At 32.8% G+C, this 70,216-nt stretch overlaps 9 protein-coding genes across 13 annotated transcripts; 6 read left to right on the top strand and 3 right to left on the bottom strand.

Moving 5' to 3' along the window:
• Positions 1–1,486: 1,486 nt before the first annotated feature.
• Positions 1,487–5,172, top strand: LOC123887262. Its single transcript, XM_045936545.1, has 2 exons — positions 1,487–1,686; positions 4,457–5,172. The coding sequence occupies exon 2, from the start codon at positions 4,487–4,489 to the stop codon at positions 4,988–4,990; it is 504 nt and encodes a 167-aa protein (XP_045792501.1). The 5' UTR covers positions 1,487–1,686; positions 4,457–4,486; the 3' UTR covers positions 4,991–5,172.
• A 2,332-nt stretch (positions 5,173–7,504) lies between these two features.
• LOC123887260 (flavonoid 3'-monooxygenase CYP75B137-like) lies at positions 7,505–10,857 on the top strand. 2 transcript variants are annotated; one of them, XM_045936544.1, is made up of 3 exons: positions 7,624–8,676; positions 9,719–10,346; positions 10,403–10,857. In XM_045936544.1, exons 1-2 carry the CDS (start codon positions 7,726–7,728, stop codon positions 10,337–10,339), a joined length of 1,572 nt encoding a protein of 523 aa, XP_045792500.1. In that variant the 5' UTR covers positions 7,624–7,725; the 3' UTR covers positions 10,340–10,346; positions 10,403–10,857. The 2 variants fall into 2 exon arrangements, with proteins under 2 accessions (XP_045792499.1, XP_045792500.1); XM_045936543.1 differs by having other exon boundaries at positions 7,505–8,676; positions 9,719–10,857.
• Positions 10,858–15,147: 4,290 nt separating this feature from the next.
• LOC123887259 (UDP-glucuronate 4-epimerase 5) lies at positions 15,148–16,895 on the top strand. The gene has a single exon (XM_045936542.1). The coding sequence runs from the start codon at positions 15,371–15,373 to the stop codon at positions 16,691–16,693; it is 1,323 nt and encodes a 440-aa protein (XP_045792498.1). The 5' UTR covers positions 15,148–15,370; the 3' UTR covers positions 16,694–16,895.
• Positions 16,896–20,068: 3,173 nt separating this feature from the next.
• LOC123887258 (maspardin) lies at positions 20,069–24,756 on the top strand. The gene is made up of 8 exons (XM_045936541.1): positions 20,069–20,482; positions 20,684–20,809; positions 21,696–21,794; positions 22,563–22,705; positions 23,227–23,335; positions 23,552–23,659; positions 23,954–24,094; positions 24,179–24,756. Exons 1-8 carry the CDS (start codon positions 20,411–20,413, stop codon positions 24,614–24,616), a joined length of 1,236 nt encoding a protein of 411 aa, XP_045792497.1. The 5' UTR covers positions 20,069–20,410; the 3' UTR covers positions 24,617–24,756.
• A 2,254-nt stretch (positions 24,757–27,010) lies between these two features.
• On the bottom strand, positions 27,011–29,246 carry LOC123887257 (40S ribosomal protein S13-like). The gene is made up of 5 exons (XM_045936540.1): positions 29,084–29,246; positions 28,901–28,973; positions 28,647–28,785; positions 27,822–28,008; positions 27,011–27,312 (listed from the first exon to the last, which is right to left on the bottom strand). The coding sequence occupies exons 1-5, from the start codon at positions 29,104–29,106 to the stop codon at positions 27,279–27,281; spliced, it is 456 nt and encodes a 151-aa protein (XP_045792496.1). The 5' UTR covers positions 29,107–29,246; the 3' UTR covers positions 27,011–27,278.
• A 10,000-nt stretch (positions 29,247–39,246) lies between these two features.
• Positions 39,247–40,243, top strand: LOC123887256. Its single transcript, XM_045936539.1, has one exon. The coding sequence runs from the start codon at positions 39,409–39,411 to the stop codon at positions 40,087–40,089; it is 681 nt and encodes a 226-aa protein (XP_045792495.1). The 5' UTR covers positions 39,247–39,408; the 3' UTR covers positions 40,090–40,243.
• A 1,329-nt stretch (positions 40,244–41,572) lies between these two features.
• Positions 41,573–45,606, bottom strand: LOC123887255 (peptidyl-tRNA hydrolase ICT1, mitochondrial). 2 transcript variants are annotated; one of them, XM_045936538.1, is made up of 8 exons: positions 45,154–45,606; positions 44,996–45,055; positions 44,694–44,776; positions 43,887–43,951; positions 43,759–43,792; positions 42,493–42,563; positions 42,216–42,346; positions 41,573–42,120 (listed from the first exon to the last, which is right to left on the bottom strand). In XM_045936538.1, exons 1-7 carry the CDS (start codon positions 45,467–45,469, stop codon positions 42,256–42,258), a joined length of 720 nt encoding a protein of 239 aa, XP_045792494.1. In that variant the 5' UTR covers positions 45,470–45,606; the 3' UTR covers positions 41,573–42,120; positions 42,216–42,255. The 2 variants fall into 2 exon arrangements, with proteins under 2 accessions (XP_045792494.1, XP_045792493.1); XM_045936537.1 differs by having other exon boundaries at positions 41,573–42,117; positions 45,154–45,569.
• A 1,459-nt stretch (positions 45,607–47,065) lies between these two features.
• LOC123887254 lies at positions 47,066–51,142 on the bottom strand. 2 transcript variants are annotated; one of them, XM_045936534.1, is made up of 7 exons: positions 50,941–51,142; positions 49,634–50,181; positions 49,331–49,506; positions 49,167–49,247; positions 48,960–49,035; positions 48,779–48,853; positions 47,066–47,575 (listed from the first exon to the last, which is right to left on the bottom strand). In XM_045936534.1, exons 2-7 carry the CDS (start codon positions 50,148–50,150, stop codon positions 47,385–47,387), a joined length of 1,116 nt encoding a protein of 371 aa, XP_045792490.1. In that variant the 5' UTR covers positions 50,151–50,181; positions 50,941–51,142; the 3' UTR covers positions 47,066–47,384. The 2 variants fall into 2 exon arrangements, with proteins under 2 accessions (XP_045792490.1, XP_045792492.1); XM_045936536.1 differs by having other exon boundaries at positions 49,634–50,151; positions 50,941–51,095.
• A 3,150-nt stretch (positions 51,143–54,292) lies between these two features.
• On the top strand, positions 54,293–66,789 carry LOC123887253 (SNARE-interacting protein KEULE-like). Of its 2 annotated transcripts, XM_045936533.1 has the most exons (22): positions 54,293–54,601; positions 54,710–54,887; positions 56,209–56,267; positions 57,240–57,321; positions 59,073–59,151; positions 59,874–59,924; positions 60,021–60,117; positions 60,238–60,270; positions 61,202–61,327; positions 61,436–61,630; positions 61,717–61,800; positions 61,882–61,980; positions 62,104–62,180; positions 63,662–63,758; positions 64,224–64,349; positions 64,687–64,782; positions 64,862–64,981; positions 65,062–65,136; positions 65,531–65,721; positions 65,999–66,089; positions 66,178–66,267; positions 66,360–66,789. In XM_045936533.1, the coding sequence occupies exons 2-22, from the start codon at positions 54,815–54,817 to the stop codon at positions 66,414–66,416; spliced, it is 1,998 nt and encodes a 665-aa protein (XP_045792489.1). In that variant the 5' UTR covers positions 54,293–54,601; positions 54,710–54,814; the 3' UTR covers positions 66,417–66,789. The 2 variants fall into 2 exon arrangements, with proteins under 2 accessions (XP_045792489.1, XP_045792488.1); XM_045936532.1 differs by having other exon boundaries at positions 54,441–54,601; positions 59,874–60,117.
• The last annotated feature ends 3,427 nt before the right edge of the window (positions 66,790–70,216 follow it).

Below are 70,216 nucleotides of genomic sequence, written 5' to 3'. Positions count from 1 at the left end.
AAAAGAAAATGGAGACAAGGATTAATTAAAAAAAAAAAAGAATGATTTTTTTTAAAAAAAAAAATAAATAAGAAAAGAAGAAAGAATGATATACAAAGGTCAAATGGCGTCAGTTTTTTAAAAAAATAATAGTCTCAGGATAATTAGTAGTATTATTTATTTATTTTTGGTAGAAAATTAATAGTATTATTATACACAGTATAAAAAAGATCAGTTTTTTAAAAATATATACTAATTTAGCAAAGATTTATCATATAAATATATTTGGCTTGATGGTAAAGTTGAGGTTTAAGTATGGAAAGGTCATGTGTTCAACACTTCCTAGCAACATTTGGTATTTTTTGTGTTATTTATTTAAACTCAAACCGGTTCGGTTCAGGTCTGGTTCACGGGCGGGTTTCACTGGTTCGCGGTTCAACCGTCGAACCGGCCGGTTCATTGCGGGTTTCAATGGTTTAGTTGCAGAACCGGTCCTGCTGCTTGACCGAACCGGCGACATTAACGGTTCCCGGCCGGACCGGTTCGACCGGCCGGTCCGGTCCGGTTTTTAAAACATTGCATGGAGGCCTAAAGAGAAAACATCATTTTGAATAACAGTTGAACGTTTGAACTCTATGTTGAGCGACTCACAATATCTAATAATTTGTTTTGTGGGTTTAAGGTGGGATGAGAGAAGAAGTTTAGAATATCTCATTTATGGTTTGTTGATGAAATGCAAAGATAATAGGATAAAAATCTTGATCCAACATTTGATCGATAAAAGTTTCTCTCATGCTTTTTGAGTTGATATCTGGATTAAAAGTGAATTTTCATAAGAATATATAGGTCGAAATTAATGTTAATATAATAATCAGTGATGCTATGTAGTACAACGTGGTCATAGACGAAATTGCACGATAGTTGGAGAAGCATAAAGACAGGGGTAGTGGCGGTACTAAAGAAGATAAATAATGGGTAAAAAAGTAATAACAAAATAATAATAGTATAATTTTTGTGTTTCTTCTAATTTGGTTTTGTAACGTCTGACATTTCCCTATAATAATACCTTATGTCATTTGGTTAGCTTGCACTTATTCTGATTTCAGCTGCTTTGTATCTTTATCGGGTACACCTCATACATACAAAGATAGGAGGAAGTTACTTCGCCAATAGTACTTCTTCCTTCTTCAAGTTCTTCCTCGCCGTCAAACTACTTCTATCTTTCAGATAAATATGAAAATTTAAAAAAATGTCAATTTTTGGCATCATGAGTATATCGATGAAAAAATCATTGATATAATTAAAATTCTTACCTTCTACATTGATCGTTTAGTGATTAATATATATTTTTTTGGATTTAAAAAAAATGTAGAGACATTTAATTAGTTTATACGTCCAATTTAGGTTGACTAATTTAATTTTTTCAAAAAGAAAATTTAATTTATACGTCTAAATTTGTAATTTCTCACCTCTAGAATTAAAAATATAAAAAAAAATAAAAAAAATAGATGGAATTGACAAAAAAATAATCACATTTTAACAATAAAAAAAAAACCCTAAAACAAGAAGATTCAGTAGCAAAGTGAAATCGAAGAAGAAAATGCAGGCGTGGTTGCTTTGCCCTTGTATCAGATACAAGTTCGAATCGCACTGATCTCAACAACGCCGAAGTTCGTTCTCGTAGCAAGAAGAAACAAACTCCATCAGGTTTTCCTTCTTTCCTTCCTTTTCAGATTTTCCTTTCCCTCTCCCGGTGCTGCCATGTAAGGCGCGCGACGATGCGATTCCACCGCGCGATTTGCGGCCGCGAAGATCGAATTACGTTGCGGCAGAGCTTCACTCAGCTCTGCGATTTTGCGCCAAACCGCCGCTACTGATAACATAGGATAATTCATTATACTTTTATAGATGTACTTTTGAGAATGTATCATTTTGTTCATTGTGTTTTATGTTTGATAACATAAGATTTGTCAATATGAATGCTTAATTAGGTGTAGTGTAGCAAGTAAAAGGGATTGAGTTTGAACTAGTTTTTTTTTCTTAGTAATAACCCTATCAGGGGAAGGGACCTGATAATCAAGAGTTCGACCAAGATAAGTAAAGTCTGGCCAAAAATTATTCCCCCCAGGAGTCGAACTCGGGTTCTCCCCAAACAATTCATCCTAGGGGAGCTCGTTAACGACTTGAGCCAAATTACTTGGTTAGTTTTAACTAGGTCGTTGTGGCAAATTCAAGATTGAATCGCTTTGGAATCGTATGTGTATGATTATCAATTTATTACTTCAAATTTTAGAATTCGGTTTTTATTTGATTTTTAAATGTTGTAAAAACTTTCGTTCCCAAGTTAGTTTTAAGCTACTAGTTTGTAGTTGGATCTATGGGATTGTTTACTTCGATGGACGTTTATGTTTTCATTTCCTATTTTGTTTTCTTTGCTTCCCATACAATCCTTGAAAACAACATGGAAGTTTTGTAATTAAATGTAAAAACAGGAAATGAAAATGGAAACCATTTTCCAAGGTCAACAGAAGTTTCCAAATTTCTCACATTGAATGTCTCAACTTACTATAACAATGTGAAAATTAGAAGAAAACAAATTGACAAATATAATATACAATGGTTAGTGTTTTAAGTGATTTTAAACAAAATTGTAAGCACACTAAATACAGTTTATAGCTAGTTCAAGGGATAATTGAATAGTGGCATTAAGGTAGCGACACGGTTAAGTGCATTGGTGGTTGTGAATCGGAAGAATCGGCGTGACATTTCTTCTTTGGACGTCCTATGTTTTTTGGAATTATGGAGAGGACTGTTATGATGGATGGGGATTTGTGCTGTTCTGCACTCCAATCAACAGGCAAATATGTATCAAATTACTGGTTTATTGTGTGAGTGGGTGGCTGTGCGGATCGGGATGGGGGTGGTGGGAAGGGCACACTAACAAAGATTTGTGGTGTGTGTGCGTGTGTTTGATTGATTGATATGGAAATCGAGGAATGAGAGGTTGTTTCCAAGTAAAAATTGTAAACATAGTGGAAGATGTCAAGATGCTTACTTGAAATTGGTTGAAGTTTAAAATAAAAGGATTCCCCTACTCCTTCTCCCAGTGGGAGGCCATCCCATTGTGTGATTTGGTATGGCTTGATTTATATAGATTGGAAGCGTTTTTGAATGCTGAAAGTTTGTTGGCGTGGTGGTTGTGTGTACTGATTACAGTTGGACAACTTTTCAGTATAATTGATGCATTGAGTGGAGGTATTAGGTGCAGAACTGGACTGATTGTAGAAGGTTGTTTTGTGTTTAGGCTTGGTAAACTTGTTTTAATGAAGGTTTAGTTTCCCAAAGATATAAAATGGGAGGATGGGAGATGTTAATGATTAGGAGTATGGTCAGGATTGGAAAGGCTGGAGCAGAAATTAGTGAGAAGTTTTGCTTTTCATGTGAGGATGAGTTGTCTTGCGAGTAGGTTCAGACAAGAATTTCATAAAACATGTTTGGCTAGGATTATTTCTTCTGGTTTTCCTATCTTGCTGAAATTTCTGGTTTTCAGCAATTTTATATGTTTTGTAATATATATGAGTTGGCTCTCTTTTGTTAAGCTAATTATACTGTTGCACTTCTTGTGTCTTGTTTTAGTGAATTTGCTTTTCCAAAAAAAGGTTAGAGCTAGTTCAATTCTTATGTTGATTTAAGTACTCTATTTCAATCCAGAGTTCAGACAATAAGACACCACCTCTTTTAAGTATTTTGTGAGGGACGAGAGGAACTTACTGGATCTGAAGTGATGGGTCGCTCTGCATACTGTATTGCCCTTTCCAGTTCCAGGGTTAACTCTGTGAACATAGTGGCGAGATTTTGTTACTTTCAATTTTCTCCTCTTTATTTAGGAACTTCAGTGGAGGAATTGATTACTAATTTACAGAGTGTAAAGATAATCTTTGCCTTATATGTAAAGCAAAGAGTCTAAAATCTAGAGAAGGTTTGAAAGAAAAAAATAATCAAACACAGCCACTGGCTGGTTCCTGTGTAAAAACCAGGAAAGTGGAAGTTCCTCTTGATGAGATTCTGGCTTCAGTAATCATGTGAAGGATCTGCCACATAAAAGTTAAGCTTTAGCTTTTATATTATAGGCTAAGACCTTTCAAAGAACAGGACCTGTAACATACATGTCTGAGGGATACTAAATTACAATTATTAACTTTAACATCCTTGACACAATTCACCTGAAATCTAATTGCAAGAAAACAACTCCCAAAATGCTATGCCCTACTCTCATTACTAACCCTAGCTCATCAAGAGTTCTTGGGTCTTACAAATTAGACACTTAATTGTCGTAAACCTAATACAAAATGCTACCCATAAACAAAAAGCCACAAAAGTATAGGTATACAAACCCTATTATAATTATAGTATTTTTTCTACTGTCTAGTACCATTCTTTTTCTAGCATTATCACTTATTTCTGATAAATTGTGCAGGAGTTACCATATTGATAATTTTCTAGCATTATGGGTGAATTTACTATTCAGATTAGCAATGACCTTGTTAATAAGCTTGTTGATGATCCGGTAGTAAAGAAGAAAACTAGAAGGGTCAAGCGTAAGGTGGCAAGAGAGACTGAAAAGCCCCAGCAGGCAGCAGTAGAAGCCGAGATTGCACCTTCTCCAGTATGGCCAGTGCAGCCCCCTTTGTTTGTACCTGCTACATTGCCTGTACACCCTTCCCAGGCAGAGTTAGAAGGCATTCGGTCTGTGCTTCAGGAAAGCGAGAAGGTTTTGGAAAGATTGCAAAAGCAAGAGGAGCAGTTGTTGCAGGAAGTAACCCAAAAGGCAAATGATCTGCATGAGAAAGAGTATAAGCTTCCAGAGCCAAAGCCTGAGCGTTGCATGGCTGAGAGGCTTGCTTCGGTAGCATGTTACAAGGAACATATCAAGGACCCTTTGAAGTGTGCTGGTTTTGTTAACAATTTTGCAGATTGCTTACGTAGGCTTGGTCCTTTAGGTGGCAAATAAGTTATACTGAGAAGTCGTTACAAAGAAATTCATATGAATGAAATGCAAATAAACTTGTAAACTACATCCTGACAAATATTTTCTTGCTGCCCATTTTTGTGTAACATTTCGGTCTCAACATTGAACTGTTTTCTAGTTCAATGCAAGTGACATTGTCTGTTTGGAATTTGAACATTCTCTTATTTTGTGTTGTCCACCAGCTACTTATTTTTCAAACCATGATCTAAAGGAAATTCAATTATGTTCCAAAAATAGAGAGATTACAAATTGAAGTTGAATTGCAGACTTTTAGCTTGTTTTATTTGTTTGCAGAGACAATTAGGCTGTAGGTTGTGAAGAATTTCTTAGTGCTCTTGCAGTCTTGTTCACAAATGAGTTACTTTTTTACTACCTTCTATCTTGATTAATCAAATTATGAATATTAAGAAAGTTTATAATAATATAATTTTTTTTTACAGTATAATAATATAAAATTTATGAATAACTAGACGCTTACCCGTGCGATGCACGGGTCTTATACTCTATTTTATATTATAATGTCAAAAAATTATTTGTATAAGTCGTAATTTAAAATTGAAATAATAGGTATTATCAAAATAATAGTAACAATAAAAGTTATCTAATTGTGATATAGATGTTAAATATGTATTTATACATTTAAAAAACTTATTTATTTATACATCACATTTGAAGTTACTTTGGTATTTTCTTCGTTAACATTGGTTAACAATATTTTTAACTCATTCTTTAAAATAACTTTGAAAATGACAACATATAATTGACCATGAAAAACAATTGGCGTTGAATAATGCATGATTCTGAGTTGGATAAACTACTTCATTATCGAATTTGTCATTTATATTAATTTGAATTTCATTGGAGCAAAGATAAACCAACTTAATTCATTCTCAAAATCGAATATGATAAAAATCATGCCGGACATACCAACCATTAGTAATTTTTTTTTTTTACTAACATTAGGAAATAGTCCTAACAATCGACCAACTCCTTATATACACAAAGAATGGACAAAAGATTATTAGCAAAAACATTAACTATTTTGAACAAAAAACAATAAAATACACAAAATAATAAAATTAAAATGGATAATAACCAAAAACAATTATAATTATAATTATAATTATTAGTACCACACATTAAATGGATGTAAGTGATGTGGCTAAATGAAAAGTTTTGATTGGTTTGTGGATTAGGGTTTAGATAGACAATTGGACAACTATCTAGGATTTATATATATATATATATTAGTATTGCTTTATAAATTTACTTTTTAGGAAAAAGAATCAATGTATGTTTTTCCTGTGATTTTGGGGTGAGAAAAGTTCCTCCGTTCAATTTTTTTTGTATTGCCATCACCCTTGCTACCACCATCTTTATCTTTTAAACCATTTCGAATTTTCTCTTGTCCTAAATTGCATGTTGATTTGGAACAAATTTATGACGACAACCTGAGCTAGTATGTTATGATGTCGGATGGTGTTGCTGATAAGTGAGTGTTTTAGGAGGGTAATAAAATGTTTAACCAGAATGAATGTATGAAGTAATTAAACGTAGTTATTTAATCAAAGGAGAACTTTTTGTGTGTTGCGAGGACATAATCGTACTTTAGTCTTTTGGATCGATAATCACTAGACTCAACTGTTATTTATTTATCATCACAACAAAACAAAAGTCACAAAAAAACAGAAACTTGTTTTGGTCAATCACTATTTATTCATATGCAACAATAAAAACCGGACCACAAGGTACAAACGTTTGCCGGCTGTATTTAAAAATATCTATGATCACTGCGTGTTACGTCCACATGAACCAACGAGGGAATCTTATGATAGAAAAACTGCCGGAACTTGAAAGAAACATGAGTTGCACAATCAATAATTTCGTTAAGAGTAGTGTCATATGTCTAAAACTAATATTTAACAATTTTTTAGAGCATGAGAGTTGTCTCAAATGGTCATACAAATATTATTTCTCTTTTATTAAAGTTGTCAAATAAAATTAATAAGTAAAATTGATAATGTTAATACTAAAAAAAGATAAATACTCAAAAGATAAAGTTAATACTCAAAAGATGACTTTTTATGTTTTTAATATGTTAAATACATAAGTTTCGAGGGAAAACTTTCATATATTAATATGTTTAACTAGTGTCCCGAAAGCACTGTCTAGCATTTTCCAAATCAAAATTGTGATTTATTTAAAAATACATAATCGTACCAAATTGTGTCATTTAAATAAATTGAGACTAAATTAACCGATTTTTTTTTACCAAAAATTAACCGATTTTAAAATTAAAAACTAAATTATATTAACTTACATAAACTAAAGACCAAATTAACCAGTTTTAAATTTTATTTTATTTTCAAAATCAGCATCTGACTCACCGGACTAGACTGCTAATTTATTTCGGAAGTCAATTCCGACCAATTTTCAAGTATTTGTTTTACACAACCAATTTTCAAGTTAAAGGACATTAATTTGATTGGGGGTATCATTTCTTGTAGATTCCATTTACGGTGGCTTTTATCTCATCCATCTACAGTTCTTGCAAAACACATATTTGTCGTTTTTGCATATTCCCATTACATCGCTGTCTCTCTTCTCATTTTATACATACATGTCCTTAACCTCTCATAGCATAACATATTTTCAACTCTTTCCTTTATCATCAATCCCTAAACCCAATAATAGCAAAACACCAATAACAAACAATCATGTCTTCACTCACAAATTTTTTGTTCCAAAACACCTACATAAAAGATTGGTTCAGTGGTGACATCACAACAACACTCATCGTACCATTCTTAATAATTACCACAGTAACTTGGTATTTTTACCTCTTCTTCATCAAATCCAAAGCCCAGAAACTTCCACCAGGCCCACCGGGCCTTCCTTTCTTCGGTAACCTCCTATCTCTCGACCCAGAACTTCACACTTACTTCGCAAGCCTGGCCCAAGCCCACGGTCCAATTTTCAAACTCTGGCTCGGTAGCAAACTCGGAATCGTGTTAACTTCACCTACGACGGCGCGTGAGGTGTTAAAAGACCACGACACCGTTTTCGCCAACCGTGATGTCCCCGCCGCCGGTAGAGCCGCCACATACGGCGGCACGGATATAGTATGGAGCCCGTATGGACCAGAATGGAGGATGCTGAGAAAAGTCTGTGTCCTCAAGATGCTTAGCAACACGACTCTTGACTCCGTTTACGAGCTCCGGCGCGGTGAAGTTCGAAAAGCGGTCGGGTCTATTTATAATCGGGTCGGGTCGACGGTGAATATTGGGGAGGAAGTTTTTCTGACGGTTTTGAATGTGATTACTACCATGATGTGGGGTGCGGCGGTGGAAGGGGAAGAGAGGGTAAGTATAGGGGTGGAGTTCAGGGAGACGGTGGCGGGAATTGTACATCTTTTGGGGAAACCGAATTTGTCGGACTTTTTTCCCGGGTTGGCCCGATTTGATTTACAAGGTGTGGTGAAAGAGATGAATAAGTTAGCTCCACGTTTTGATAGGATATTTGAAAAAATGATTGGTGAACGTGTGAAGAAAGAAGGGGAGGGGAAAGAAAATGAAAGTAAGGATTTTTTGCAGTTTTTGTTGAATTTGAAGGATGAGGGTGATTCTAAGACACCATTCACAAGCACCCATGTTAAGGCTCTACTCATGGTATGCTATTTTCATCCACATTTTTGCCATATAATTTGATTAAAAGAACTTTGATGTAGGTTTTTTTTAAAAAGAAAATTATTAAGTTCCATTTAAGTTGATCATTTTGGTTAGATGAAATTTAGAGCCAAAATAAAATTTGATTGGAGCAATCAAATAGTTAGGTTTGTTTGATCTCCAAAATATAAGTAATCGACAGAGTAGAATATGACGGTATAAGACAAAACAACAAAGGACAAAGTTTAAGGTGTTGATCAAATTTTATTTTATAAGATGTTTGGTGGACAAAAGGTTATTTTGATATTTTAGACAACGTGTGCAGAGGATAAAAAGTTGTCTAGTGCTTCAGTGAGGGACAAGAATCTCATTTTGTGTCCAATCCCAAGAATGATTTTCAAATCAAACATAATACAACTGAAGTTGTGCTGTTTAGTCCCTTATATTTTTTAGCACATCAAACACATGCATAATTACACTCTTTTATTATGTGATTTTGGTCTACACCAAGTTCTAATTGCATACATCGAGTTCTTCATGTATTAGGAACGACTAATTTTAGTGCTTGTGTTCTAATTGTGCAAATTAGGTCATCTGAATATTACAATTGTGTAATTTTAGTCCTTTATTTCAATGCTTCAATTGGGTCTTTTAGGCATTAGAATTGTGCATTTTGATTCTTCAATCATATTGACGTTCAATTTCTTATTAAAATGTTGATGTGTCTCGTGTAAGCATGACTTGGTTGGTCTTAAGGCGCCAAGGTCATGCTCACATGTAACATATTAGTGTTTTAATTTCAATTAGAAATTGAACGACGATCAAACATAGGCTAATTCTATGGTGCACAAGCGATTGAGGAAAATCTTGTGTCATGCACAAGTTAGTTTTTAGTTTCCACCATAATTTCCACCATTAGATCAAATAAGATAAGATGAGATTTATTAATTTAATAGTAAAAAGCACGTTTGTGTATGGTGCAAGAAAGTGCAATTAAACTTTTTTAAAATCATGGTTATACTAAACAAAATGTTAATATAAACAGGACATGGTTGTGGGTGGATCAGACACATCCTCCAACACAATTGAGTTTGCATTGGCAGAAATGATGAACAACCCAGAAGTAATGAAGAAAGTTCAAGAGGAGTTAGAAGCTGTGGTTGGAAAAGATAACTTGGTAGAAGAGTCTCACACTCATAAGTTACCTTACTTACATGCAGTGATGAAAGAAACACTTCGTTTGCACCCAGCACTTCCACTTTTAGTCCCTCATTGTCCAAGTGAAACCACCAATGTTGGAGGCTACACAATTCCAAAGGGATCTCGTGTGTTTGTGAACGTTTGGGCTATTCATAGAGACCCTTCCATTTGGGAGAACCCACTAGAATTTGATCCTACAAGGTTCTTGGATGGTAAATGGGATTACAGTGGAAATGACTTCAATTATTTTCCATTTGGTTCTGGGAGAAGGATTTGTGCCGGAATAGCAATGGCTGAGAGGACTGTTTTGTACTTTATAGCTACCCTTGTGCACTTGTTTGAATGGACTATACCACAAGGAGAAAAGTTGGAGGTATCAGAGAAATTTGGTATTGTTCTTAAAAAGAAGACACCTTTGCTTGCCATACCCACGCCGCGACTTTCCAATTCAGAGCTTTATAAATAGAATTGAATACTATACTCAATGTTTATATTGTCATATAGGCAATTAGTACAGTGGGAAAATGTTGTCTATATTCTACAATATTTGATGTTTGAAAATCGATCATATATTGGATGATGATTGACATCGCAATCTTTGAGTAAAAGTTCAAGTCATTATGTCCTTATGGATGAGATAGTAACTTGGCCGGTGTTGATTGAAACCAAATATAAATCGAGTTTCGAGATACTTGCATATGATTTTCCTATGTTTTTAGTTGAACTGGCGACACTGATTGTGCATGGCCTCAATTGTGAGGACGGGTAATATAATGAACTTTTACTGAACGGAGAGCATTATTGGTCGTTGTAAAAGGTTTGAACGATTTTCAAGCATCTGTGATCATTGTAGATCATATGAAAAGTTTTCCACCTTAGAAACCAGCTATCATATAGTGATCAAGGGGAGCTGGATTCACCACTCAATGTTAGTAAATAGTATAATCATTTGCTATTTATGCATCACGTATTTTTCTAAGCGTATTCATTGTCTTCCAAATGTTTTCAATAAAAGTATTTATTCCAAATGGCTTGAAGTCTGCAAAAAGCTAAAAACATTACCTATAATACCATAATGATGGTTACTTGAGGTTTTTGTCTATGTCTTACTAGCTAATAGAGTACTTTTTTTTTTAATAGTAATCAAATTAAGATCTTATGAGCCTAAGGGTAACGAAGAGTAATGGTAGGTCTATAACCAATATCTCTATAAGCCAAATTAATATTAGCATGAGTAAACTTAACATCACCATTTCTTGGCATAGGAAGAATCTTCTTCTTAGCCTTAACCTTAGGTGAAGTATTCCCCAAATTGAAAACCCTAAATTGACACATGTTTAAAGGCAAAAATAATTGTTTCCCTAAATAATTTTTTTATTTATTTTTTCCGTTGTTAAGGGATCAAGAGAAAGAGTTAGAAATTAAAAATTGTTATTGAACTAAGGCTATGTTTGGATTGATGGAATATAATGGAATGGAGCGGAGCGGAATAGAGCGGAGTGGAATGGAGCGGAATGGAATGGAATAAATATTTCATTCCATTGTTTGGATATTTTATGATGGAGTAGAACTAATTTCTCATTCCATTGTTTGGAAAATGGACGGAACGAAATAAAATATAACTTTTTTCCCAAATTTACCCTTTGTTTAAAAAACATTAATATGTTGAATCCAATACACCCAAACCAATATATTAAAGAGGTCGAAAAATTATTAACAGAGGCATAAGACATTGCAAACATAGAAACCAGAGGCATAAGGTATTGCAAACATACAAACCAATATGGAATATGAACTTTATTGGAATTGAATAAATTATGGGTTAGTAATTAAATTGCTACATTTAAACTGGTTTTTCTTCTTTTTACTATGATTTTTGTGTTTCAATTTTCAAGTGACTAAATCCAAGAGAAAAACATGATTGGATTAGTAGAGAGTTGCAAAGAGAAGAGAAGCACACCGATGAAGAGTTGCAGAAGATCACAAGAGAGAAGCAAAATAGAAGAAGAAGAAGAATCAATAGAAAACGAGGAAAGAATGTTAACAGTGAAGAAAGGCATGAGACCAGTTCATGAAATAAAAAATTAGGGATAAAACAGTAGTTGTATAATTAATGTGTTCCATTCCATTGGATACACCCCAAATTGGGTGGAATGAAAAATTGGATAAATGAGTGGTATTGGATGGAAAGAGTTCCATCACACTCCATTCCATTCCATTAATCTTTTACAAAACCAAACAACGGAATCTAACTTCATTTCACCCCATTCCATTCCATTCCACCACTTTCCATCAATCCAAACATAGCCTAAGTCTAGAGAAAGAAAAAAAAAAAACTCTGGCTTTAAATGGGCTCCCACAAGTGGACGGTGGAATTGGTCCTCTTGGATTGGTCGGTCCCAGGGCTGGATATTAAGTATTAAAATAAAAATAAAAAATTGTTTATTGAACTATAATTTCTTCTTAAGATAGGCTCTGTTTGGTAACACAAATAAGCTAGCTTATAGCTTATTATATGAGCTTATAAGCTTGTTTCAAAAAATTAGAGGTGTTTGGTAACAAGCTTTTTGTACTAGCTTATAGCTTTTTTTCAGATGCTATTTCAAGTAGCATTTGAGCTTATAGGGTCTGTTTGGTAAAAATAAGTTATAAGCTAGCTGATAGCTGATAAGCTAGCTGATAGCTGAAAAGCTAGCTTATAGCTGATAGCTGAAAAGCTAGCTTATTGAAATTAAAGTGTTTGGTAAAATTAGCTTTTAAAGTGGTTATTAAATATAAAATTACATAATTGATAGTGGGTAGTTTATTTTTTAGAGTGGGTAGTTATTAAATTAAAGGGTAAAAATGGAATAAAGTGTAAAAAGCTATAAGCTATAAGCTCAAATGCTACTTGAAATAGCATCTGAAAAAAAGCTATAAGCTAGTACAAAAAGCTTGTTACCAAACACCTCTAATTTTTTGAAACAAGCTTATAAGCTCATATAATAAGCTATAAGCTAGCTTATTTGTGTTACCAAACAGAGCCATAGCTTACAGCTTTTTACACTTTATTCCATTTTTACCCTTTAATTTAATAACTACCCACTCTAAAAAATAAACTACTCACTATCAATTATGTAATTTTATATTTAATAACCACTTTAAAAGCTAATTTTACCAAACACTTTAATTTCAATAAGCTAGCTTTTCAGCTATCAACTATAAGCTAGCTTTTCAGCTATCAGCTAGCTTATGGGTCCGTTTGGTAAAAATAAGCTATAAGCTAGCTGATAGCTGATAAGCTAGCTGATAGCTGAAAAGCTAGCTTATAGCTGATAGCTGAAAAGCTAGCTTATTGAAATTAAAGTGTTTGGTAAAATTAGCTTTTAAAGTGGTTATTAAATATAAAATTACATAATTGATAGTGGGTAGTTTATTTTTTAGAGTGGGTAGTTATTAAATTAAAGGGTAAAAATGGAATAAAGTGTAAAAAGCTATAAGTTATAAGCTCAAATGCTACTTGAAATAGCATCTGAAAAAAAGCTATAAGCTAGTACAAAAAGCTTGTTACCAAACACCTCTAATTTTTTGAAACAAGCTTATAAGCTCATATAATAAGCTATAAGCTAGCTTATTTGTGTTACCAAACAGAGCCTATAACTTATTTTTACCAAACAGACCCATAGTATATGAACCAGCCACCCACTGATTAACACACACGGAACAAAAGCTCACCCACCGTTACAAACACAACTAACAACTGTAATGCAATATTTTTAAGAAAAATACTAAACTGTGTCATGGAATAATTCTTTTTTTTGTTGGTAGAGTGTAACGGGATAATATTAAAGAACAAAAATGATAATATTAGAGCATTTCTAATAAGGGTATCTAATAAAGTTTTATAGGCTAATCATACGGTACTTTTTTTTTTTTTATCATTGAAGTTTCATGACATGACACATAGGGTATCGAAATTGATGATACCGGTACCTTAAATAAGGTACCGTATCATCAATTTAATGTTATTATTATTATTCTTTTGTATATAAATTCAATTGAATAGCTTCCATATATGTAACAAATATTACCGTTGACATTCAATGCTTGTTGATCTTGGTTTTCTTTTTTTAATATAGGAAAGTTTTATTTCTTTTGCACCTTTCATTTCATAAGTTTTCATTCAATTTCGTTTCTTCCACAACAATGCAGAATAATTTTTTCTTCTTGTAATTCGATGTTAATTTGATGATATTTCTAATTTGTATAATAAAAACTAAAATATTCAAGCTTGCATGAATTTGATCCAAAACCAATTTCCTACCAGTAACAACTTCCAAAATCCTCCTTTTTTATTTATCTATGTATTTATTCAATTAAATAATTTTTATTTTTATTTAGACAAAATAAAAAAATAAATATAAAATGGACCACTTATTATTAATATATGATACTCAAAAAGTGATATCACCATTGGAGCAAAATACGTATGAGTTTGCATAAATATTACATGACATTGTAGGACCACTTGTTATTAATGTACGAAACCAAAGGTGGTATCCATTGGATATGCTCTTAATCTTAAAAGTAATGTATTTAATGTCTTAAAATTTTAAAATAGAATTTTTTTTTACTTTATTTCCATTTTTGTTTCATTAATCATTGTCTCCGAAATTATTTAACATAACCCTAATTTTAAAAAGGAAATCGTTTAAATGAAAATCATTTAGGCTAGCCAGATCCAAATTTTCATTTTCCTAAAACAATCCCTTAATTAATTGGTGTTAATGCAATGCATATATCTTCATTATCGATTTGATGATGTATAAACTATATTCATAGTTTAGTCGGTATTTTAAGGAATTGAATTAGGTGCAGTCAACTTTTCCGTATAATTAAATAATTTAAACAAATATACTCCCTCCGTCCTAAAAAGAATGACCCATTTTGAATATATGCACTATTCATATATATTGTTTTGACCATATTTTTCTACTAATAAATAAAAATAAATATTAACATATAAGATGTTGTTAGATTCGTCTCGATGAGTATTTTCAAAATATCAATTTTTTATAATTTTTACTATTATACAATTAAAATATTAGTCGCCAAAGTTATGCATTGGCATGCGTGTTTCGGTCAACTGAGTCATTCTTTTTGGGACGGAGGAAGTAATTAATAATCTGAGTACACGACTGCACAGAAAATGTGACTGCATCGGTAAATCAGTCTCATTTTAATCGGAACAATAGTAATAAATCACTGAAATCCCTACTTGAATTTTCCAACGAAAATTTCTACCTATTTATTACACGAAAGCAACAAATTATCCCACCGCATAAATGTTGTACTATATAAATAAATAAATAAATAAAACGCGTCTTTACCATAGCGAGTTTAATTTAGCAGTGTCACACACTGCATATAGTGAGTGGAGGAAGAAAAAGAAACACCGACTCAGTGAGTTGTGAAAGGGTTTAGAGAAAAACCAAAAAATTAAAAAAGATTGAATGAAATGGTGCAACAAATGAGTGAAACAACAACACCTTCAACCCCAGGAAAATTGAAACCAGATAAACCACATCACCACATTCATAACCGATTTAGAATCCATTCTTCACATTCACGTCTTACACTCTTTTCATCTTTATTCCTTGCTTTTATTCTTCTCCTTTTCTTTTTCACCTTCACTCCTCCACCTCCTCCGCCCTCAACCACCGCACCCCGCCGTGTCCTCGGTGATTCCTGGGGCGGTTCTCACTGGGAACATCTTGTCTCTAAATCAGCTCGTCGGAGCTCCGCCTCAGGTCACACCGTCCTAGTCACCGGCGCCGCTGGATTCGTCGGAACTCACGTCTCCCTCGCTTTAAAACGCCGCGGCGACGGTGTACTCGGTTTAGATAACTTCAACCGATACTATGACCCTAACCTAAAACACGCTCGTCAGAAGCTTCTAGAACGCGCCGGAGTTTTCGTCGTTGAAGGTGACATCAACGACGGTCCTCTCCTAAAGAAGCTTTTCGATGTTGTTCCGTTTACTCACGTGATGCATCTCGCTGCACAAGCCGGTGTTCGTTACGCTATGCAAAACCCTATTTCATATGTTCATAGCAACATCGCTGGTTTCGTGAATCTTCTAGAAGCTTGTAAGTCTGCAAATCCTCAACCTGCAATTGTTTGGGCTTCGTCGAGTTCCGTTTACGGTCTTAATTCGAAAGTTCCGTTTTCGGAGAAAGATCGAACGGACCAACCGGCGAGTCTTTACGCGGCGACGAAGAAAGCCGGAGAAGAAATTGCTCATAGTTATAATCATATTTACGGTCTTTCGATCACCGCGTTGCGATTTTTTACTGTTTATGGACCTTATGGTAGACCTGACATGGCTTATTTTTTCTTCACAAAGGATATTTTGAAAGGGAAGCAAATAACAGTGTTTGAATCACCAGATGGTGGAACTGTGGCTAGAGATTTTACTTACATTGATGATATTGTTAAGGGTTGTTTAGGTGCTTTGGATACTGCAAAGAAGAGTACTGGTAGTGGTGGGAAGAAGAAGGGTAATGCTCAATTTAGGGTTTTCAATTTGGGGAATACTTCACCTGTTCCTGTGAGTGAGCTTGTTGCTATATTGGAGAAGCTTTTGAAGGTTAAGGCTAAGAAGAAGATTCTTTTTATGCCAAGAAATGGTGATGTCAAGTTTACTCATGCTAATATTAGTTTGGCTTATAGAGATCTTGGTTATAGACCTACCATTGATTTGGAAACAGGTTTGAAGAAGTTTGTGAAATGGTATCTTGAGTTTTATCCTTCTGGGTCTAACAAGAAAGGATCTTGGTGATTCTTTTGATGCATTTGTCATTTGGGACATTTTAGTTTTTCTTTTGTTATTTGTAATTTTGCTTTGTTTTCGTTTCTCGTTTGTGTGCCTGCCTTGTAGGTTAGTCCATGTACATTCTTCATTTCTGATTTGAGAGATCGAATTGATATGATACTACTAATTTATGCTTCATGTTATCTTTTCTTCTAATGTGTTTTTTGAATTTGAATTGTTGCCTTAGTATTATGCAAATGTACTTCATATGTGATTGAATAAACAATTTAATTAATTATTCAATAAGCTAGTATTTTAGAGTATTTTTTGGTTATGCTTTAGGGTTTCAAATAGCGGTAACGGTTGTGGTGTGTCACCATCCTTGTTATTTTAGATAATAGCAGTCAAATGCGGTCGATGAGGCCTCAATTGTGATTTCGACAATATCAACTAATCATTATGCCGCGAGTTAGAATGTAGTCCACAGGCCTTATTTCAAACCCTATTAAGCACACATTCAAATATGTTCAAATCAACTTATGAATATGTCTTGACTGGTTTTTGAGTGTACTAGTAGTATTCAAATATTAGTTTAAGTGCTTATAAATCTATAAACTCTTCAAACACCCTCTTAATTTTTATGGATTGTTTTGATTTGTTTTTGGGTTTAAACTAGCTTGTCAGTTGATGCCAAATTAACTTGTTTTGCTTTGAGGATAATGCTGGTGTTGTTGCTATGATGATTTTGTTATTGGTTTCTGATAAATGGGAATGCTACTGCTTACCAATGTGCAGGTATAAGTCATGCCAGTGATATCATTTAGTCTGAAAAAGTTTCTGTCATAATGAGTGCTGTTTAGTTTTAGTCTTTTAGGGTGAAAATTACTAGTATAGCCTATTTGGTTTTCAGATATTAATGTCGTTTGGTGGCACCAAGTTTAGGATGATGATTGAGTTCTTAACAAGTGACCATTGTTATGAAGTTGTATTTGAACAGATCCAAAATGATAAATATGGATTTGGTCATGTCACTCTATAGTCTTGTGTACTGTAAAGATAGTTATTCAAGAAAATTTGATGACTATTAACTTGTCAAATCTAGAAATTTACATGTTTCTTTCACATTACATTGGCATGAATGCATTATTAAAATCATATACTGTATTATTTGGTGCTTATCATCTCACCTCAACCTTTGTCATGGAAAGGTTTTTATATGCAGACATCAATTTTAAGTAGCCATAAAGTGCTGCTCATAGATTTCTAGATTATACATCAAGGCAGCACAAATAGTATTGCCAAGTGCATGTGAGAGTAACTTGACAGGAAAACTTTTACAGACTATATATAGACAAGTTATTAGTAGAATAAGCGGTGAAATTGTATGATTCCTTTTGATTTCTGGAATGTCCATATCATCAGGTAAATAATAGTAGTATTATACAGTACTGCATGAGTCACAATCCTTTGTTTGGATGGTAAAATTGTTGCTTTCAAACTCAAAGTGACCTAAGAAGCATTTTGATGGTATCAACTGCAGTACTAATTTTGAAAATGTTTCCTTTTCTGTTTCAGTAGTTCATAGTTAGTACCACTTCATTTGTCTGGTATAGATTGATTGATGACAGGAAATCTTGTTGCAACTCTTACGTCCTTATCAGACAGTGATTGAAAAAGCTTAATACCAAACTCACTAATGAGTTAACTGATTCTTATTCTTAATATGGTCAAATGAAAATTATTGTTGAAAGATGTAATAAGCCAAACATGTAAAATTTCATTTGTTAATGATCAAACTTAATTCATTTAAGAATTGAGTTGAAATTTGTACCTCAAGTTTTGTATACTCATTAGCTACCTCACCCACTCATTACTTCTTGTAATGTCATCTTGCAGCTGTAATATTTCTTATAGCAGAAGTTTGCTTGCTGTGACAGTCAACTCAAGTACTCGATCTCCTTTCTACATATTGATTATATCAATTAATACAAACTTACTTTAGGTTATAAAATTGTAACATATCGACCCTAAGTTCTAGCTGAACCTTCATTATTGTAAGGATGGGGCTTAACTATAAAATCCAAGTGAAACTGTTTGGAAGATGAGACTAGTATAACTATAATCCAAGTGACATCATATAATTAATTTTTGCCCAAGTATTTAAGTATTCTAACTAACATCCATGTATTCTCACTGGTATTGGTTGAGGTTCTTAATCACATTCCATACAAAGTTCCATCATATGACATTGCAGTTACTATGGAGCCACTAGTTTGTTTTGTTAACCTCTTGTTTCTTCTTTTTGGCGAAGTGTCTAAAGTTCGGTCGGAATATAAATAAACCCTATCAAAAAACTGTTTTTTTAAGAATCAAACTTGGATTATTTTAAATTGTTCTTCCTGAAAGAATTAATAAAAGTTTTCACTTAAAGATTGGGTGGGGAACATAATGAATTGAGTGACTCATATTTGAGGGAGAGATTGTTGTGTAGCAAGTATGACTGTGTGGGGTTGGAAGTTCTACATTGTTTGAAAAAGTAAAAGTTGCACAACATATAAGTGAAATGATTCATAAACTAAATAACTTGAGTTTTTGGATAAAGATGTGGTGTTCAATTCACTTCACTTGTGTGCTTTTGTTTCTATTTAAAATTTTGTTTTTATTTATATTTTTATTTATTTAACCATTGTCCCGAAAACACCATTTAACATCATCATAAAATTATGTTGTGCAACGCAATGACAGCTAACAAATATTTGAAGAGAGAATATTCCATGGATAACCTCTACGATGAATTGTGAAAAAATAAATAAAAAAATAAGTACATGTGATTTTTTTTTTAAGGGAAAAATGTAGGCATATGTGTTGCACAAAAGGATTGCTCATTCAAGTTTTACATTAAGAAGTCAAATTTTTTTTTATCATAAATATAGAAAATTAGTTTGAGTTTTTTCACATATTTCAAGAGTATTGGAAGAAAATTGTCTAGTCTACATTCATAATACAATAAGTCTAGATCATGAAAGGCTTTAAACATGTGACCATTTAATTAAGATGTACAAATTTTTTACAATTTAAACAAATTTTTGATTAATTAAGACATTAAACTTATGTAATAATGAGTTTCACTAAAAAATACTACTATCTTTTAAAGAAAAACTCGAGTTTAATCAGATTTTAGCGGTCAAATTCCACATTGCTAGAACTTCTTCCTCAAATAACCGCATGGTCAACAAAAAAACAAACTCCCGGTTGGCCGTGCCAACAATTAAAGACTAACAAATCAATTATTAGTATCATGATGATCATGATAAATATGTTTTGACCAAATCAATTAAAAACTGTCAAAACAAAAATCCCATTAAAAACCTAAAGAAAAATAGAAAATCAAGAAAATGAGATAAAAGAAAAAGGAAAAAAAAAATGAATGCAAAAAAAGTAGTTTAATTTGTCTGTAAGTGGTGTAAATTGTAATAACAGTAAAGAACAGCAATTAATTTAATTTAATTTAATTTTTCATTTCAAGAGGTAATTGAATTGAATTTGATTGGATCAGATGATATGGTATGTCTCCGTGCAAAAACAATCATAATATTAATGCAAAGTACTAATCATCATCTTGGTGTTTCTGTTTCTGTTTCTGTGTGCTGAATTAATCGCTTATCAACAATTGAAAAGGATCGGTGAAAGGAGAAAAATCAAAATCAAAATCAAAATCAAAATCAAAATCAAAGTAGCTTAGCGATGAAAGGCGTCTTTTCGGCGCCTGGTGATTACGTTCATTTCAAGTCCCAAGTTCCTCTTCACAAAATCCCTGTAATTCTCTTTTTCTTGCTCCTAATTCCGATTAATTAATTCTTCATATTTTTCACAAATTACTACTGTTTCTGCATTCATACATAGTAATTAGATCCAGTTCAGCTTGATTTCAGAATTGAGAATTGGGAATTAGGGAAAGGGATTTCCATTTTCATTTTCCATTAGGTTAATTAATTAATCTTTGATGATTCTTTGTAGATTGGAACTAAGCAATGGCGTTATTATGATTTCGGTCCAAAAGCTGTACCTCCACTTATATGTCTTCCTGGAACTGCTGGAACTGCTGATGTATACTACAAACAGATTATGTCATTATCTATGAAGGTATATTCATTGCTTCTTATCACTTTCAATTCTATTTATTGAATATCCAAGTTGAAAATATGCGATAATAGTATTGAACTTACCGTCTTACATGAGTAACCGATGTAATGGTAGTAGTATTAGACAATTCTTTTATACAAATATTTGAGCATGATTAGTAAAATGAAAATTAGGTGATACTATTTTTGTAACGGAAACAAGAAATGTAAACAGGATGAAAAATATGGTTAAATTAAGTATGCTATGACTTCTGCTAAGTTTCCAACGCACACATACACAGGCGTGGTTAAGCTTAGATTTGAGGGAAATGGTCAAGATTAAAACTTAGCATGTGATCTTTTGAAGTGGTTGTGTCGTGTGATCATTAATTAACTTTTCTTCTTGATTATCTATGTATGGTCAAGTTTTGCTCCTTTCGCTCTTTGATAAAAATAGCTCTCTCACTTTATATGAAAGATATTTATTGTGATTTATATTTACTTTAAGAATGTGTGTGCGCCCCCCGTCTTTATAACTGATATATCCTACTCTTATAGAAAAGAGTGATTGTGCATTAGTAATACATTCTGTATATCATCCTTTGTAATTAATAGCACTATGCGACAAAATATTCCTGTCGTTTATTTTCTGCTAACGCGAGTTTACTGCAGTTCAGTTTATTTGTTGGTTGATACTTGTGTATACTTTCAATAAGTGATTGTGCATTAGTAATACATCCTTTGTAATAAATAGCATTGCGCGACAAAATATTCTTGTCGTATATTGCATGGAAACACGGGTTTACTAGAGTTCAGTTTATTTGCTGGTTGCATACCGGTTTATACTTTCAATAATTCTCATGTATTGCAGTTCTAGAAGGAGTTACTAAAGTTTTCATTTAATGCAGGGCTACCGTGTCATATCTGTAGATATACCTCGTGTATGGCATCACAACGATTGGATTCAAGCATTTGAAAAGTTCTTGGATGCTATTGATGTACACCATGTATGATCTCCTCAAACTTCCGTTGTGCATTGTATTACAAACTTTTTTACTTATCAAACTGATACTTAGCAATAGCATCTCTATTGTCTTTCATCTGTAGATATTTACTAAATATCATCTCACATAGATCATAGATGCTAAATATATAATTGTTTGCTTTTGGAGCCATTGTGCTTGATTTGGTATCAAACACTGGTACCAGTGCGCCTTGTTGAACAAATTGAGAATTTCAATTAGTGGAAAAGCTCATGAGCTTCAAACATTTTTTTCAGTTTTGTACATCATCTGATGTTCATACGTTAGGGGGAAAAGTTATATTTTCCGTGCACTTTTATGTTATAAATATGGAACTGTTTTAAAAGCTTCTCTGATTTTTAGTTATAGTCTTGGGTATTTTTTAGTAGAAGTCCAAATATTCCAACTTCTACTGTTAAGTGTTTCAGTGAGGATATAGTTTGTTTCTGGAATTGTGTTTTATTTGGTTAAGATTTGAGTTCTGGTCCTTTAATTTCATATTTCATTACTAATATATTGTATGGTTAATGTCTTCTGCAAGTTAATTCTATGAATGAATAATTTCGTACAGAATGAAAGTTAGCCAACCCTAAATGCTTTTAATAGTTTTAACAGCAAACTTTCTTCTGTCTGTGAACACTAAGTCAAATTATCTCTCTATGTAAAATATTGTTACAAATTTTTTTGGTGACCTAGGTTCAAGTTATTAAACTCTAAGACAAATTTAGTAAACTGGTTTAATCTCTGTTACAGATACATCTTTATGGAACATCACTTGGTGGCTTCCTAGCACAACTCTTTGCTCAGCATCGTCCAAGACGAGTTAGGTCATTGGTTTTATCAAATTCATTTTTGGAGACACGGAGTTTCTCTGCTGCAATGCCATGGGCACCAATGTACTTGTCTCAAATTCTGTTGTAGAGTATTGATAGATAATTAGATATATAAACTAGAAATGAAAAAATTGTCTATGGTTGTGTCCTTTCCATATATGAAAGATAAACTTAGATTTGTGCTGACCTAGTGTAATTTCTTGTGAACAAATGCTTCAATGATTACATTTCCTACACAAATAGGATTTTATGCATTGTAAAGATATTGTTAATAGGCACAATCACATTAATCACACAGACATTAGAATGATATATCTAAATAATGGATTGATTTGTGTGGCAGAAGACAAATCACTCTTAAATATCCATTGACTCTGCACATCCATAATTACTATTGTTTGTGAGCCCCTTGGTGATATATATAGCCTGCCTTACCTTGAAATGAGGCAATATGCCATCCACTTTAAAAAAAACCTGCATAATCCATTTTGCTTGAGAATTTCTCACTATCCTGATAGCTCTTCATTAGATCTATTATGTCCTCCAACTATTAATTGGTCCAGTTTTATTGTTTGCATTTACAGTGTTAGTTGGACTCCTTCTTTTTTGTTGAAGCGGTATGTCTTAACAGGAATTCGTGATGGTCCCCATGAACCATTTATTGCGGATTCAGTTGACTTTGTTGTTTCTCAGGTACTCTGTCTTGCAATAATCTCATGTTTATTAATAACCTGCCACTGTTTGCCTTTTTTATGCTAGAAGTTTTCTGCTTTGAGATAACTAAAAGAGTTTAAATATGATAAACCAATGGATTTCTTTAAACCAATGTATATGATAAACTTTTATGTTTTTGTATTTGTCTTAAATAAGTTGATTAATTTACTTGATTCTGTAACATGACTTATTCAGGTGGAAACCCTCTCTAGAGAAGACTTGGCTTCCAGAATGTCACTGACAACAGAGGATGCTTCAGTGGGACCCCTTCTTCTTTCAGATTCATTTATCACTATAATGGATGTATGTAGCTTTGCTTAATTCTCTATCATGCAGATCACTCCCTTATGAAAATAATTTTTTTTTTTTGTATGATACCATTAATTCTTAGTTATTCTGTTTCTAACTGATATATTGCATATAAACATATATTTATTGCCCGTGACTTTTTGATGAAAATGTCTAGTGCTGTAATTATGTATGACTGTTTTCTGGTTTACCATTTGATTATGACACAACAAGTAGTATGGTGTGAGATATTTTATAAATCCACTCACATTTTTTTGTAAATTCAATTATCTTGCTTGTTTCTTGAAGACTAATGACTACTGCGCAATCCCTCAACAACTTAAAGAACAATTGAGTGAAAGATATCCTGAGGCAAGGCGCGCGTCTTTGAAAACAGGTGGAGATTTTCCTTTCCTTTCGCGACCAGATGAAGTCAACTTACATCTTCAGGTATTTGCAGGTATCAATTTTCATATTTGGGATTTGTTGTGCTCATGTATTTATGTTTTAACTATTGTCTATTGTAAATGATAGTTGCACCTTAGACGGGTTGGTGTGGAGGCTCGGCCGGATTTGGTTCCCAGTATTCCTAAAGGTGATATTGGAGGAAGTCCTAGTAAAGAGAATGATGGTGATGACTCTGACAAGTCACCTAAGGATGACACGGATAAGGATGACAGGAGAGGATCAGAACCATCTACTGAAAGTGAGATCAATCCTGCCCCGGAAAGCTCCGGATCCCATATTTTGGACAACCAGCCAGTTGAAAGTTCAGAATGTTGCCTCTTGAATCATGAAATCACCTTGAATGTCGTACCTAGTGGATTCGTTCAGGAAAAGTGCGTTGTGCCTCAAGAAATACCTGTACAATTTGTGTGGGAATATGTTGTTCTATTTCATGTTCTTCACAACATCAGTTCACTGTACATTATTATCTTGAACTATTCTTTTGAATTTAGGCAAGTTGTGTAAGATGGAAATCTTTTGGATATAGTGTATTGTGAAAACCGAGTGTGTGAAAGAAAGTTGCTAAGGTTGACCTTATAGTGAACTGGATTTCTGAAATTCTTTGGTTAAGTTAATTATTTGAAATATGAAGGTTGGATGTGAAATGTTAAACCATCAAATTTTATATTTCATGTTTTAATCTTTTACCTGACTCTTGAGCTGGAGGTGCTTGTAAAATTCCATGTTTTCTCTCTAGCTAGGACGTGGGAGTTTAAATGTCCCACTTTTATTCTGAAGGGATGTGTGTGCTCGACTTAGCATGTCACGACTTGACCTCTAACAATAGAAGTTAACATAAGGTCCATTTAGATAGATGCATTACAATTTTAGGGATGTACTTTTTAATTTGTGAAAACTTTGAAACTGTATTGACTGGCATTGAATAAACTTTGTGCATTCACTAAGTTGAATGACATTGAATAAATTTTGTGTATTCACTAAGTTGAATCGTATTCTTTAAGTTGTAAATTAAACCGAGTTGAATCGTCTTCTTTATTGTAAAATTCTCAATCTCAATGCCTTCACCAAGTTGGCAACAACAGTGTGGAACAGCTCTATTGAATCAAATAGATTGGATCGGAAGGGTGTTGACAGGTGAGGTAGTGATGAGTCATTTTTCGTGGGAGGAAGAGTCAGTAGAATAGTGTAAGTATTTGTTGGCTTCTAGTAAGTTAATGTTGGTGATGAGTGGTCCTGAAACAATATTTATAGTGACTATTCAGTCAAGCAAGTTTATCAGTTGCTATGTGAGACAAAAATGTTAATGGTGCGATGATATATATTGTCCAAGCTTTTATCTGGAATCCTATTGTGTCAGTAGCAATGTTTTAAGAACCGGACCGGAGGTCGAACCGTTATGACAACTGGTTCAAGGGTCAACCGGTCGGATCGGTTCAACCGTTATTGAACCGTTTATATTGAACCGTTCATATAATTTTTTCACGTGTTTGAGTCTATGGTTGGAAAGGAAAGATTTTTGATTTTTTAACCTTTCAATTTCAATCCATCGTTTTTTTTAATTAAAAAATCAGTTTTTTTTTTTTTTTTTTAAGTGAGAGAAAAACCGGCCAGTTTTTCCGGTTCATCGGTTCACCGGTTCACACCGGTTCACACCGGTTCACACCGGTTCATACCGGTTCACACCGGTTTTTGACCGGTTCCACTGACTAGCGGTTCTTGCTAGTCGTCCGGACCGCCGAGGGCACCGGTTCGCGGTCGAACCGGTCGGACCGGCCGGTCCGGTTCGGTTTTTAAAACATTGGTCAGTAGTGAAAGTTTCATTATTTGTTTCGAGGTTATTCAACAACAAATTACCCTCTAAGGTTAATTTATTTGAGTGTTCATTTTATGGGTGTTCTGTGGGAAATAGATTAGGTGCATTTTTAGAATTGTTTCTATGTTACTGTGTTGGATTGGTTGGTTGTGTTGTTTTTGTAATTTTATTTTGACATTTGTTTTGATGTATTATTTTCCTATTCTTGGCTCATCTTATGCTATGAATAATTAATTGGTAATGATTCAGTTTTTTGCTTGTTCGAAAAAATCTCTATTGAATCATACAGGAACTTCAGTAGGAATAATAGAGGATATTGTTTCAACTCAGCGTGATCTACGTTTAAAATACATTGTTTTGCCTCAAGTCAATCCTTCGGTAGTTCAATACATCTCTATACTTGTAACATGAGCATGAACACTCAACAAGTATTAACCAAACTTTGGGATACATTGGTTCATCCCACATCGCCAGTTCTGCTTACCAAAAATGGCCAACTAGGAGCTCTCGATTCCATTGTATGGCTCAACAGAACAGTCACACCGTCGTACCTATTTAAAGTTTGAGAATAGGCCGAGGGCATTGCACCCCCAATGCCTCTAGTAATTGGCGTTACCATGATAGAACTCACGCTCAGGATCCAGCTATTATGTGAACCATTGATCCTTTGATTTGTATCATTCACAAAAAATGAACTTATTTTGATGTAATATTAAGATCTTTCGGAAATGTCAATCACATACTACATACATATTATATAAAGAAGTGAGGGGCACTCAGAACTACATCAAACCAAGTTCAGCAGGGCAACAATTCAAGACCTCCTGTGGCTATAAATATGTAAACAATGTCTACCATTGCAGTGAAAAGGTAAAACATGGAAAAAATAAATCTGTGACAAATCATTTATTCAAGAATAAAAAATATCCTTTTGTCAAAAAGAGAAAAGAATAAAAAATGACCTTTTATCAAAAAAAGAAGAGAATAAAAAATAACCTATACAAAATGAAGTACATCGCCGAGCCAATTATTAAAGGATCAAAAGAAAATTTGCTGAATCATTTTTTTTATCAGAAACCGTCAAATCCAGTAAAGCTCCAACATATATTATAACTTCAAATTAAAACCAAAATCTGAAAACTGAAATCAGCCACTTCTTCAAATGACAACAACTAGTTCTCCAATATATTAAAACGAAGGAACAAGACATTGATAAATAAATTAACTAGCATGAGTGTCTTTCCTCAGTCTGACCATAGGTTCTTAGTAAACTAAGGTACCACATCACCTATCTAGACACCAAAAAAAACTACATATGATATGGAACAAAATTCATGAAAACCAACTCATTCTCTAAGCAACAAGAGTGCTGGCAGTTGTTGATTCGCTGCAAAAGAGACAAGTTATTAATATCAGCATACATTAGAATTACACCCAAAAAAAACAAGATGTGAATCCAACAGATAATAGCACCAACTAAAAGAAAGCATCATACAGATACATGGACAGAAAACAAAATTGTACAACAAGCAAGGAACCACAATAGAATGGTTCAGATAACAATTGAAGAAAGCGAAATGGTTCATGTTGTATTCAACTTATAATGAATCTAAAATTTCTTCACGCCGAAGTGCAAATGTATATACCATTAAACGTAAAGCTTATTCCTCAGAAGTTGACTAGTACATGGAAAGCAATGAAGTTTAGAATATAGGTTAACATTTACTACAATACAATAGGAGAAAAAAGAAAGCCCTCTCAAACATAACAAAACTTCTTCACTCACTGCACCAAAACATAGTTAAACTCTAATAATTTATTCATCCATCAACAACCTTTTTCTAATACTACCAAAGACAGTGAAGACCAATAACAAAAAACAAAAATGGTACTTACTACTTCCAGACTGGGGGGAGCTTCTTGGTCTTCTTGTAATAACGAGCAAGACGGTGGATTCTGCTCTCAACAAGAATCAACCTGAATTTGGAGTCCTTATCCTTTCTATTCCTCTCCAGATGCTTCCTAATTGAAACTGCCTTCTTGATCAAATGGTACAGATCCTCAGGAATTTCAGGTGCAAGTGCTGAAATCGACCCCAAAAGTAATCTCATTAACTGACATATTTCATGTTTGTATAAATAGCTAAATGAAAACATATAGCCTAAGCACTTATCGTAAGTGATTATGGGCCTGTTCGGATAAACAGCTTATAGCACAACAAGTGGGAAGCACTTATGTAAAAGCTTACACATAAGCTATTTATAGCAAAAGACAAAATAAAGATAAATTGTTTTTATTTATGATATGAGCTGTTTTCATAAGTTATATTGGTGAACTTATGAAAATAAGCTAAAAAAAAACTAGGAAAATTGTAATAAGCTGTTTTCATAAGTTAGCCCACAGTCACAAAACTTATGCAAGTAGACAAGCTCAAATAAGCAAATCCAAACAGGCCTATATTATATAAAGTGCTATTTCTATAACAAATAAAATAAATCAAAATGTTTTCATATAACCTATATGATGGATAGCTAATATAAATAAACTGAAAAAAACTTATCAAAATGCCATGCACTAATTCTATAAGCTGTCCAATCTCACAAATGCTTATGCTAATAAATGAGTTCAATTGTTCAAATAGGCCAATGCAATTACAAACATACCCATGTTCTAAACAAACACAAATTCCAAAAACAATTGTGCAAGTTTTAAAGAACAAACCATGAGCCTTAAGGATACGGAGGATTTTGCTTCCGGTGATACTCTTGACCTGAGCAATTCCATGAGAGTCACGAAGAATGACACCAATCTGAGATGGAGTCAAACCTTTCTTTGCAAATTTGCAAATAGTATCTGCCACCTAAAAATCAAGCAGAAAAATTGCATTTTTTTAAGATTAATAAACCGATTAAAAACACATAATTAACCAATAATCACAACAACAAAAAAAATGTTAATTTGTAAAAGAAAATTACATCTTGTGTAGTGATCTTTTGCCAACTTGCTGCTGATCTCTTGTATGGTAAAGCAGAAGATGAAATACCCTTACTGAAATCAAAAAATTGAAACAATTAAAATAAAAAATGTCGATTGTTGAAGTGAGAAAACAATGAAATTGAGATCGATAATGAGATTGAGAATGGAAGAATGATACGAACCCTTTACTGTGCATACGACCCATGATTGCTGAAGCTTTGAGCTGCTGCGAAGTTTGTGATTAGGGTTTTGCAGTGCCGCAACGACGATTTTTGAGAATTCCAAACCCTAACACTGCTTCACTTGTGTGGCCTTTATAAATGAAACAAGTAACCAATGCCGTCATACTACGTCGTTTTGCAGAATTGGAAAAAAGTACTAGTAAAACAAAATGTTATTTATTTATTTAAAAAAGCAAAAATACTAAAAATACTGTAGTAAATGGTATGTCACCCTTGGAAAAAGTTACCGTTAGCTTGTAAAACCAGAAGAGAAATTATATTTAGGCAATTTTTGATAAAAATTAGCGGATAGTTTATAAAATAGCTTATAGTGAATGAGTTTATAACGAAATTTTTTTTACCTTATAATGAATAAGTTAACCGGTTGAATTTATAGTATTTTCCCTGTTCCTTTTTATTGTTGTTTGGGATCGTGTGCATTACTCATATAAACTATTATGATCATAATTTTTTACTAATATATAAAAATAAATATTACTGACATATAAGATGTTGTTCAATAAACCATTAAGTTTGGTCTAATGGTGAATGATTTGGATAATATGCATGAAGTCATAAGTTCGATTCTCATTACCAACATTGTAAACCAAAAAAAGATATTGTTCAATTTGTCTCGACGAGTATTTTAAAAATATAAAATTTTCATAATTTTTTATAAAAAATATTTAAAGATATTAGTTATCAAAGTTGTGGATTGGCATATGTGCAGAAATCTAAAACGACAAATAAAAAAAACGGAGGGAGTCTTTGGTAAATTAGCAGTTGAACTAACTTATAAGTATAAAATGACATAAAAAAATATTTAATTAATATTTAATTTTTTCAAGTAAGATAACAGGGGTAAAATTGGAAGAAACAATAATAAGCTATAAGTTCATAAGCCACTTGAAATAGCGTTTAAAAAATAAGCTATAAATTCTTTTTGAAAAATATTTAACAAACAAGTCATTTTTTGTCATATGAGCTTATAAGCTGTAAGTTCAAATTCTAACCTTACCAAACAAAGCCTTAGATTAAAAAATTGATGTAAAATAATATATTATTCTTTTGTGTATTTTCAAAATGTGTAAAACAATATTTACTCAAAGTTTAAGAAATAAAAAGTAGGAAAAAGATAGAAACAAACACAAGTGATAGTGTAATATATTAACAATTTGCTTATAAAAAAAATTATATATAAAAAAAAAACGCAAGTAATAGAAAACTTTGACGGTTTGACCCCTTAACCAAGGTGATAAGGTTTGAAGTGGATTTATGTACTGAGAAAATTAAATTAGAAGGAAAATAATTCACTTTGTGTACCGTGCCCTAAAAAGATATTAATCATTCACAAATGACAATAAAATTTTGTATTTATAACATAGCTACAAACCCAAATAAAAAATATTTAGACACATACAATTGAAAAAAAAAAAAAATATAAACTAATTTAGTTGCATCATTTCATATCATTTCATTATTTTTTCTATTCATTTTTAAATTTTTTTGCGTGTGTGCCTAAACATAAAACATTTAGGCTTATGCCTAACCAAGAATAGCTCGGATTTATTAAAGAGTGACATGTAAATTTATTTCCTTAAGAAAAAAATCTTAAACATATAGGAATATATGAAGGAATGAGATGAGTAGCTCAACTGGTTAAGCAAGTTGAGTTAAGGGTTAAGGAGTAGGAAGTTCAGGGTTCAAGTCATGGCAAAGGAGAAAAAAAAGGCTTAAATATCACATTGGTCCCTATATGTATGCGTTTTTTTTGTTTTAGTCCCCGTATCATTTTTTTTTGACATACAGAGATTAAAACCAAAACAAATATGATACAGAGACTAAAACCAAAAAAATGCGTACATACAACGACCAATGTGATATTTAAGCCTTAAAAAAATATAGAAAGATATAAATACCACAAAGTATACTACTATTCACAATGTTTATAATCATCCATCTCTACCAACACAAGTAGTAGAGTTAGCTGATTAGGCAACTAATATGCGACTATATCAGCAATTAGTCAGCAAATATTCTTGCTTCCAAAGTGCTGAGTGGCTGTGAATGAGACTTAATTGGATCCAAATTAATATTGTTATCGATTGGACGCGGTGACCAGCTTCAACCCCACAGACAAACATTTCTTTTGGATTTGGATCCAAGTTATACATTTAATTTATTCACATAATATCAAATCCGTAACTTAGAGAATAAACTTGTCACGGTTCATCAGCCTTAGTACAAACGTCATATTATATACGCAAAAATTAAAGTTCGAATTTTAATTATTCTATAAATTTATTTTTTTAACAAAACATTCCACTTATTTATCACTTTAAAAGTGGAATTCTAGTATTTTTTTTTTTTAAGAAGTTAAATTAACTCACCAAAGGAATTCTAGTACTATTTAACAAGTGATATTAACATTCTCTTCACATGTTAGTTGTATATTCGAGAATGTTATCTGTTTTGTACTCGAACTAAGCTCAATTTAGTTTCGAGCATAGTTTATTTAAGCGTCGAGCTCAATCCAATAACATGTTAGCCCAAGATCATACGCGTCTCTGTTCAACGGCCATAGAAGTTGGCACATTTGTAACGATAGACATTGGAATAATTGATATTTACTGTTAATCATGATTTTTCAATCGTTATTCCGATAAATATTAATGTTGAGACCGCGAGATTCTCCCCCACATTAATGGTTTTGTTTTTGTGCTGGAACTATATATTAATTGTATTATATTATTACTCTCAAATAGTCAAATGATATATATAGTTCCAACTCAAAACCAAAATCATTAATGTGAGGGAAAATCCCAAATAATATAGTCGTTATATATGGCACACTCATTGCATGATTATTAATTGTATAAACTAATTAATTTTTTTTTTACAATAGTAAACTCAATTTCTTTCATTAATCCAAGTGTTCTCGATACAAAGAGGAATCAAATTAAATAGACAGCGACTAGACTCAGAATAGGATGTCCTAACTAAGGTGTGAGCAAACGTATTTGCTTACCACTTAATATACTTCACCTCAAAGTTGGGATAAAACATTAACATAAACTTAATATTAGAAATTAGCATGCTAAATTAAGAGTAGCCTACACAACTGGAAGAAATATATAGCATCAACTACAGCTTTTGAGTTACTTTCGAAAGTAACATGGGAGAGACATCTTTGAATCACTCCATACATAGCTTTTTTAATTGACAAAGCCTCCCCTTCCATTGTGCTGAGCCTCTCATGGAGTATCTTGGAACCTGCTAGAACGAACCGCCCTCGGTAATCACAGATACACCAACCCCAACCCGTTGTACACCCTCTTCGTCGTTTTAGAAACTAGCATCGACATTGCACTTGCAGCGACCATAAACAGGAGGTTGCACTATACACTGTCATTTGCGTTGGTTTCTGTTGTTCTTTGTATGTTTCGTGAGCCTTGCACTGCTATATCCATTCCTCCCAAAGTTGCACCACTTGTGTACCAACTTGTCTAATTCATCCTCAGTGGCGGAGCAACACGAAAAAATTGGGGTGGGCCGCTATAAATATAAACGGGGTTTGAACCGTAAATATTTAAAATTCATGTATGTTAATATATCTTATGTATTACTATGATTATACTCATAAGGATTAAATAAGTTTTTAGACTTTATCGATATACTATATTTCAATTTTAATCTCTTTAAAAAATTTCAAGCAAGCTTTGGTCTTTCGTCCGAATGTTTTGCATCATGACATTTGTCCTATTTTTAAGTCAATTCATGTGTAAAATTCACATTTTTTTTAATTAGTTCTAGTATTTATAATTGTAATATTCAATGAATCTTTCTCACAAAAATTTATAATTTTTTAACCAAAGATAGATTAAACATGAATTTTTATACACTAAAACTCTATTTTAAATAAAAAACTTAAGTACTTTTTCAGAAAAAAATGAATATTTTGACAAAATAAATAACACATTTTAAAACATTTAATAGGTTATTAAATAATATAACATTAGAAGAGGTGCTTCAAAAAGTAAATTAAAAGGGACATTTGAACTATTAAGAATAAAAAAATAAAAATAGCAGAACAAGTTTAACGGGAGTTGGAAATAAGGGTTTGAAACCCCCGCAACTAAAGCGTAGTGGGAGAGTTCTGAATACGACTTAGCGGGGGTTTTGAACCGCCGCTACCTACTATCAAAACCGCCGCTATACAGTATATTCATGAAAAAAAATTAAAATTTTTGGGGCGGGCCATGGCCCTGCCCAGCCCACAAGCAGCTCCGCCCCTGCACACAATATGCGAGGGAAGAAAATAATGAAACTGGTTTTATCTGAATGAGAGAATTTGGTTCTGCTTCAAGTATGTTCTATATCTTGCAAGCTCTACTGATATGTGTATATTAGTATATATATGGTCACTTGTACTTAGAAGAAAGTGAACGTTGTGCTCCTAAGAATGTGGCAACTAACGTTCAGATTGATGAATTTGTTCCTAATGATAAGGAAGTAATAGAAAGTTAGAAACGTGCCCCGACTCAAAGTAAAACAACACATGTTCAATTACTTTTGAAATATATAAGTAATTATTATAATGAAAATAATAATAATAATAACACAACATTTCTCTCAAACCAAACATACCCTTCTTTTTTTTTTTATAAAACATTAGCGCGCACAGGCATCACATGATAATTATGACATTTCAACTATGTTGACACCCCATAATCATCACCTATCATTTGCAGCACCATAATAAATTTATTAAAAAGAAAGAAAAAAGAGACAAACTTGGGGGACTAGACCAAAATCCAAGGAAACAAAAATACAATGAACCTGCCTCATTAAAAACCTTTCCTAGAAAACCCCAAGGGATAAAACCAAGGATAAGGGAAAAAGAATGCAATGGATTTAATAAAATCTAAAAGACGGAAGACTCATTAAATTACTAATATAATCTCCTTGAACACTAGGCGAAACATTATCCCACCAATAAAAACCATCAACATTGATGCCTAAAGCAGCCATTTTATCTGCACAACAGTTCCCTTCTCGATAAATGTGAGTCACTCTAAAATGCATGATTTTAGTCAACTCCAAGCAATTGAACCATCTATTACGGAGCTTCCAAGGGACAATGAGGGATGACTTAAAAGCTAAATTAACCAATTGTGAATCGGATTCAAACCAAACATACCCTAAAAGTAAAAACCCCTAAGAAATATTGTACCCAAATTGACGCCAGAGAGAATCGAACCTCAGATCTCAAGAGGAGCACACTCTCAGGTCTCAAGTCAATACCAATGCATCAACCCAAGTGGGTTAGTATCACTATTTATTACTTATTTGGCACCATATATATTAGTAGATAAGTACTATATGCGAACTTATCAGCAATTTGTCAGCAATATATATATTTGCTGCTCCAAAGAGCTGCGTAGATGTGAATGAGACATTGATATTGTTAATGGACGCGGTGACCAGCTTGAAGCCCCAAGACAAACATTTCCTTTTGGAAACTAATCACATATAATACTGTACTACATTTTCTCTATATAGAAAAATCGATTAAATAATAAACTTGTCAATTTGACATTTTCCACGTTTTCTCATACTTTCTTATATATCTAATAAATTCGGTGGCGTCTAGGGTGAGGGCTCAATTAAGTCCCTCACCATTGTACCAGTCAACTTAACCGTTTGATTAAATGAGTCTACATGATATCATTAGTTGATACCACACTGGATCTGGTCCTTCTCCCATCATCATTCACGTTCTTTCTCTCTCCATCTCGTTCTTGCATCGCCTGCTAAACAATCCTCATTCATTCCATGGTATTCTACCATGTTTTGTTTGACCAAAATACAATTGCATCCTGATTATAAAATTCCTCAAAACCCAACTATCATAGCAATATTAGAGGAGACATAATCAAAACATAAATCACAATTTTGGAAGAGTTTTATTTGGATATTCAATTTCACGAGCAATAGTGCTTCAACATGGGTTTCAGGTGCTTTAATGGTGAAATATTATTAGGGCTCTTGTAGATCTTAGCATAAGAAAGAATTTAATTGATTTAGTTTAGTTTATGGTTATGGAATCACCACAAGACAACCTACAATTAAACATTTTGATAATATTGACTTGTGGTCCATTCATTGATAATATCCATCATTGTGTTGAAACTTGAAAGATAGTTAAGATAAAATGATAAATAGATTTTGTAGGCTATGCTTTATTTATATGGTGATGTTGAAATGTTCCTCTAATCTCCTAGCAATAACCCCTACAACGAGGGTAGAAGTGAAGATTGGAAATTTTTTCTAGCCATTAAAGGAAAAGAGTGTAATACAAAGTGTTAAAAGCCCTGCATATGATAGGTTTTTACTCTCAAAACCCATTTCATTCTTCCCACAATCCGGTCTTTAATTTTGAAGAAAAAATTGTTCACACAAAACCCAAACCAAACCTATAATGTTTTTTTTTTTTTTTAAGATTGGATTTGGATCTGAAGGTTGAATTTCATGGATGGAGAGGAGTGCTTCTTTTCCAGGATGAAGAAAGTTGAGAAAAGAGAGAAATAAAGGGAAGCAAAGAGGAGAGATTGGATTCAGTGTGGTAACAAATAATGAGATTATGTGAGATTATTTAATCCAATGGTCAAATTGAATGGTACACTGGTGAGGGACTTAATTGAGCCCTCACCCTAGACGCCACCAATAAATTCATCATATAAGAATCGTTGTAAGCTTATCATTTACGAGAATTATTTTATTTCATATGAAAAACAAGGAACTTGCGGAGTTGCGTACTAAAATATAAAATTCCACCGTTCTATAATACCAATGAATATTATTTGTGATGGAACATATGTAGTCATTAATAATTTAAAATATTTTACCAAATAAAAATTAAAATATGTCACTAGTAATTTATTTTAAAATAGCCAATTTTATATAGAACAAAAAATAAATGTTTATAACATTATTAGTAATGCATCGAAAATTTCTGTTAGCATATATATCTCAATTAGTAGAAACACTACAATATGTACGCGTGTCCTTTAAACTCAATAAAGATTAATAGTAATCTAGTAAACTAAAACATTGAATTCGAGTAGTTAATGAATTTTCCCAAGAACAAATTATGCGGGAGAATCCAATTCAATTCCTAGTGAACATAATTCTTTGTTATACTTTACTTATCTTCTCCCCGAACTTTGAAAAATTTTGTTTCCCTGGAAACCATAGGGCTAACGCAAAAAAATTAATAATAATAATAGGTAGTATTATTATATAGCAGGCAATAATGAAGACACCTAGTTCTAAAAAAAAATTAAGACAGCCATGGTTCTTAAACAAACTAAAATAAAAAAGACGGCCATAGACGGACGCAAGCATATATATATATGGTTGGACGTTATTTTCAGTAGTTGGCCAATGAATTCTTCTATAATCTATTAGTAATTACTTAAAAAATAATACATTAATACCGACACAACAATTCAAGCCAAAATTGGGTAACCATGAACTGCCGCCACTTGAATTGAAAACCAAGAGCAGCAACAACATGGTTTGCGTAAGTTGTAAATAAGCTAATTAACCAAAATTTGTAAATTAATATTCCAGCTCAACTCATCCGAATGTTTTTCAGAGTTGAAATGAATCTCAAATAATTTGTTTGGTTGATGTTTGATTTACTTTTGCAAACAAAGTTAAGCGAATATCTAATACTTTTTTTTTTATTTCATAAAATACAAAAAAAAATAATAATAATTTCTACAAAATTGCAATTGTTGAAAAGAAATAGAAGACAAAAATAAAATGTTAGAACAAAAAATTTAGCCTTTAAATATTGGTTGAGAGAAAATATGCACTAGTAGACAAAAACTAATTAATGTTAAAGTAAAAATCTAAATTTAAAATTTAGAAGGGAAAGTATTAGAATTTGGGAGGTCTATACTCAACCATAAAAGTTAGCTTGAGAGTTGAGATTTGCACTACACTTATAAATGTTATCTATGTCATATCTGTAGCCAATGTGGGACTTCTAACACACTCTCTCACGTTCAGGACTGAACAAGCTGGAACGTTTAATCAACAATAACGGGTGACCCAAATATGGGAGGTCTCCACAACAAACAACAAATGGATATAAGGGAAAGTAATAACAAAAAAAAAAGAGGAAAAATGGTTTGTGTTGCTCTTTTGTCGGAGAATGCTACTTAAGAGTTAAAGAGGGGTTTTATATTATGTGGAAGATTTAACTGAAGAGTGGGAGTAACTAAACAGAAAAATTAGTGTTCTAGACTCGGCCTTTTGTGCAACTATTGAGGAGATCATCCTCCTCTTGCGTCGAGCACGACCCAAACATGTAAGGCTCAAGGACACATTCTTCTGCTGAACGACTAAAATATCCAGCCATATTATATCGACCAACATCAAAATGATGTGCATTACTATTTATTGCCCATCATGACTCCCCAACCGTTTTTCGACAGTCACTTAATGACATTGATATGCTCATTAGGGGTCTTAGCCTAGCGCGCTGGGGGCTACATATACTCCTCTCATACATAAGAGTCAGATACATTCTATTCTCTTATTAAAACCTTACTCCCCCTGTTATTGACTTGAGCGTCGAAGCACCTGCAAGTATAAAACCCCATCACATTCATCGAAACAGAAGAGGAGCACCACCAGATAAAGGTCAACTCTGATCCTGGTAAGATCAATTAGGAAGAGAGATATATTGGTATTAAGAAAGATGTGGAGGAAGAATAAGGATATGATCCCCTCCTCCATTTTTCTCTCATTATCTCTCTTTTAATCTTAATCTCTCTCTCTCTTCATTAACAAAATTAAAGGTTTAATTGTAGTTTTTGTCCATTATTTTTATCATTTTGCAGGATTTGTCCTTTATTTTTAAATTTGACAATTTCGATCCTTCTAAGTGTTTGGTCTAACATATGGTAATATGAAATGTTTTGAATGAAGTTTTATATCATGTCATTTAAAAATACCACATCACTAATTTTTTAGTTCAAAATAAAACTGTCAAATTGTAAAATGAGAAAGACAAATAGAGTTAGAGGAAAAATAAAGAGATGATCCAAAATAATTTTCAAAACAGTCAATATAAGAGAAAAATTACTTTCCATATACATATTGAGTAACTAATGTATATGTTTTGGACTCGGCTTGAGGCCTAATCACTGAGGACCACCTCCCACATGTTGAACACGACCAAAATCGTCCAAAGGCCCAATAGTGCCTTCCCATGTTCAACGATCATGGAAACTACGCATTTGTAACGGCCGACATCAGAATGATTGATATTTACTGTCAATCATGACTCTTCAGCCGTTTTTCCACAGTCATTAATGGCAAGGGCGTCAAATCGCCCCCCCCCCCCCATTAATGGCATTGGCTCGGCGTCAAGGGATATATAAAGCCGATCTCATACAGAAGACATGTGTACTTAAAACTTTTGCTTCACACTCTCAGTGACTTGAGCGTGCATTTACAAAATTTCCCTCCACTCACCGGAGCTGAAGAGGAGCTCCACCAGACTAGGTCGACTCTGAACAAAATGACCAGTATTTAACTTATGTTATAGACCAGATATATTAGATATTCAATGTATATAAAAAATTAAACCGAAAACCTCAAAACACATGTTAAACTTTAAATCAAACACAATTATCTAACAAATATACAATAATTATACATTTTTATGCTTTTTATAATATTTTTTGCATGTTCTGAATTGCGTGTTGTAAATAATAAAAAAAATGAAGATGTCGTATTTTTATCCCTCAAATTAATGTTGATATAATGCACCTCTTAATTGAATTACCTACTCCATCCTATTCCTATGTAATGATCCAATTTGATTGTGAAGATTTGATAATTGCATGTTCATGTATGACTAAGAGAGAGAAAGTAATGTTAGCATGACAGCATTGCAATTAGTCGTCAAAGAAATACTAGTATAGACTTTGAACAAAACCAAACAAAAAAACCTCAAGTTTATCCAAAATCTCACCAACACGTTGGATTTCCGTTTAATTAAATTAATTATTAAATGTCAACTGTCCCTCTCTACAAGTTAACTAATCTCTTCATTCATTCTTCATAAATTCATTTCCAACACTCTCTTCATTCATTCATTTCCTCTTCCATTATTATTCATTCACATCACAAACACAAACACAACACAATCTTCATTAGACCCCACAAAACAAAAACATCATCGGAGAAACAAAAACAAAAACAAAATGAAACTTGTCTGGTCCCCTGAAACAGCATCAAAAGCATACATAGAAACAGTACAAAAATGCAAACTTTCACGTGGATCAGGAGTACCAGAGCTAATTTCAGCCATGGCAGCAGGTTGGAAAGCAAAACTAATACTCGAAACATGGTCATCATCAGAAGAAGGAGGAGGTGTAATAGAAACAAGTATAGGTTTATCAATAGCAAGAAAACACACGTGTGGTAGACACGTGTGTATTGTCCCAAACGAGAAATCAAAATTGGAATACTCACAAAAAATGGGCGAATCAATAACATCAACAGAAATCATTGTAGGTGAAGCAGAGGAAATAATGAAAGATTTAATTGAAGAGATTGATTTCATGGTTGTTGATTGTAAGATAATTAGAGATTTTGTTAGGGTTTTGAAAGTGGCTAAGTTAAGTGTTAATGGTGCGGTTTTGGTTTGTAAAAATGCGAGTTTGAGAAGTGGGAATTTTAAATGGGAAAATGTTGTTCTTGTTGAAGAAGAATCACGGCGAGTTGTTAGATCGGTTTTTCTTCCGGTAGGGATGGGAGTTGATATAGCACATGTTTCTGCTGTTGGGGGTAATTTGGGAAAAGATGGTTCTGGTCGGAGAAATAAAAGATGGATTAAGCATGTTGATCAACGATCTGGGGAGATGCATGTTATTAGAAGATGAATTATTAATTAATTAGTTAAGTTAGTTAGTTAGTTAATGGATTATAGTTAGTTTTTGGTTCTGTTTTTTTTATTTGCTTTTTGTATTGCTTTTGTTTTGATATAAAAGGTTTTGTATTTTTCGTAAATATACTGACAGATTATATTAGTTTGTATGTCACAAATTATTTCATTTCATAATGTTAATCACCTTAATTGTTCCTCTCAAAAAGAAGAAAAAGAAAAAGAAAAAACAGCTTCATCGTACGTGTTTTAACACGTTTATGATAAACTTGCTGCTGTTTTCTGCCGCGGTTTTCAGAGATGCAAACACGGAACCAACACAATAAGTTGTGGTTAAATTTAACGAGAATCCTACCGATTTCTCGCGTCCTACCTACGTCTTTATCATGTTACTCTTCTGTTATGTAAGTAATGAACTTATAAGAATGCGAATTTTTTTAAAATGTCATCTGCTACTTTTATAGCGGACGTTATAAAAAAAAAATCTGATAAGGTATTCCGTTACTTAATAGCGGATAGGAGTATTTTTGTAATTTCGTAGGGCGTGCGAGAAAATGAGTAGGGTTGTAAAATAAAATTCCAAATTTAATTGTATAATGTCTCTATGAGTTTAAACTCCGAACACTCTACATAATTATTTTAAGTGAAATTTATAGGCATTGAACTACTTAACTAAAAATATAATTTTGTGAAATTGATTTGAGTTGCCTTGAGGCAAAGTAGTTTATGTTAAAAACTTGATTATAAATTAAAGTAGTTTATGTTTTGATGTTTATAATCTGAAATCAAGTTTAGAGGTGAATTTAACATAAACGTGTTTGCGTAGATTTTATGTTTGGAAGAATGGTGGCAACGTAAAATAGACAGTCAAACGTAGAAGGAAGAATAGAACTTCTTTTGCTTCAAAGTTCAAACGGACGTTTCCTTGCTTCCAAAGACTTTCCAAACATGTTTTTCAAACCAAAACAATTTTGAATGCAAACTCAATTTCAACCCTTAAAATCAACCTACTCTAGCAGCTAAATGACAAAGTCTTCCTTTTCATAATTTTATTTTTCATTACCAAGTATAAATTTTGGCTTAATCTTGGATTTTAATAAATATTATTTTAGAATAAGAATATTAAAGGAAATGATTTTCAAAAATTGATTTAAGTTTGATAATATTTTTAAGTGAGTTAAAAGAACTGTTTGGACAGAGCAAAGTAAAATGACTTTTGGAGGTAAACTATAAAAAAATATTATATTTAAATAAAATTGTCTTGCATCATGCTCATGCATACACACATATTTTTCACCATTAGATTAATAATTTAATCACATCTAATTTAGTATAATGGTAAAAAAAAAATTGTTGGTATTAACCTTCTAGTTTTAAGGGAATGGGTTTTAGTAATTCAGAGTCCGATCGCGAGGTAAGTAAAACCATTATCGCGGCAAACACAAAAATATTACTATATTACTACTACTACCAAATACCAATCAAGCAAAATAACATTTCATGTTTCTATAGTAAAACTGGAAAGCAAGGTATTAATGGCTGTTGGTGAAATTCATTTCTTTCACACCATCTGAATATCTATCTGATTCTGATACACACTTCCTTTGAATGAATCTTATCCAAAGCAAGTAAATAAATCACTATGGACCCAACCTTCCCAACTACCAAAATGGACACATTCCACAGAGTTGTTGACCTTCATATCTAAGTAGATCTATATCATGACACATGTCAAAAGGCCAATAAATGCCACAATTTGCCAAGTCAGAAGAGCTTAAGCTGACAAAGAAAACATTGTAGATAAAAGCAACATACTATGTCATATGCTATATTTCAATTTGAAGATATCCTATTGCATTAAATCATAACTATGTCACAATTTTGACCACACTATGCAGAGCCATAAACCACTTTGGATATCATTCATGTTGATTAATGTTGTTTGAATTCTTGTTTATCTTCAACCATTCAACTGATGTGTGTTGTATTCAATTATGATAGTATCAGAGGATTGAACTTTTGTGCCCTGCTGCATGGAGATTCAAGAAACAAATTAGTAATAGCAAGTTTGGCAATAGCAAGTTTTATAAATGAATATCAAGTTGCCAATAATCAGAAACTTACTAAGATGATAAATAGGTTAAAGATTCTGCAAAACAATGTATTAGTCCCAACTACTTTTACTTCTTCTTTGCGCTTTCTTATCCGATTGCACCTTCTTGCTTTTGAGGCGTTTGTGCTCTCCTATGGCAGCCCTTCAAAAGTGCACATTTGGTTAGTAACAAGCCCTTGAAATGCTAATGTTAACAGATTCCCTAAGAAAATATTAACCACATAATAAACTGTATTTAACCTGAAGAATAGAAAAATATATATATATAAAAAAGAGAAGTGCTCTTACAGCTTCGCTATTTTCTTTTTTTGCTCTTCTGATGGAGGTGGTGGAACATAAGATGCTGCATCAATGATTTCCTATTTTTTTCCCATTAAATAAAAAGAAAAGCACTATTGTTATATCTTTCATGAACAAGAAGCGAGCATACTTACGTCCGTGTAATTGAAAACGAAGAAAGGTTAGGTAATTGAGGTCTAATTTAACGAAATGACACATCATATCCTAGATGGGACTAACCACAAGGAGTTCTGTATAGTGTTAACTTTTAAGGGAAGAGGAGTGTTACCAAGTACCAACATTCACTCTAACGCTTTTTTCAACACTCCTTTCATTTATTAGGCAAAACTCATGTGGTCAGACTCGCATGAATTTTACTCAATAAAATGAGTATTGGAAAGAAATTAAAGTGAGTGTTGCTATCACTCTTCTTTGAGGAAATTATTGGAATGCTTATAAGATTTCTCATATATTACATTTTGCATAGACCAAAATAAAACTGAGAAAATAGTCACCACTCCACACCAGACGATGCATCATCTTTCTTCTCGTTAATCGTTGGCTGGTTCTAAACAAGTACACTATGGACTTTGTGTTAAGGAGGACATGACAATCAACCAACAAACCAGCAAAAGTAATAAAGAACCAGTAAATAAGAAAGAAAAAAACAAGGAACTAATTTATGAAGTCCTCCAAGAAATATTCAATTTCGCAATCAAGGATTCAAGATATTATTGTAACTCCCTAGTCATCAGAGAATAACTAAAATAGTACCGAATACCGAAGAATGCAGAAAATGAGTGAGATATGTCTACCACCATTTCACTATCCTAAGCTACAATTTCCCCCTAGTTTCTTCACTATCAAGAAGAATATTATTTTGCAAATACAGCATTTCAGTAAATGAACTCCCCCCCCACCCGCACCCTGTCACCACCAGAGAAGAATGAGAAGCAATACAATCCAGAGTTACCAGAAAGTAAAAACTTTTCTTATGTAGCTTGACTTCACAGATGCTTCTTTTTCATACCGGAAATTTTTATTTTAAGATGCCATCGTTATTTAGAAAAGAATGAAGTCTCTGCAAGGAGAATAAGACTCAAAAGCTATAAAAACATAATCATTTCCAAACCTACCAAGCAATGATAACTATCGCAGAACCCATTCTTAGGTCTCACTGAAGTATTTAAGCTTGTACGAGATACGTTCTTTGGCAATAACATGTGATACTAAAGCATGCTATTAAACAACTTTATAAAAATAAAGTTTATATACCTGAAGCTTTGCCAAAGCATCCTCAACATTTCCCCTGAAGAAAAAAAATGGTAGAATAAGGCCTCTTGCAGTCTTACAACATACAACGAAAAGAAGTCAACAAAAACAACGGAAGGGAAGAAGCAAACTTCTGCGTTCTAGTTTTGGTTGAAGAAATCACAAGCTCTCCATCCTTGTTTATGCGATTTTTCTCCTGCCGAAGATCAATACAATTCAAGATTGTTAAAATACAAGGTAGATGATCAGTGAATGTAATGCACAATTTAAGCCAACTAACATATGATATGATATAACAACATTATGTGTTTCCTATGAATAATGGCAACAATACAAAGTTAAGGTTTATGCAAGCAGTGTCATGAGCCGACTACGACCCAGTTTGAATGAGCTTCTAGCTTATAGGAGTTTCTCAATTAAAATAAATCTATGATCGTTCGAATGAGATTCTTTTAATAATGTTTTTTATAAGCAATAAGTAATTTTTGAGCAGTTTCTAGCTTATAGGAGTTTTTCAATTAAAATAAATCTATGATTGTTATTCTTTTAATAATGTTTTTTATAAGTAATAAGTAATTCTTGAGCAGTTTATCCAAACAAGCTCTATATATAAAATACTCGAGTGGTAAGATGAAAGCACATTAGTGGTTTCATATTTAACACCTCAAGCAATATTGTTTGAGGTTTGAAGCAGGGACAATGCACAAACCCACCCATTTTGCACTGAAATTTAACTACTATTTATCAAGAAGGATGAAACTCTAGATCCTTTGGTCACAAAAGCTTCAATACCATGTTGTGACTCATGAAACAATTCAAAAGCTTATGAATAACTTTATTTTTTTTGACAAAAGCTTATGAATAATTTGATTTCTAACTAACAAACAAACAGTTAATCACATGATGGTAATTAGGAGAAAAGATTAGCTGACACAAACCATTTGTATAATTTTCTCCCTGACCCTTTCACTTAGCCAATATGCATTTTCAACATTGAACCGCATGTCGACCTTGGTGTTCACTGTACAATCAGCAGATCTCCCAACATCAGATATAAAATGAAGGGTTAAATATATTTTCATCCCTATAAACTTTACATTAGATACAACGAACGACTAAACACATGTAGTTTTGCAATATCTATAGTCCTGTTTGGATAACAAATAATAACCAAACACTTATATAGCACTAAGTGTTTTTATGCACAAGTTATTTCTATAACACAAGATAATAAAAACACCTTTATTGACATTCTGACCCCCAGGTCCTCCACTTCTGGCAAAATTCACAGTAACATGATCTGAAACCAAATAAATAAATAAATAAAAATCAAATCTTTTTTGCAGCATACATTAAGATTTAAGAGAATGAATGAAAGAGAGAAAAAAAAAAACGAACCCAAAGTGATTTTAGGAATAGGGGCATTGGTATCGGCGGAGAGAGATCGATGTTCAGCTTCATTGAGAAGCTGTTGGACCTGTGATAACCGAGAGGATACTTTTTTGTTACCAGAATCTGAAGCTGAGGAGGAAGCGCATCGAATTGCAGTGGCATGGTGCGAACGGTTTAATTGAAGAGAAGAGAGTAACAGAGGGCGAGAAAAGTCGCGAGTAAGAAGACGAAGCAGAGAAGAAGGAGGTGTGGAAGTGGAAGAGAGGTGTAATAGCAAAATCCCCTTCACCATTCTACTGCTTGTTGTAGCCATACCATACATCAAAGTTTAGTTACGTCCACAATCCCTACTCTGTTTATTTTGTTTTGATTTGATTCTGGTACCAATTTCATGTTCACGGTTTTTTCTTTATTTTATTTTTTTTTCAGATTTTATCTGCTAAAAAATAAATGACTAAATAACATCAATTTTAGTTGTTGTGTGTTTAATTTTAAAACTTCTTGAAATTGAACAAATTGGGAGTCTAGGGAAGATAAAGTGAATCACGTGATAATTTTTTGTAATTTTTATAAGTTCTTTAATATACAATTTTTTTTTTATATTGTATCAAATATTGTATAAGATAAACTTTGTTTAATACTTTAAACTTTGTCATGATGTATTGTTCTTTATAATATTTATATTTTGTAGATCAAACGTATGCTAAGGAATGTCCTATAAAAATTAATGATATGTTTGGTTGAAGGGTTGTAGAGACAAAATATTTTAAATTTTATTTGTTTGATTTGATTTTTAGGATGAAAGAAGAGTTGTTAAAATGTTAAATGGAGGTTCAAATATGCTGATATGTTATGTTTATTGGATATCTAAGTTTAATGTTGATGCAACAGACCTGATAGAGGGAGATAGATGGAGTATTGGTGTTGTGGTGAGAAACTATAACATGTGAGCTTAGATCATAAGTTCTTATACTCAATATATGCTCTTTACGTTGGGATGTATCATTAAATAAATAATTATAAATTTAAAATTGAGTCAAAAAATAAATTTTGAAATAGATAATTGGAATACTTTTAAAAAAATAAGTGTGAAGAATAAAAATATATCGCATAAAAGAAGATAAATTTAAGATTAACTCAAAAACAATATTTTTGAACAATAACTCAAAAATAATTTTTTTAAAAAATATGTTAATATTATATAGAATGGAGCTGGCTAAATTTGAAGTGGATACTTTTCCATAAGCTCTCTCTTCATTCCAATGATAAGCATATATTGTGAGTTTATTAAAATATGACAAATAGCTTATAAAACTGTGATAAACATTTTTCACTAATTTATCATATATCCAATTAAATATTTGTTGGAAAATTATTTAAGACTCCACCATATTCAGGTTTCAAATACACTACATGCAGAACTCTTGGACATACTTCATGGATCAAGTTAAATATGAAAATCAGGGGTGAGGGAGGGGGGAACCACGGCACTAGCAGCTTTCTATACTCTGTTTTTTCATGTAAAATTTAATATTATAGATGGTTCTTACTCCTAATCCGTTTACAATCCACCCCTACTACATGATTGCTTTTTCGTGCAGGCGCCATTTTTATCATTGAATCCTTGAACAAAATGGAGTGCAGCATAAAAGTTGAACAGAACAAGATAACCACCTCATGCACGCCTGCTTAAAAAAACTATAAGAAGTTTATATGTAAGGCTATGTACGTTGACACCGTATAAAATTTATTTATTTTTAAAGATCACATTTGGGTCTGAATTTGATATTATCCAAATTCAGGACCAGTTGAAGGACAGGTACTTCCTCCTTATGTATCAATGATCTTCCCTTACATGATCGCATTCATGTGCAAGCTGCCATGTTCAACAAAATAGAGTATAGCATAAAAGTTGCACTGGAAAAGATAAACACCTCATACACAAATTCATGAATACAACTAAACAACCGCAAGCAGTATGAACAGCAGTAATATAAACCACTACGCGAGTTATAACAAGTTGTACAGATCTCAGACACTGGCATCACCATAACATTTTCAATGGCTTAATCTTTCCTATTATGGCACAAAAACTACAGCTAAGATTATCATATACACCTACCTATGGTGAGGGAAAGAGAAAACACACCAAGAGGTAATAACATAAGAAATATCATGACACTGTTGCTAAGGTGAATGGGACTCGAGTACTAGTCAACTTGACTACAGATGGAAAATTAATTTTGGCCCTGCCTTCCTGGGTGGTATGCACCCCTACCATTTGAATCTGTCTTCAACCTCCCCTGTGCGTGAGAAGAACTCACTTTACCTCTAATTTCGGGTGTTCCCGCAGGATGACTATGCTCCGATGAAGGGAGCAGCCAACCTCCCTGCCCAGCATGCTCAGCTTGTCCACTATGGCTAGCTCCTAAAACAAAAACAATAACAGGTTAAAATGACACATAAATGGCATACTGCTGTTTTAAAGAAAAAATGGCGTTCAACAGCAACAGTATTTTAGTGCAGAACAATCCCATAATAATACTATACATGACTTGTGTGCCACACATTGAATTCTACAGTGGTTTTGCCGCCTTTTTATTATTTTATTTTTTTGGTAGAAATTTTGCTGCCTTTTTATTTATTTATTTTTTTGGTAGAAATTTTGCTGCCTTTTTATGTAAAAACTAAAAACATGAAAAACAATGAGACAGGAAATTTGAAAATAAACTGTTATAAACTATTATTTACTAATCATAATTTATCATGTAACATACAATTAACTGCACTAACATTGTTTGTTAAAAAAAAAAAAAACTGCAAATACAACAGGCATACTAAGCCATACTCTCTGCACCATCAAATGCATGGTAATTGATACATCTCCAACACTGTTTCCCTACTTCTCATTATTCTATTATTTAGAGCATGAGTTAGAAAAATCACACTAGTGAACTTTGTAGTTTTCTATACATCATAAAAGAAATCGATAACAAAATAATATTTCCAATAACATGATAATGAGTTCACAGCCATACACATCAGAATACACCCCATGAAAAAGCCACACATCTAGCATGTATGGAGTGAGATGGCTTTTTCATGGGGTGTATTCTGATGTGTATGGCTGTGAACTCATATGTGCAAGTTAGAATTAATATACAAATAGATGTATGAAAACATGTGGTAGTTGAAGAAAATTGAAAGGGGGGATTGAAAAGTTCCATACAACGTAACAACATACACTAAAGCACCAAAACAGTGCTAAAAATGTGTCCACAAATACACTGTAACATGGGGTCTTTCTTTTGTTAAACATATAGTTGGCTAAAAATTGCAAAACTGCATGGCATTTCAGGTGTACTGATTTTACGAATTTTGCAACATATAGCATCACTATTCACTCTGTACAACTGTTTTATTTCCTTGCATTTTAAGTATTCAAGTAAATTCACATTTATAATACAGTGAATTTTCACAATTTGGCAAATATGCTAACACTAACTTCATGGAAACGTTTGGCACAAATATGAAAAAGGTAAAACTTTCAATAATATTTAATAAATTGTAGAGATATCATCTAGAAATTAATCACCCGCATCCTCATTCATCAAGTAACCAAGATACTCACCAATACTCCCGCTCCATCCAGGCATGTACTTTTGACCCTTTCCCTTCCATTCTTCTTCAAAGCCAGAAAGTTCTTCTGCGAAAAACAACGCAAAACCTTTAGCAATGCTGACATGTGAGGGTATAGAACTGCTATATTAGTCATGGTATCACGCCACAAAATTAAGTATAAGCTAACAGACCTTCATTGATGTTGTGCAGAGTCTGCATAGTATCCACCTTACCATCTGGATTAAGTTTTCTTGAAAGGGTGTGCCCCTACAAAAATAATAGTTAAAAGTAAAGTAAATAATAAATAAAATCAAGGATATGGTAAAAACCCTAAAGAAACACAGCAAAAGTTATCCCAAAACCAAACCTACTAAATACATTGCCCCCAAAGAGGATACCTTGTCATGCAGGCCTCTAGAAATCCTGTGAGAAGCTTGCCTTGTGGAACTATCAGCCTCCTTGCTCTCCTCAAGTGTCACCTAACACAATGAAGATGGAATCAGAAAATAACATTATGCAAATCCTGCATACAGTCAATATTTAAAACAGCATAAAAGCTTACTCCGTCACTTCCGGTCCTCCTTGTCTTTGATGAAGTATAATATGTTCCATTTGGACCACCATAGCTAACTGTTGAGCTCTGGAAGCTGAAGCTGCGAGTTTGAGGCTGAGGCTGAAGCTGTTGAGCATTGAACCTGTTGTACTCATTTCTACCCTGCACATGTCTGATCTTCTTCCCTGCAAATGCAATACGACCCCCCACCCCAATACAAATTAGCCAAAACAAATACAAACTACAACTTTTAGAGATAGAGCAAAAGCCCGAGCACCTATTGGTTAATGCTAAACAGTAAACAGAAATTACCTTCAAATTCATCATCTGGATGTTCAACAGAAGGTTCAATGCTTGACCGTCTATGCTTTTTAGGATTTTCTATCTTCTCTTCCATTGCATTCTCATTTTCATCATCAGAGTCCAATTCCTGAATGATTGGGCCCCTTCGACTACTAGGCTCTGAATGCTCAAGAAACCCAGATGGATGCATGTTCGGGTTGAATGGTAATCCAGATGGCTGCATATCTGGAGCAAAAGGAAAACCAGATTGTTGCATTTCCCGAGGAAAAGGAAACCCAGACGGACCATCCAAAATGCCAGACCGCTGCATTTCTGGAGGAAAAGGAGACAAACCACCAAACATACTAGACTGGAACATCCCTCCAAAAGGTCTGTTGAAGAAGGGATCATCAAACGGGTCCCTTCCCCCAAAAAAACTGGACATTAAACCCGGTCCAAAGGAACCATGGCCTCCAAAACCACCGAAAGGGGCACCAAAGTCAGAGAAAGGATCCCTACCACCACCAGGCCCACCGCGTCCTTGCATTCTGCTATTCAAACTCTAAGTGCAGTAATCGCTGGAAGTACAAGACGCATTTAAGACAACTAAATCACAACCGCAAATAATGTATTTCTTTCAATTCAAACATGATTTGAGAAAATAATTCAATATGAACAAACCCTTCTTATAATCTTACAAATTAGTTACCTTTTGTACTCTGTTATTTCCATCGAAATCTTAAATACATGCAAGTGCATTATTCACTATACTAATATGCTTACAGGACATATTTAAGATAGCTAAATAATGTATAACCCGTACATACAGTAATAGTGGATTCAGTTCAAATTCAAACAAAATTTTAAAGAATAACTCTAAAATTCTACATGAATAATTAACAAACCCTTGTTATAATCTTCCAAGTTAGTTACGTCCCTTATTATAATCTTCCAAATTAGTTAAATCCCTTATTATAACCTTCCAAATTAGTTACTTCCCTTATTATATAATCTTCCAAATTAGTTAAGTCCCTTATTATATTCTCCAAAATTAGTTTCTTACCTTATTATAATCTTCTAAATTCAGAAGCAAACTACTCGTTTCAAACAACAACAGAATCATCATCATAACTCACAAAAGGATCTAAGCAAAGCAACATAAAACACATTCACCGATTATTCACCGATTATCAAATTATAAAACATGAATGGAACTAATTAAGTTAAACACGAAGATCGACTAAAACGATTGAAAATTCAGCAAGCATAAAACGAAACGATCATAATTGAAATTCTGAGACCTAAGATATTTTTGAGAATTGAGAGAAGATGAGTACCTCAGAAGCAGTTGAAGAGAAAAGAGAGGATTCTAAAAGTGTGATCAATTGATTTTTGTCGAATGAAAATAAAAAATGATTTTGCGTATTTATGCGGATTTCTTTTACAATTCGCGTTTTCGTTCGATTGGCATGGAACTTTCTAGTATGCCAATAAACACGAGGATTGTCCAGCAATGCACGAAAATTTCATGGGCTTTGTTTCGCAACTTCCAAATAACGAAATGGGCCCAATTATACACCGCCATCTTCTGATATAACAAACTTTACTCTACTTTTATTTATTTTTTCCCTTTAAAAAAATGTTATTTATGTACCAAAAAAATAGTAAAAATTTAAAATTTAATGTGTTAATTTATGTATCAAAATCATAAAACTTTATAATTTAATGTGTTATCTTTAACTTTAAAATTATGGTAATTGTGATATGTTTGTTGATCTCAATTTAGTTGTTAGTCTCACAATAGTTTGATTTATTTTGGATGCGAAGAAAATGCTTTAAATTATTAACTTATTAGTCGTAGTAAATTTAACGAAAAAATATCCTCTAGAACTTTTCATATTTCTCATGTACATTTTTTTAGTTCAGAGAGCCTCCTTTAAGAGTAACTATTATATTATATATACCTACAGGTTTTAACATGTTATTAAAACATCTTATAGGTTTTCATTTTGATCAATAGTTTATGTATCATTTATCTTATTACTATGGTTTAATGATGTATCATGATTTTATTCTCGTCACAATTGCTTCTCCAATCCATTGCCTAGTGTTGTTGAGCTCTTAATGCTGTTTTTCTCCACTTGTAGTTTTCACTATTTCAATTAATCCAAGCCTTTTGCCAAACATACATTATGTCAAACAGTTTGATGTAAATATTAATAAACTAACGTTAACAAAGACCACGTAAAAACAACAACAACATATACTACCAAATTCAAACAACAACAAACTAATGCAAGGGATAAACTAAAAATAAAAAAAAAAGTAGAAATGAAAAAGAAGTGAGTAGAAATTAACACTTAGGTACCGTTTGACCCAACTTTTTCATGACTTTTCTTGTTACTTTAAAGCATGGTAGTCAATCCCGGGCGATCCCAGTGGGATCCCGGTAGAGCAGAGCGGAGCGGAGCTCTGCCGGGACGGGATGGGATGGAGCGGCGCAGCTAAGCTTCTCGGTGGGATCCCAGTAGGTTCCCAGTGGACCGGAGCGGAGCGGGTCCCGGGTTGCCATCCCGGGTTAGGACTGAGATTTTGTTTTCATGGGTTTTAAAGGCCATTTTTGAAATCTCACTCATTTTAGTAAGGGTAAAATTGGTTTTTTACCTTTAAAATTGTTACTCCTAACTAAACCCTAGCCGCAATTCATTCTTTCTCTCACGCTATCGTACTATCTTCTCTCACTCTCAAGATCCAAACTTCTTCAACCTTCATCTGCTGTTTCTTCTTCAACCTTCATCCGTTGTTTCTTCTTCAACCTCGGATGATTAGACTTAGACTTTGATGATGAACTCGAGTTTTAATTTTTAGTTACTTTATTAATCTAAGTGTTGGAGACTTGACTTTTGCTTATTTATTTTGCTTGACTTTTGTTGGTAATTTTTAGTTACTTTATGATGAAGGTGTTTTTTTTTTTTTTGACAAAGATGAAGAAGGTGTTGTAGACTTGAGATTTGTGTTTTTAATTTTTAATTTATGAATGTTTTATGGATTTTGAGATGTTTGTTTAATTTTACATTAATTATATGTTTATAGTATTATTTATGTAATTTATAAATAAATAAAAAATAATAGCGGCATCCCGGTCATCCCGCTCCCCGGGATGCTGCTATCCCAGTTTTGGGGCTGGCCGCTCCGCTCCGGGATCCGGGATTAACTACTATGCTTTAAAGAGAGGTCAGGTCAAACACAAATTGAAATAAGTGCTAGAAAAAATAAGGACTTTATTTTTGTGAAGAAAAACAATGTATGAGGAACATGAAAAAAAGTCAAAAATATCAACTTATTTTACCAAGCGGCTACTTATTTTCATAGTACACCCTTCGAATCTGCCCAACACCACTTTTTCAATTTCATTATATTTTAGTTTATTTTTCTTATCATAGTATGATAGTACTGTATATTTTTTTGTCAAGTTTTTTAATGGTCGTCATGTTTTTTTAATGGTCATGTTGCCTGCCATGCCTTTTTTTTTTTTTTTTAATGTTAGAGTTTGAAAATTAAACTCTAGGTGCATTAGTTTATTAGTTTTATTATTTGTTTCCTTGTTCCTTTTTATTAGTTTTTATTTAATTTGTTTCATTGTTTTGGTTTTGTAACTTTCATCTTTCATTTTGTTATATTTAAATATTTATATTTATTATGTTTTATTTCGTTAACTTCTTTTTTCTTTTTCTTTTTTTTTTCATTTCATTCCGTAATTTATTCTAATGTTTTGTATGATAGTGCATGATTTTTTTTATATAATTGTATATGAATATTGTTCAAAATGAAAAATTATATATTTAATAAATTGACTGTTTAAGTTTTTTACGGTAATTTGTAATAAAACCAAAAATTTTATAAAAAAAATTAAACAATAGATTATCACTTAAAAGTCCTCATTAAGTAGAAAAAACTAATAAATACCAAACAACTTTAACTTTATTTTTACTTTAATTATAAAGTAACTTTTAAAGCATAAAAAAGTCGGGCCAAACACACCCTTATACTTGATGAAAAGCAATATAAGTGTAACCCTTTTTACTTCAACGAGGAATTGATGATAAATAGTGAGATGATGAACAGTGTCGCGTTTTAGGGTTACGGTCATTATTTGAAAATAGAATGGAAAATAAGAGATTATATTTATATGCCTTTTTTACGATGTTATATCGTTTGTAGGTTAAAATCATGAATTTCGTTTTTTTGCTTACCGAGTGTTATCTCTCAGAAATGTCCCACCAAATTTTAACTCCCGATAGCTACTTTTAGGGGCATTTTTGAAAATTTACGAGGGCTCTAAGCAATAGAGGAAGGGGCGAAGAGCAATCATGAATAAATTATGCATGCACACATGTATATATATATATATATATATATATATATATATATATATACACACACTCTAATACAAGTGTTTCGCTAGTTCACTATTTAAAAATTTGTAATTTTATTATAAACAAAGTTAATATTTTTTTTAATATGAAATGTTAAGCGATGATAAACGGTCATAATTTTTTTATAAAATATATATTTTTTTACATTGTTATCAAAAAATAATTTTTTTTATCTGATATATTTTTTTACACTTTTATCTAATCTAAAAAATTTCCTTAAAAAAATAATATCTAATCTAATCTAAAAAAATGTACAAATGGTATTAGATTAAATATAAAAACCTTTTTTGATTAAATATAAAAACCTAAAAAAAAATTTAGTAAATGAAAAAAAAAAACAAAAAGAACAAGAAAGGGAAAAAAAAAAAGGTACTAGAAGAGAAGGTTAATTTGACAAAAGAGAGACGTAGAAATGCGTTGGCGTTAGAGGGTGGAGCCCACTAGCGGTTCAACGACATGCGGTGCCGGCTCAGGACCTCGTCCTTAATCGGTCCACTACGCTTCTCAGAAATTTCTTCTTCTCAACTCTTTCAACACGTCATGCTTCTTCCTTCAACTACCGGTAAAATCAAATCATCATTCATTCTTCTCTTTAAACCAACTCTTCCCCTTTTCCGTACCTTATAATTTCAACTAACCGTTTTCTATTTCATTTTTTTTTCCTTCATAGTTTGAATTAGGTTTTCCGATCATCGCCGATTTCGTTCTCCTTCTTGTTTCCGATCGATCAACGGTTGTGCTTTAAGCCTTCGCTTTCATCACCATCACCATCACCATGTCGCTTACAGATTCCGATTCTTCCTCTTATGGCGGTGAATACAAAAACCTCAAACAAATTAGCCGCGAGAGTAAGTTCCTTTTCATTTTTTATTATTTTGCTGATTATTCAACTTTTTTCTGTTTATTTTGATTCCTTTTGTTAGTGAATAATACTATATAGTATATACTAAACTAAACAGTGTTTGCTCATGGTTGATTTTCGAATTCTGCGTTATCTTCACGCATTGGTTCTGATCTTAGTTAACAGAAATATAATTTGTGTTTTGTGCATTGGCGCTTTTAATTTTTGTTTGGTTTGGGAGTTTTATTAGTTAAACTACAAGGCATGTGAAGATTGGATCATATTGTGTGATGCTAAACTACGGATTTGGTTGCTTAAAGGGGTAATTAAGAAGAAATTTTAAGTAATGACGATTGGAATATGCTAGTCTAGTTTTGAAGGGTTTTGCTAGATTTAGTATGTTATTTGGTTGATTCGATTCTGTTGGATATGATGTTTTGCCTTACTGAATGGGGAAATTATCAGAGAATATTGAAATGGATATGTTTCAGAATTAGACAATGAGTTAGACTAGTGTGTCTTGTTATAACTTATAAGTTATAACACTTATTTTATGATGCGAAGTATAGTAACCATTTACATATTGTATATTTGAGGAATTTAACCATCTTATTTGCTAATATTCGTTGGTGTAATTAGAATTTGGACTATTGTATAGACTCCTTTGAGTTGCACGCGCAGAAGCACAATTCTGGTTGCTATCTCTTTTGCCTGCTTTCTTTGTTCTTGCTAGTCTATACTCTATTGGGAAGTCCTAGCTCCCCCATGTGAACTTTTTTCATTTGGACTTCTTAATTCTTAACTTAATATTTTCAATTTAAAAGATGCTTAGTAGGATATGTTGATCGAGTTAGGAGCACTTCCTGAAATGAAAAAACCCAGCAAACACAAACTAACAGGGAATTTCTCGTAGTTTATGGACCATAATAACTGAGCGTTTTATTTAATTCATGCGTCTTACAAAGTTGGATTTTCATTTTGAGCATTTCACCTCTTCATCTTTAACTTAATTTCTAATATTGTCTTCAAAACGTCAAGAGATGATTCATTGCTGTATACCTGTATATGCCATTTTTTTTTGCTTTCTTTTTTCCAATCAATATCAGCACCTAATCCAGTGCAGCACGTTTTGTTCTTTTCATTAGCGGATATACTAAATCAGACATGTTTTGAATAGTTGAAATGGACAATTCCTTCACAACAATTGCTTCTTTTTGCATTTTGTTTTTCTTCTTTTTAACATTCTAATACTAAATTGCTTAACCATTACCATTCATTTTCTGATCTGATAATCTCATTTAACTTCTGTGCTCTGAAATTTTCTCCAGGATTATTACATGAAATGCTCCGGTCAGCGAAAACAGGGGATTCAAAATCTACATGGAAGGTATAAAATGCCATTAGTTGAATGATCTCTGCCTCATTTAGTTGAACTTCACTAAAATATGGATGATGGGTCCACCCTTCTAGCGTAGCTTCAGTTTGTAGTTTTATTCTAGGAATGTTTATAGATGATTATTATTATTTCTATATTTTTTCTTCATGTTTTTGATGATTGGACAAATCTTTTCAACACTTTCTTTTATTTTTAGATATATGGTTGCAATGTGCTGCATTTCATAAGCAGCCAGCAATTGTGCATAGTTTAAAATGGGATGATTGTGGAAATTTTATTATATTTCTCCGTATATCTGTACTAACATAAATTATTAAGCCGGCAAGTTTGTTGCATATGATTTCTGACTATAAATACATGTTCATGCAAAAGGTTTAATTGAAGGGGTATGTTAGATATAAAAACCATTTACAAGTCTTCACTCAACAACTTAGGTTTTGTTACTTTCTCGTTTTTTGACAACAAGGATGCTTCTTACTCCTACTCCATATACACACACATCCATTTCTTTTCCAAGAAACATGCTTAATCTTGAAAATTATTAAAGGCATTGTTAGAATATATTAAATATTGCAGAATATCTTTGGTATTATATTAGAGGATCTTAGTTTATATCATAGTATCTGTTTCTAATCTTTCAATATCTTAGATTATCTCCTAAGATTTGTTTTTACATTACTTAGTCATAATCATGTTTTGTTTCTTGATGCCCTTATTTATTTAGGTTAGGAGCCTTGATTTCATATTCATATACATAGGGGCTATTGTTTTGTTTTTTGTACGGCTATAAACAGGGGTTGGTATTTAGTCTTTTGTATCAAATCATTATCAAGAATATTGCACCGTTATCATATTCAAAGTCCTTACTATTTCTCTTCTTTTATCTAAAAGCCATAACTTTAAGCGCATGATACTTGAATTGTTTACCATCATTTGATTGATTCATGGGTTGTTTGCCTGCAGGTGCTAATAATGGACAAACTCACTGTAAAGATAATGTCTCACTCTTGCAAGATGGCAGATATCACGGATGAAGGTGTTTCATGTAAGAACCACAAGATGGATTTTTTTGTTGTCGTTTTTCTTCTACCCACAGACAGAAAAAGACTTCCCATTATTTTTCTTTGATTTGAGTTTTATGCCATTCTTGTTGAATTCTTTTAATATATTCAAATGTAAAAGGAACTAATTTATACTCCGAAAATTGCTTTGTGTCTAACATTGTTTAAAAATAAACAAAGACAAGTTGTGTACCCTCCTTTTGCCTACCCTTGACCAAACTAAAAAAACTACCCAATTAAAAGTTGAGAAAAAAGAAAACCTTGTTTCTGTTTATCTGTTCTAGCTTGATGCAGCTGAAGGATTTGGAGTATAGTAATTATGGTGGGATAGGCAGTGAAGTAGTTAACATATGTTCTTGCATCTGTCTTGTGAAAAAATAGACTTACAAGTCGCAAATGAAGGAAGGTGATTTCATTTTACTCTGTTTACTGTGCATACTATCAAATCCTTAGTATATGAAGTTTGAACTCTGGGAAAATTCTGGCTTCTCACCAATAGGGCAAAATGGTGTTTTAAAGCTCCTGCCATGGAGAGAAGGATTTTGGAACCATCATTTCTATTATAGGCAGTATTATTTTTCATTTGTAAGAAGGCGATTTTGTGAGTCAAAATCACGACCTCTTAGTCCCACGGTGGCTAATCTAACTTATGTGCCAAGGCTCTGCTTTTGACTTCTGAATAATTTTGTTGTAATGGAAAATGTTAGCATGTTAGTATATTATGTTATGTTGTGGGTGGGGATAGAACCCTTGACCTCCTTATCACATCACTCCTTAACTCCCCCACCCCAATCACAAAGCTAACCGTAACTCCACTTCTCACTCACTAATTGCTTATATTGATATTCATAACCTAGAAGTCTTTGGTTGATAGAACTTGGACTGATAATTACCAGCTCATCACTGTTTTCAAGTAACAACCAATTAACTATGAATTATACAGGATTGGTTTCTGTTTTTTCTAAATTGTATTTTAAAAAATTCACTAGAAGAGGGCCTTGGTGCAACAGTTGGAATTGTCGCTGGGTGATTAAAATGTCAGTGGGTTAAGTCATGGAATCAGCCTTTTGTAAATGCAACTGTCTATAATCGACCCACAATGGATTTGAGTCTTCCCTGGTTCCTGCATTTGGGGGATGGGGGCTTTGTGTTACTACGTTGCTATTTTGGAAGATTTTTCATCTCTATGTTTTAGATGATAAACTTAAACCGTGAAAGAAAGGAAAGTAAAGGATTGTAATCGGCTAATTCCGAACATCTATGCAACCCTTGTAAAATTGGAATTAAATAAAATTTTAGTGTATAATAGGAAATGGTAATTTTAAAATAAAAGTCATTCTCCCGCCTTGCACCCGAATTGGAGGGCAACAAAAGGTGAAGTGTTTAATGTATTCTCTCTTTCCAGTCCCTACCATCAATTTTTTAACTTCCAAAGAAAGGGAATATTTCTTCCCAGTCTTTTGGTCTTGATGCTAGTTTTTAGCCTTTATTATTCAATTTTAACTTTGATTTTTTATACTTGTTAACGATATAGCTTTTAGGCTTTAACCACACATCCTTGTTAAGGTATAAGACTATAAGTTTTAATATCTCATCATTCAATATTTAAAAATTTATTAAACTATCAATGTTGGATTTAGTTAATGAGTGCACAAGAAAATTATTCATGAAACACCTGTATTTTACACTAGTTCTATTTCTTGTATGGTTTGAGATTTCATATTTCTTTTTGTAGTGGTTGAAGACATATACAAGCGAAGGCAGCCATTGCCCACCATGGATGCTATATACTTCATCCAGCCAACCAGAGAGAAGTACATATATACTTTCATATGTTTGTGGCATATTTAATAAATTACCTTAAATTAAATTGAGAATAAAAGGAATTGTATTGTTGACAGTTTTCAGTTTTATCATTATTCATTTGGAACTGTTCAAAGAATTTACTTTCTTCTTTTGTGACTCTTCCTTTACTTATGCTTTGATTGATGTTAGTTGGTTAATCCATTAGTTAGTTATTCAGGAGGGATAAGAAGGGGATTGATCTAACAAATAAGGGAAAATAAAGTTAGGGGGGATTTGTTCAGTACATTTGATAGTTTGTAGGTGAAAGGAAAGTTCCTTTGTGAAGGAAATTCTTGAAAAGAATTCAATTGTCGTTTTTTTTTCCCCAATTTTCCCTACTTCCTTGTTTGGTATGTATATTCTGAAGTTGTAAATTTATGAATCTGATTCTTCGTTTAATTTCCTTCATGTTTATTCTTTAATTTGTCACGAGTTATAATACACTTATAAACTTCCTATTTAACATGTTTCAATACCCACTCTCTCTCTCTCTCTCTCTCTCTCTCTCTCTCTCTCTCTCTCTCTTCTAATAATGCATACATCTTGTAAATTGTCAAATTTCGAATATTATAAACTTGTGTCAGCAAGATAGTTTCATATAACTTCTTTGGAAATGGTTTTAGTTAACCCATGCCACTGGGTTTTGTAGAATTGTTTCTTATTTATTTTCTGTCTTCTTTTTTGTTGGCAGTGTAATAATGTTTTTGTCAGACATGTCTGGAAGGAAACCCTTATACAGGAAGTACGCATTCTTTATATTAGATATCTCTATTTTTGCAATTTCATCTTCACTTCCACTTATTGGTTTTCAAGCCTGTTATATTCTGTGTTCTTGTAGAGCATTTGTTTTCTTCAGTTCACCTATTGCCAAAGAATTGGTGATGGAGATTAAGAAAGATACACTGGTTTTGCCTCGCATAGGTGCTTTAAGAGAGGTGAAGTTTTGTTTTTGTTTTTTAATATTTAGGAAGTATATTTAAATTGAATATTCATCGAAAGCAATTTCGTATTTTTGCTTTATTTGTGATTTTTTGTCCTTTCACACTACATTGCAGATGAATTTAGAGTATTTTGCCATCGACACTCAGGTATGTGGTTGTAGTTGTACTTCATTTTTCTTGCTTTCCACTCTATACATCTTTGCTCATAGGAATGTGATTACTTTTATTCCCTTTCATTAGTTAATAATAGTCAGTATTAGCAATTTACAATACTTGTAGACGTGCACCTAGTGTTTGTCCAGTTCCACATATACAATGTACATAGTCATTAATGTGGGTCTGGATATGGATCATGATGTTATTTCAGTTAAACTAACTTTTTAGAATCTATTCGCTGTTGAGAAAAACCTTCTCAAGATACAAACCAAGTTTGTTTTTCAGATTCGAATTCCAGAATACTAAACAAATTTAACGAACAATTAGAGGCTTGACGAAGATTTATAATGAAGTACTTCCCTATAAATAAAAAATGGAACAACCATGGAATATAGGGATTGAACATCCAATGATTTGTGCAAATTGGCAAAAAACCATTCTTGTGTTTTTTAGTCAAAAAAAAAAACCATTCTTGTATTTTGTTCTAATGTAAAAGCATCTCTTCTAAAAATATTAATATAGCTACACATGCCTCAAAATTCATGAAACCGAGTCAATATCCGCTCCATTTTTTATCCTCTCCATTTTTACCATTACTAATGTTTTGGGAATATAAATGCGATAATGTGACATTTAGTGGGTCCACCTATTTAATATATATTTGAAAACTCTTTAAAACGATAGTAATGGAGATGGAAAATGGAGAAAATAAATGGAGAGGATCCCAACTCCATGAAACCTGCTTGTTGAGATTATGTCACTTGAGGCAAATTTAGTAACCTTTAAATGTGCTCATTAGGAAGTGTCTTTTTTCATTTTCTTTTTCCCCTTCATAAACATCAGGAAGTCTTTTATAGTGTATAATCTCATTCTTTTAATTATCCCATTATTTGGTGTCCTCATTTTTGTCCTGTTATTGCAGGGTTTCATTACAAACAACGAGAGAGCTTTAGAGGAGCTATTTGGGGACGAGGAAAATAATAGGCAAGCTGTTGCTTGTTTGAATGTGATGGCTACTCGGATTGCTTCAGTTTTTGCTTCATTAAGAGTATGTAGTCAATGCTCCTTGATTCTTGCTGTAGGAATTTGAAAATTATAGCAATGTCCTATAACTTTTCAAACATGCCAATGTTCTGAATCATGTAAATTTCTCTAGGAATTTCCTTTTGTTCGCTTTCGTGCTGCCAGGTCATCATTAGATGCGAACACAATGACTACTTTCCACGATCTTATTCCTACAAAGCTTGCTGCCGGTGTCTGGGACTGTCTTATGAAATATAAAAAAAGTATACCTAATTTTCCTCAGACTGAGACATGCGAGTTGCTTATCATTGATAGAACCATCGATCAGGTTTCTTTTGCTCATTGACTTGTGGAGTTATTTCGATAAACTGTATCATATTGCTTACAGTACGAATTCTATTCTGGATGTTGTAGATTGCTCCTGTGATACATGAATGGACTTATGATGCCATGTGCCATGATTTGTTGAATATGGAGGGAAATAAATATGTTCATCAGGTGTTATGCAACTTCACTTTTTTCCCAATTTAAATTGTGGCCGATTACTTGAATTTAACATAAAAATCTACTTCTCCTTAGGTTCCTGGCAAGAATGGTGGTCCACCTGAGAGAAAAGAAGTTCTGCTTGAAGATCATGATCCTATATGGCTTGAACTTCGTCATGCACACATTGCTGATGTATGTTCTGTTATTTCTGTTTAGTATTTATTATTTAGGCTTTTGAATCTACTATGTAGAGTCATGTCTAGTTTTTATTAGTTACACAACCTGAATACCTAATGATTTTGATTTCCCTGCCAGGCTAGTGAACGGTTGCATGAGAAGATGACCAACTTCATTTCAAAGAATAAAGCTGCACAAATCCATCATGGATCGAGGTGAGTCATAATTTTCTGGAAGTTTTTCATCATCAACATTGTGATCTGACAGGATTTAGATTCTGAACCCACTGTAGTAATGATCTAATCAATTTTGAAAAAAACATCATTGCCTAATTTGGAAAGCTGTTATGACTTTAGAAATCATGATTTTTTTTTTTTTTACTTTATGATGGTCAACTTATTGAGTCTGGACATGAATCATGATGGAAAGAAAGTTTTTTCTTGTGTGCTAACTGTGCTGTTTATTTGTTTTCATTAAATATTTTAGCTACTCAGTACTAACTACCCAAGGAGGAAGTCTTATGCGGGCACACATACAAATGAATGGTGTTTGGGCACACCCATGAATATTCACATTATTTATTTTTAAAATACTCATCATTAAATTCTTTTATCTTTCTTCATCTATGTGTGTGCCCATATAAGACTTCCTCTCTTCCCTCCAAAAGTAACCTTTGGCTCCTCTAACATCATCAACGACAGTTATGGGAGAATTTTCTATGTCATTTTTCAAACATCCATTCAGACATTCATCCTGGGGTGACTTCACAATATTGATAAAATAAAAAGGGTAACCTAGTGCTGTAAAGCTTTCACCAGGGTAGGGTCAGATCCCTTGTGAGTCTATCTTGTATTTGCAAGAGGCTGATTCCACGACTTCAATGGCGACCTTCTAGTCACAGAGTAGTTTTGAAATTGTTCCCTCTTTAATTTTATTTTTGTCAATTGCCGACTCAAGAAGTTTAATCTAACATTCTTGATATTATTTTAAAAACTATTTCTTTTACTGATATTTTAACAACAGTGCTATTTAGTACTGACTTTTTTTACAAAAGTTATGACTGCTTTATAATGAATCATTGTTGAGGAGAGGAAAACAGAGAGTCAAAAAAGTAAATAGGCCAATGATTAAATGCAACATAGTTTCCATGAGTTAATTTTTCTAATCGTGACTCATTTCTCCGAAAAATGTTTGTACTGCTTAACTTTATTTTAAATACTGTCAAAACTAACTCTCCTAAAAGCTTTAAGTTGTTGGGTGAATGTTCAAGGTTGGTTTTGAATCTATTAATACCCCACCTTCTCATGCATGAACTCTTTGGCCGGAAAGTGAGAACCAATCTATCTTGTATTGACATTCAGCTTATATTTAGAAGAATGGGATGCCACAGCAGGATTGAACTTTTAATCACTTGGTCAGAGGTTCTAATCCCATGTTATGGACCCATTCTCCTAAAAAGCTAAAGTTGTTTCATGAAGGTATAAGATTGATTTTATCTATCTTACATAGATCTCTGTTGTGTAAAATGATCCAGTCCTTCCTTGATTGGAAAATAAATCAGAGGCAAGCTTATTTTATTATTTAAATAGTTTAAACTTTTTAAAAATTTAAGCCTAGATAGGTACTTGGGGGACATGTTCATTCATTCATCTAGTTAATATCGTCATCTTGACACAACTTGGTGTTCCATTTATAGGGGTAGTGGTGAAATGTCAACAAGGGACTTACAGAAGATGGTTCAAGCACTTCCACAATATAGTGAACAAATTGACAAACTCTCCCTCCATGTAGAGGTTAGTTCCTCTGCAATGCAATCTTGATACTCTGAAAAATAATGTAATTGTTGTTTGATGTGCAAAAGAAATGTTCTATCTTCACGGGGAAGCAGACCTCTCACACAGTTGTTTAAGCTATGGAGATTTTAGGTTAAAAAAAAAGGAAAGCCAAAGAATAAAGACTATTATTTTAAAAGGAAAAAAAATGCTTTTTGTAATCTCTAGCCGTACCATATTTTAATTAGTTCTACCTGTATTTTAGTTTCTTATTGCCACCATCTGCCTTAAGCTTATTATGATTCTTGCTAGTGGGTGACAGAATAAATGAACTTATGTTCTGAAGTTTGTTACATATTGGGAAAGTTCTTTGTTCAGCAGTTGATTGATATTAGGGTTTTAGTAAGTTAATTATATTTATTACGAGGGTGCTGATTATGTATGATCATAGGTTTATATGTATTAATGATGAGTTTCTCCGTCTAGATTGCAGGAAAAGTTAACAACACTATTAGGGAGTCAGGACTTCGGGAACTTGGGCAGCTAGAGCAAGATCTTGTTTTTGGAGATGCAGGAATGAAAGAAGTAATCAAGTTTTTGACTACGAAAGAAGTAAGTAATTCTGAGATGGGAAATAAAAAGGGTGTACCTTACACCTAGTTAGTGGGTGAAATAAGATAGAAAAATGCTAACTAGTGCCCCTGGGGCACAACACTAGTTAATGAACTGAATATGGTAAAATTATCTTGAGACTTGTGTAGTCAACCTTTTAAATATATAAAATATGTCATTTTCAATACAAAATTTACTATTTTTATTTTCTTAACTAGTGCCGGGCACTAGGTAGCATGAACCAATAAGATAAATCAATACCTCCAAACAGGTTGTGAAATTACAACCAAAACTTTTGTATTTCATTAGTTATAATTTATTCACGTTCTTTATGCAGGATACATCTCGTGAAAACAAGTTGCGATTGTTAATGATTCTGGCAGCCATATATCCTGAGAAATTTGAGGGTGAAAAAGGTCTTAATTTGATGAAGGTGTAGTTTCTTTTGACTCGTGCTAACTAATTTTGACTAACAGTTCAATGCTTTTTTTAACCTTTTAAATGTCTTTCAGGTGGCAAAGTTGACAGATGATGACGCGATTGCTATAAATAATTTGAGAGTTCTTGGAGGAGAACCTGATGCCAAAAAAACTTCAACCAGTGGCTTTGCTCTTAAGTTTGACATGCACAAGGTAGAGGCAGTTTATTTTTTAAATTATATGAATTTTCAATGTTAACGTATATGTGAAACATCTTTCTCATAAATTACCAGAAAAAGCGCGCAGTAAGGAAAAATCGTGCAGAAGAAGAAACGTGGCAGCTATCACGCTTTTATCCCATAATTGAGGTACAAATTAAGTTAAGACAAATTTTCCACATAAAATATGTATTAATTTTATGAAAGTTACGTCTGATCGGTCAATATATATGCATATCCAAATTACCGAAATGGGTTAATAATATTATTCCACTCACAATTGTTATGAAATACGTAAAATAAGACACCGAAGCAAATTAAGTTTAACCAATTTTGCACTATAAAATACAACAGAATATGTACAACAATGAAGCACAGTTAAAAAGCTTACAAACGGGAACCGGTAGAGCCTGATTTTTGGCTTGTATCATTTGATCTCATTGTAATATTATAAAATAAGAGGACTTCATATTTCTATATCATAACATTTTTAATTTATAAAGCTTATAGAGCCTCTTATAATGATTTAACTATCTATCATCAGGAACTCATTGAAAAAGTTAGTAAAAATGAATTATCGAAGGAAGACTATCCATGTCTAAATGATCCAAGCCCATCTTTCCATGGTACACCATATGCTGGACCCGTAACTCCAAATCCTCCTGCTCATTCCCTTAGATCAAGGCGAACACCAACTTGGGCTCGACCTCGAGGCTCTGATGATGGATATTCAAGGTTTTACTTTCTTTCCTTCCTGATACAAGTCATTAAGTATGTTAATTTGTTTCTAATGATATCAGTTTATATTTTTCCCTTCATTAATGAACCCTGTTCTCTTCCCTATTCACCTCCATCTCATTGTCCTCTTAACTTCTCAGTTGTGTTACATGCATAAGCTTGCTATTAGATAGATAGTTTTTATGGGACTGCCAAGTATCTTGTCAAATTTCCGACGGATCTACCATCGCCAAACCTTCTCATTTAATTTTCATCTTTTGATGCTGGCATATAGCGATTCGGTGCTTAAACATACATCCAGTGATTTCAAGAAGATGGGGCAAAGAATATTCATATTCATTGTTGGTGGAGCGACTAGATCTGAGGTTTGAATAATGTTTTGATTGAAATAAATTATCATAATTAATCATTTTCCTTCCAGTTTTGATTCTGATACATTGTTTTGATTAACAGCTTAGGGTTTGCCACAAGCTTACTGGTAAGCTCAAGAGGGAAGTTATTCTGGGCTCGTCAAGTATCGATGATCCTGCACAATTTATTACGGTATTGAAGTGCTACCTTTCCAAAGTCAAACGTATTTCCTTAGATTGCAAATTTCCATAACTATCCTCGCGTACTATCTTTTTCTTTTGTAGAAATTGAAGATGCTAACAACGGCTCGAGAACTTTCATTGGATGATCTCCAGATATGATGTTACAGCCTTGGAAACTGGACGATGATCTGCTTGTCAAATATATGTCGTAATCATATAGATATTATTCATCTGAATATAACAAATTCTTTGAACATTGAACCTGTGGTTCAACCGGGCCACTGAATATCATACTGTGCATATGCTAGGAATTCTTCATTGATTAGAGAATTAACTTCATGAAAAATATTATGGTAAATGAGATTCAGTAAAGTAACTCTTTGTTGCGTTGTAAGGAAAAAAAATGCACTGCCCTGTCCAACAAAAGAACTGTTTTCCTTTCTTAGAAGTTGCTTGCCAAGAATTTGTACTGGATAGATGGTATAGAGTGAGCTGGGTACCAAATAAATATGCGTTGATTTATTTTTAGCAAGACTTGGCATAATAATCTATTAAAAGGAGAGTATGAGTATTGGCGATGGCGAATGGTTAGAGCTATTTTGTAGTTAGAACGCATACGTTCACTTTGAATTTTAACCTTTTCAAAATGTAGGTTAAGAATATCCTGAAATTAGTCTCATAAAAAACATAATATTACATTGACACGTTATAATTTCAGCTTCTTAGATTCAGCTGATTAGTTTCAACAAGTTTCAGCTGCTTTTTCTTCTTTTGGCACATTATATTTTCATCAAGTTTATGAACTAGTATTATTACATTGACATCAAGTCATCAACAAGTTTATTACTTTGACACATTTTTATGAATTATTAACTGACATTTTCGTAGGGGGTCTGATTAGTTTCGGGTATCACCTAACATATTATAATATCACCTAACTGACAGACATTTTTAGGAAAGGCCTACTAAAAATTAATGGATATTTTTCTACCATAAATCAATGTATCCTATATAGAACAATGTTTGAGTTAACCGAAATTCATTTATGGATTCTCTAAATATGCACCTTCATTTCTTGCATTTAACCAAATTTATAAAATTGAAAAGATTTTTCTCTTTGATCTGCCCAATTGCAAGAAATGCTTAGAATTTGTAAGAAGTTCAAATTTAGATAATCCTTATTCTGAAAACACTATAGCTAGTAGCTAGTACTAGAAAAGGTTAAAAGGAACAAATAATTAATTCTGACAATGTAGAGGGAGAAATGGTAGCATAATAATCTAATCTTACATGAGACCAATGGGGAAGGACCACATATAATTATATATAGATAATCAAACAAAGACGTGTAAGGAAAATCATGTTGAGTTGAGCCTGAGGCTGGTGAAGATAGTACAGTACATAAAGAGCATAGACTTTTTGGAGTCGTGTTTAAGCCACAGCTAAATTTCTCACTGGAAGGTACATTTAAATAATGTACCATACTGCCATGTGAAACAACAGTACAATCAAATTGTTCAAACCGTATCTTTCTTTTCAAAAGGTGACCATTTTTGTTTAAGGTTGTAAATAAATGTTACTGTTTTTTACTATGAACGGAAAGAACCTATAGTAAAGGGTTAAAACACTAGGGTGGTCCATATAATTGGTCTTGAATAGGGAAGAAGCATTTTCAGTTCATATATATGAGTTGTTCAATGACTTTTGATTAAAAATAGTTTTTCTATTTAGTCCGGTCAAAAGCACTTATTTTTGAACAGTTTACTAACTTTGATTTCTATGCCTAGAAAATAAATGAATTGTTTAAGAGACCCCCATATAATAGTATCTCAAACAAAATAACACTATGAAATCTACATTTATTTTGAAATAACCACAATAATTAGTCAAAATTTCTCATCCCTTGTAACGTACTCCATTCAATATCACTTTTATTGTAACACAAACCTCAAACTTTTGGTTCGAAATACGGGAAAACTCCATTCAATTCTAATTTACGGCGTGTTTTACAAAATCTTGGCAACATTATAATTTTGTTATAATCTTTTATATCTCAGAGAAAAATAACACTATAAAATCTACATGAATTCACGGCGTGTTTGACATTATAATGTTAATAAAATCACGATGGTACAATGTGATTCCATCAATTACAATTTACACCCCCAGGTTCAAACATGCAAACAATCATTCTTCCATGCAAAACTCAACTACATAAAATTGTCTTAAGTTTTTGAGAATTTGGTTACACTTTTTAAGTTGACATTGACATGTGAAGAAAGTCCTTGAATGCCATATTGAATTAATTAAAAGGAAAAAGCATTTGATGGCTGCTTAATTTGTTGAGTTTTCCTAATATTGAAAGAATTCAAAGTCAGAAACTAGTAGCTGGAAAAGAATAATTTGAAGTAGTGAAAGAGAAAAAAGCAAACTGAAAAGGGGTGAGACAGAGTTTGAAACTTGGGATGTCATTAATTTTTGCGAAAATAACGAAACAAAAGCTGCAGTTGAATGATTACCAAAACTTAAACTAAAGAGAAGTGGAGGATGAGTTTCTGGTATAGTGTGGGTACCCATATTGAAGCATAAGTCACAACGGTATTCTTCTTTCTGTCTAACAGCATCAATGCCTTAATTAATGTGCTCTTCAGGTTGTGACATGAATTGATCTCCGTAATCTAAAGTTCGGTCGAGAGTTATAAGTAAATTTGACCAAAATGATTGTTTCAGTCAATATTTAAATTTAGTTCTCTCGAACAATTCGTTGTTACTTATAACTCGTTAACCGCTTGTCACTTAGTTTATTGTGTTTGAACTACATATTTTGTCTCAAATTATTTTCGGTCATACTCACATTCAGTTCCCTTGTAGGATTATCATATTAACTGAAATTAATTGATCATTTGAACTTAATTACTTGATTTTTTTCATGTTGAAATTAATTATTTATCTCAAATTATTTATATATTTAAAACATTAAGCAAGTATAGTATTTTTTCATAATATCTTTATTTCTTTTCAAAGTAATATCTCTTTATTTATTGAATTTCAAATTTTATACTATTAATTACTCTCTGCCGCATAAGAGTGACTAATTTGACTGTTTAAATGGTTCCCGTGAGCTTAACTCAGTTGGTAAATTTTGGTCTTTTCAAAAAAAAAAAAAACTCAGTTGGTAAAGATATCACACTATATGTGTAGGAGTCGGGGTTCGAACCCCGGACACACAACATATTCACCTTTAAAGTGAAATTTTTAGTCACTGGGTTACTTGAAAAAGAAAATCGACTATTTAAATGGAAGAAAAAAATATTTCTACTAAATTACTCTTATCAAATATTAATGTATTTATCATTACTATAAAGTTCAACAAAAAAAATCATTATTTTTTTAATAGCAAATATATTATTAATAATAATCAAGTCTCTGCACAAGACGAGCAAAGACCCGTAAGAGGAGCTACAAAACAGATATGCCGTATATAAACGGACACCAATGAAAATACTAATACAAATACTACCTCTAGAGGGTCAACTTCTAATCATTTCTTAGAAAGACACCCTCAGTTTTCAAACCACCAGGTAATACATCAATCCGGGCCATAGAGATGTCACTAGACATTAACTTCTGATCTCGAATCAAAAGTGATCGACCATCAGAATAAAAAAAAAACAGCTTATTGAGTCAAAAGTTTATGAGACACCGGTAGAAAGAGAACCTAAGCAAATAAGACTGCCTCCAAACAGTCAATACCAATGCAGAAAATGTCAACCAAATACAAAGAAGCCTGCAAATCTTTACATATTTGGAAACCATCATAGACTAAAAAAACCACTAATTGGAGATATATATTAACTTATTGGGGATATATATTAACTTAAAGCAACAATTTTGTTGTAAGGAAAAAAAAAAAGCTAAAATCAACATTCAACAATAACGTACTGTTCTTCCGTCCCAAA

This window comes from Trifolium pratense, linkage group LG5, assembly GCF_020283565.1.
Source record: "Trifolium pratense cultivar HEN17-A07 linkage group LG5, ARS_RC_1.1, whole genome shotgun sequence".
Classification (NCBI taxonomy): domain Eukaryota; kingdom Viridiplantae; phylum Streptophyta; class Magnoliopsida; order Fabales; family Fabaceae; genus Trifolium; species Trifolium pratense.
Note: the sequence above shows the minus strand (reverse complement) of the source record. Positions and strands in the feature narration are given on the sequence as shown.

Coding starts and splice junctions, on each gene's coding strand:
- LOC123887262 (XM_045936545.1), top strand. CDS start 4,487: ATGGGTGAATTTACTATTCAGATTAGCAATGACCTTGTTAATAAGCTT.
- LOC123887260 (XM_045936543.1), top strand. CDS start 7,726: ATGTCTTCACTCACAAATTTTTTGTTCCAAAACACCTACATAAAAGAT. Junction 8,677..9,718: donor ATGTTAAGGCTCTACTCATG/GTATGCTATTTT, acceptor TAATATAAACAG/GACATGGTTGTGGGTGGATC.
- LOC123887259 (XM_045936542.1), top strand. CDS start 15,371: ATGGTGCAACAAATGAGTGAAACAACAACACCTTCAACCCCAGGAAAA.
- LOC123887258 (XM_045936541.1), top strand. CDS start 20,411: ATGAAAGGCGTCTTTTCGGCGCCTGGTGATTACGTTCATTTCAAGTCC. Junction 21,795..22,562: donor ATGCTATTGATGTACACCAT/GTATGATCTCCT, acceptor TCTCTGTTACAG/ATACATCTTTATGGAACATC. Junction 22,706..23,226: donor GCAATGCCATGGGCACCAAT/GTACTTGTCTCA, acceptor TTGCATTTACAG/TGTTAGTTGGACTCCTTCTT.
- LOC123887257 (XM_045936540.1), bottom strand. CDS start 29,106: ATGGGTCGTATGCACAGTAAAGG. Junction 28,974..29,083: donor GGTCGTATGCACAGTAAAGG/GTTCGTATCATT, acceptor TTTTGATTTCAG/TAAGGGTATTTCATCTTCTG. Junction 28,786..28,900: donor AAAAGATCACTACACAAGAT/GTAATTTTCTTT, acceptor CTTGATTTTTAG/GTGGCAGATACTATTTGCAA.
- LOC123887256 (XM_045936539.1), top strand. CDS start 39,409: ATGAAACTTGTCTGGTCCCCTGAAACAGCATCAAAAGCATACATAGAA.
- LOC123887255 (XM_045936538.1), bottom strand. CDS start 45,469: ATGTATGGTATGGCTACAACAAGCAGTAGAATGGTGAAGGGGATTTTG. Junction 44,777..44,995: donor GGGTCAGAATGTCAATAAAG/GTGTTTTTATTA, acceptor CTGATTGTACAG/TGAACACCAAGGTCGACATG. Junction 43,793..43,886: donor ACCAAAACTAGAACGCAGAA/GTTTGCTTCTTC, acceptor TTTTTTCTTCAG/GGGAAATGTTGAGGATGCTT.
- LOC123887254 (XM_045936534.1), bottom strand. CDS start 50,150: ATGCAAGGACGCGGTGGGCCTGGTGGTGGTAGGGATCCTTTCTCTGAC. Junction 49,248..49,330: donor GGAGGACCGGAAGTGACGGA/GTAAGCTTTTAT, acceptor TCATTGTGTTAG/GTGACACTTGAGGAGAGCAA. Junction 48,854..48,959: donor TCTGCACAACATCAATGAAG/GTCTGTTAGCTT, acceptor TGTTTTTCGCAG/AAGAACTTTCTGGCTTTGAA.
- LOC123887253 (XM_045936532.1), top strand. CDS start 54,815: ATGTCGCTTACAGATTCCGATTCTTCCTCTTATGGCGGTGAATACAAA. Junction 64,350..64,686: donor AGTTTTTGACTACGAAAGAA/GTAAGTAATTCT, acceptor TTCTTTATGCAG/GATACATCTCGTGAAAACAA. Junction 65,722..65,998: donor TCTGATGATGGATATTCAAG/GTTTTACTTTCT, acceptor GCTGGCATATAG/CGATTCGGTGCTTAAACATA.